Below are 72,089 nucleotides of genomic sequence, written 5' to 3'. Positions count from 1 at the left end.
GAATCCAAAATAAGTGCTCCAAAAAATGCCACAAGGCACATGAGAGAATTGTGTGATGCCTTGGACCTGCACTACGGCAGGAAGGGCAGGCCAGGGGAGCCACAGGATCCGGATTCCCCTCCCTACAGCGGTCTTTAATCCGGGGCTTTGGGGTTACAATGGCTGAAGGCAGTGACATACCATAATGTGCAGGAACAAAGAGCGTGAGCACTGGGTCACCGAGAACTTGCACTTCAAAGGCGATTGCTTGAAATCACATCCCAGATATCCCCCGCTGTACTAGTGATGACTGGTAATGACAGAACAGAAAGCAAGGTTGTGGGTCAGATCAAAGTGCCTGTTGCTTGCTAGTCTGCCATCTTGCCTCCACTGCACCTGCTGCAACCTCCATAAGATTGGCTCTCCTCATTCTAGACTGTATGAGAAAAGGAGGGTTATCAGGACTACACCAGTCAAGTTGCTTCCTCACATGGCTTGTGTACATAATGTGTTTGATCAATATGAAACTGAAAAACAGTCAACATAGCAGCGGTTCTCCTTTAGGGGCTCCAGGACTATGCCCTGCTTGTTTTCTGGACAATTTTCATCATTATTATTCCAGGAGTGAACCTATTATTCTGACTTGGTACAATAAAAAAAATGCCGTCCAGAAGCTGCCTGAGGCAGCTTGTTGCCTCATGGCTGTTGCAGGTGCACAACAGCACGTCCACCAGCCATCAGAGAGATTATCCAGGGCCGGTGACACCACCAGCCCTGGCCTCAGGCCCCTGGCACACCCCGGTGCCTCCACCATCTGTGACGTTTAAAGCGTCACAGACGAAGGTAGCAACGGGCGCTCAAAAATTAAGCCCTGCAATTCCGGTGGCTACATGCCAATCAGCCAGTCACCCCACCCTTTCCCCACTCGTCACAAAGTAGGGAAAGGGTGGGGTGAAACAGCAGCCACTGAAACTTTGAATCTGCCACTGCACAGGTTCAAAGTTTTAGTTTTGCCCTTGTCCTATTGGGAGGAGGAGGTGGAGGCCTTGACAGGCGAAATTATCATCCTAGAGGTGAGTGACCAGGTGTCACTTGCTCATTGTGCATTTGTGTCCACGCAGGATGTTATTGGTACTGAAGCTCATGTGCTAAACTCCCTTGAGCGAATACGCTGGGGAGCCTAGTCCTGCAACAAACATATGTGTGGCAGAGTGTCCAGGGGGCCTTCACCATTCCTCCATATTGTGGCATTGGATTATTGCTGAATACTTTACCATACTTCTGTACCATTTATATGATTATAGCCCGCTTTTTGTTGAGCATAAAACCTTTGTCAGTAGTTTAAAGTGAAGTCTTGCATGTCGCTATCAGAGTGTCATGACCTGTGTTCATCTTCCTTTCTTGCCTAAGCATGAAATGTTTTCATATTCAGCAGTTTGCTGGAGGCCTTGCTTGTTCTCTGTGACATAACATGCCAGGTTGTATGTAACATCTCTGTTTTCTCCTGTTTTGTGCACATTTCTAACCTCTGTCCACTTTCACTATGTAAATGCTTCATTAAGGTTAACTGCTTAATGTACTGTGATGATTCCTGCATGACCTTTCCTGTTCAAAGCCATCCCCTGCTTTAGAAAATACAGAAAAGGCGTATTTAAATGTGTGTTTAGAACCCCAGTAATCCAGATTCTTGCAAAAATAAGCTTGACTAAGAAAATGTCTGACTTTTTATGTGTACAGGTGGAAGAATGGTGGATGTGATGATAATATAGCGCAGTACAGAAATATACAATTTGCCTTTGACGGTTTACATAATGACACGTGAGGTAGAGTGAATGCTGGAGAGTCATGATGATCACAAGAAACATTTATTCTATACAGCTTGATCTTGGTTCTGTGAGGCACAGGGCTCTTCAGCTGCATGCGTGGGGCAGTGCCTTCGGAACCCGGTAGTGAATGGGTCAGAACATGCACTCAGCTTACTAATGATGACTGCTTCAACATGTTTATCAGCTGTCTTGTTATGGTTTAAGTTGGCACATGTCTATATAATACGTTTATATTATATACGTATATTACGCATGGTTTAAAATGATTTGCACAGACTGACAAACTGGAACAATACTTTATGCTATTGAATACTACTGTAATAGTTACACAAAGGGATATTTCAGAGTTTTAAATTATTGCTTGAATTTTTATACAGTGGGGCAATGGTGCTGTCTTCAAATTTTAATTAGGGGGTAGTGGGACATGCTTAAATGCTGCACTGCTAGAAAGTAGCTTGTAAAGCCATCTCAAGAAGCACTGGGTTTGGTTTTTGCCGTGAGTCAAGTATGTGCCACCTCTTTAAAGTTAAGTGACTCTAGAAAGACTGTTAAAAACAAGCCACATTCATGAAGAGCATAATTTAATAAATTGTTTCTTGCAACAGGTGTACAGCCACTGACTATTGTTAAAAAATGACCACTTGACATATTCCCTTGAAAAATCCTGCATGAAAAACTGACCTTGAATTAAGCTTACTTTTTCCTCTCTCTCGTGTATTTTGAAAGCACCTCTCCTCCTCTTCTAACTTTTGCATGCCTCTACGGTGTATAGACTACTCTAAATCTCAGGCCTATCTGTCCTAATCTCATTTTCAAAACCATATTCCTGTAACCTAACAATATCTATGAATTCCAGAAAGCTTTGCCTCTGTTACAACACCCACTAAAAGTCACACCTCAGCCATTAATGTACCACAAAGAAACTAAAGTAAATGCATGAAAAGACTTCCTTTGACATGTAAAGCTAACCCCAAAAACCAATGATCTCACCATTAACTCTGGGGCTCTTGAGTAGTGTGCTACTTGCCATAAACACTTTAATGTCTCATTAAAGGTAGTAAGCGCTATATAAATACCAATTTAAATCAATCATGCTCCAATGTTGGAAGCAAAAGGATCAGCAGTCCAAATAGGACATGTGCAGGCTGCAAGGTAAGTCAAAAATCTTTTAAACTCTATATGTGTATGTGTGAGGGTATAAGTCTGTGGGAAAGATGGTGTATGTGTGAGCATGTGCGTTTTTGTCTGTGTGTGAAAGTGAGAAAGTAGTGAGTCAGAGTGAGTGACAGGAAGAGTGCGTACGTGTGAGTGATGAGTGAGGGAAAATGACAGTGTGTAACTAAGTATTACTGTGTGTGAGACTGAGTGAGTCAGAGTGCGAGTGAGTTTTGGTGAGTCACAGAATGAGTGAGATAGTGAGGTGGAATGAAAATGAGTGAGATTGATTAAGAATGAGTGAAAATAAGTGAGAGTGAGATTGAGAGAATGACTGAGGTTGACTAAGTGAGACTAAGTGAGTGTGAGTGAGTCGTAGTGAGACTGGGTGAATGAGAACCAGCTTGACTGAGTGATTTAGGAAGAACCAGTGAGTCAGAGGGAGACTGAATGAGACTGAGTAGGAATAAGTGAGTCAGAGGGATACTGAGTGATACTGAGTGAGACTAAGTAAAAATGAATGAGATTGGCTGAGACTGAGTGAGTTAGAGGAAGATTGAGTAAATCAAAATGAATAGAACTGAGGGAGAGTAAGTGAGAAAGAGTGGGTCACAGTGAAAATGAGTGAGACTGCGTGAGTCAATGAGAATGAGTTAGTCAGAGTAAGAAAAAGTGAACCTAAGTTTGAATAAGAGGAAGTGATTAAGACAAAGCAAGAATGAGTGAGAGAATAAGAATAAGTGTAAGCAAGTGTGAGCGAATCCCCGAACCCACAGAGAAGAGGTCAGACTCGCTTACTGGAATTCCAGCCAAGACTTATGCCCCACCACTTTGAAAAGTCACCAGCCACCACTGACATAGATGTTCATTAGCACTTATTGCAGCAAGATGGTGTGTGATATTAACGGAAAGCTACTAGCCTCACATTTTATAATGTGTTAAACGTTATCTTATTTTTACCATTCAACAATAGAATGAAGTAAAATGAACAGTTTGATAAAAATAAATTAAGGCATGTCTAGGCTACCAATTGGTTGATGTGTAGGTACAAGAAGTAACGAATAGGAAGTAGTCAGAAGGGCCTCGAAATTACAGTGTACAAAATAATGTATTCAACAGTCTAAAAACTGCTTTGGCACTGTTATGAAGGCTCAGGCTGCATTGCGAATGCCTGTTGCCAATGCACTCCCGTGCACTGTGCTATTATTCTATCAAATACAGGTTCTCAATTCATTATGTACCTTCTGAGTCGCTCATAAATCGTTGATCCTTTCAAGCGTCTTTTTTTACTGACTGTAGACTCCACAGAAACTGAATCTGAAGCATAAATACCTGTCGCCTAGAAAAATGTAGAACACTGTCATATACTCACCTCTCAGGAAGACAAAACTGTTGTCTGCGTACTCCGAAAATATAATAAAAAGACGGGGCTCTCACTTCATTTTGCTGCTATTCTCCATAATCTGATTCCGATTATGCCTTGTTTCCATGACATCGGATGAGTCATAGCCTCTATGGCGGGAAGACAGTGTCTCATTACTGATATGGTCAGCCAGCCCGTCTTTCTTTCAGAAGGCCTCCATGCGTGACACTTAATAACACTGAAGTAAAATCAGGCAAGAGGATTATCAGTCTTTCCACAATATGAATGTATTTCCTCTTCGCCAGAGCACGGCCAGCGGCCTGCTCTTTAAATGTGCAAAAAGTTAAGAAGAAGAAGAACTTCATGTACGGTGTTTCCATCTGATGATGCTACACTGCAGGATTTACAGTTTCCCTGCCAATTATACATAAGTGAATGTAATTTCGAGTCCTTCTCATTGCTTTGAGCTGCTTCTGCTAATAGGATGAACTTTCGGTGATGCTTATCATGGCTCAGTGAAGAAACGTGTCTATAAAGACTTCGGCTTGTTACTGTGCCACCTCGGAGGTAAGTAACTGCATGCATCTGTTATCCAATGCCATTCGAGTGAAAGAAGCTAATTGCATGTGTGGCCTTCACAACAGGGTGTCAAATTCACTGAAAAACTAATTTTAATATTACTTTGGCCCAACATTTATTTGGGTTTTTAGTTGCCAGCATGAGTCTGTTCTTTCACCAATCCACGATCCCGTATCACTCACAGTAGAAGGTAGAGGGTTGCCAACAAGGAATCAGTCCATTAGTGTGCTATTTTCCAAATAGTAAGGTCTTATGAAATTTATGAACCCTAAAATGTTTTGCATGTTAGGGATGATTCCCGAGAAGACAAAACGAGCCAAGATCATGCATCCTCTAGTACGACAATCCTCGGGCCCACAAACATAAATTACACATAGTTTATCTGTGATAGATGGTAACCATGCTCATTAACTTTAAAAGCTAGAGTTATCCATGTCTCAAAATCAAGAAGACCTATTGGATTCTGATGAAGCAGAAAAGGAAAGACTAACAAATATTCATATATCATGTAACAAAATTGTATAGAAAATTGTGATTTTAGCAAAGAAAAATAATGTATGTAGAAAATGTGTCCACGAAGTAGTTCGCCATTAGTATAAACAAGCTTAATTAATCATAAAAACCGACCAATGTATCAATGTGTCATAATTGCAGATATATTCTATGATTTTCTCGTTAAAACTGTTATATGGTTAGCTTAAATTTAGCAGAGGCTTTGGCCTAGTCGCCTGGTCTCAATTTTAACTGCGTAGTTTTCACTTGTATAACAAAGACGTGTTTTAAACCTTTAAAAGCTGTATTTTTCCAGTAGAATGACTAATACACTTATCTCAAAGTTGCGTGCTAGGCAACTTTCATCCCCTTTGAAGCAAGGTCAGCTTCTGCAGGTGCAGACAATAAAGACACTGATGCAGAATTAATTGCCAACTTTGTTTCTACTTGTGTTCCAAAAACCGAAGGACATCTGATGCGTAGGTGAACATTAAGAGAAGGACACTATTAAATGGTTAAAGAGAAACCACCCCATGGACCCTCCAATGGAAGACCCTGAAGAATTTGGAACGTTTCTTATTTAATCCCACCGGACGAAGAGAAGTCAACCATTTTCTTTGATGCCATTTTGAAGCCAGATTCGAGGTGCCATTTTGATGACACTTTGATGCTTTTTCTCTGTCCCAGAGAGAGAGACTTTAAAGAATTCTCACCCTAGAGACTTTAACTTTGACTTTATCTTGCCCTGCCCAGTCCATAACTCTTGTTCCCCCATTTTCCTGGCTGCTGCAAGGAAAACTTGCCCTAAACTTTGCCCCTTTGAAGTCTGCCCCATGCTGATCGAACCGGTACCTGAAGGATGAAGACTTACCTTGGGTGCTGATTGTATTTGGTAATTATGAAAGGATAAATGTATTATTCATTGCATTTTCCTTCTTAGGTACCAACTGCTCATATTAACAGAGCCTAAGCTAGAAGGTTTCTAAATTTGTGTTGATTAAATTAATTTTGCATGAAGCCCCACATGCCAATGCTAATCAGAGGTTAGTTGAGGTATTCACTTGATGCACCGTGCTGAATTGAAATCTTGTTATGTTGACCGATGTATGCAATTAGTCAAATTCAGTTACTCTTATTAGTGATTTGCATTGCTATAACTGAGTGCATTATAATCCAAATCTTGTGTAGATTGCGTTTCTTCCGTCGCTATGGACAGCTAGTAATGTTCGTATATGTGTATCATTTGATTTTGAGACTTACTTACATTGTGTTAGCTTTGTTAATATAGGGAAATAAACTCATTAACTTTTAATAAACAGGTGTGGTTATTCAGGACCTGAAAGGTCATGGTGTGTCAAATTACTGATTACTAATGATTCCTAATTTGTTGTTTGATTATTAATTGAGTATTGGTTATTGATTATAAATGATTATTGATTATTGATTGAGGATACGACAATTCTTTGGATGAGGAGAACTCAACCCGGTCAAAAGGTTCACCGACCTCCGGCGTGTCCAAGTATATGTAATTTATAAGGCCTGGATGCGCTATCAATTCTTATGATGATAATTTCACGGATTGTAGCTGCAGTTCGCCATCTGGAATTCAGCTCAGCTCTAGGGCGTCACAAACTACCTGGCAATAGAAAGAGCTCATCGTAGGGAAAAAGGTACCAAGAAAGCTCAATCTTTCACTGAACTGTTCTTTGTGGGCTCAAGTCAGCGGTTACTTGAGATACTTTTGAAAAGTATGTAGCAGTTTATGAACTCACAGAGAAGCTCCCTTGACAGGGAAAGACTCCTTGTGAAGGATTTTGGTTCACTGGAGCAATGGCGCTTTTTCCCCAGCAGGCTATTGTGTAAAAATTGAGTTACTGTTGGGTTAATTATTTTCACAGTTTGGTCATGTTTCCTATTAAACAAGGCGTTTTTCTCATTGTTGAACGTCTCCTTGTTTCTTTATTGAATACATTGTATTGCACTAAAAATTGGCTTCCGTTCATTTTTATGACTGGTAGCAAACCTCTCTTCCTCTTGGGTGATCTGCGTGTATGAATTCCAGGTCTGTGCTGCTTGCAAAAACAGAAACTTATTGACATTATTTAAATTGACCTCTTTATGATTCGAAAACACTCCTACTCTTTTTTCCAGAATTATGCTCTGCTAACTCCTCCTGTGGCCCCCTGAACTCTTTAGTACTCAAATCATCAAGCTACTTACATTTTCCTCCAGGGTACTTTCTTGTCTCTCAATGTCCTGATGTTTGTTTAGCACAAGCCTACCCGAGAAGCACAAGATCCTGTGGTTATGCAATTTGTCTTGGGTAATTAGAGCATAGCTTTGGGATGCACATGGCGGTTGTAGGAAAGTGTGTTTCTGGTTGAGTGGGCAGAAACTTTACTCAAGCAGCAACCTTAATTTCTGCCAGAGCAAAGTCACAAGCAATCTCAAAGTAACTTGTGCTTAATCCTCTGGTAGATCCAGCCAGGCTTAATTTAGAGACAAATTGTATAAATTGTAACGTATTTATGCAGCATTTCAAACAGACATAAAGTGAAAATCCAACACAAGAAGAATCCAACACTGATTTACAAAAATAGGGTTAATAATAATAAAGTATTTGAGACCAAAATGACAAACATCCAATCAGTAGTATCGGAGATATGCAATTATAAAGGTTTAAGTGAAAATAGTGCCTATAAGTACAAAGTTCCAACTATGGTTATCTGGTTGCACCAGACTGAGACAAACTCACAAGTTCAGGCCTGACAAAATGGAGCACAGATCTGATACAGGGACCAAGTTAGGCCCACTCAGCAAAGTACCTTAACTCTTGGGTGTGGAGCATTGCAAGATCCCGTGCCGAGGATGTGTCTCACAGCAGCATTTTAAAAGAAGCTGCGGGCTACAATGCGAGGTCATTCATCTGGGATGCATCACACGACAACGGTTCCGATGTGGCTGTAACAAGATGCACCATGCTGCGTCGGTTCTGCCCACATGAACACATCTGGGCTAGCAGAGCACCTTCAGGACCACATCCAAGGGCTCAGGACTGGGGTGGCACAACATGAGGAAAGACGACTCACAGCAGATAGAGTCCAGGTGCTGTGTTGATGGTGGTTGGAGCCTTTGCACTCCCTGAGGTTCTGATCAGGAGGCCAGCCAGCTAGCCCTTGTAGACACTGTGGGGGTTCTGGGTTCAAGATGCAGGCTCAGTCCTTCTCACTCAGGCAGTGTTAGGCAGCAAAGTAGTAGTCTTGCTTGTAGAGCAGCACAGCAGTCCTTCTGAGTATTCCACAGGTCCAGAGGTGTACTGAAGAGTTGGGTCAGAGAGCCAATTATTTATGCATGGTGTCCACTTTGAAGTAGTAGAAGTTTCTAGAGGTTTACCCCCCCTGAGATGCTTGTAAGTTCCTGCCTCCCTGCTCTGGCCCCAACTTGTCTGGGGACACAAATAATTAGTGCCAAAACCCTTTGTGAATATGCTGGGCAGAGCCTTTGTGATGTGCAAATATGGTAGGTGAAAGCTCCTCCCCCTAATGCCAGAGATGGCCCATCCAGCTGATGCATATTCCACATTTGTCCCACTGTATGGGAGAAATTCATAAAGAACAACTGACAGCTACACCTAGTCCTGTGACCCAAGACACAGGCACCAAATGGTTAGAGCAAGAAAATGGCAACTTTCTAAAAGTGGGATTTTCAGAATTTACCATTAAAGAGGGTTTTAAATTACAATTCTTTAGACACCAAACTCAACATTTCCACCAGCTCCCAATTGAACGTTGGTGGAAATGGCCCTTTCTGCAGGGTCATCCCCTGACTTCTTGCCTTTCTCCTGTTTTTATGACTTTTTTTACTGGTTTTTAGGATTTTATCACTGCTGACTAGTGCTGAAGTGCAGGTGCTCTGTACTCTAAACATGGTAACATTGGCTCCTCCAAAACTGGCATATTTAATTTACTTTTAAGTCCATAGTAAAGTGTACTACGTGTACCCAGAACCTATTAATTAAATGCTATTAGTGAGCATGCAGTACTGATTGTGGCACCCACTATAGTAGCCCTTCAAACATGTTTCAGGCCTGCCACTGCAGAGCCTGTGTGTGCAGTTTTAAACTGCCATTTCAAGTGTACTCACTTGCCAGGCCCAAACTTTTCTTTTTATTACATGTAAGTCACCCTAAGGTAGGCGCTACCTAGCCCCAAGGGAAGGGTGCAGTGTATTTAAAACATTGGACATGCACTTTTAAGTTTAACTTGTCCAGATATTGAAAAACTCATAACATTTGCTTTTCACTATTGCAAGAACTGTCTCTCCCTCTCATAGGATAGCATTGGGATTACCTTAAAACATCTTTTAAGTGTAATTTCGAATTGGGAAGCAATGGGTATTTGGAGTTTGGTGTTTCTGGACTCACAATTTAATATAACAACTTATGATAAAGTCGGATTTCAAATTGCAAGTCTAAAAATGCCACTTTTAGAAAGTTTGCATTTTCTTACTTTAGCCATTCTGTGCCTCTGCCTGTCTCTAAATTCACATATGGGATAGATGACAGATGGGCTTTGTGCATTCCCTCTAGACAGTCACACAGGGGGAGCTTAGGTGGGAAATAACAGGCCTTAATGGCCCATTAACTGGCTTGATGGGGGGAGGAGCTTAACACTGACTCACTTACACCCGAATAGGGCTGTGTCTCTCCCCACATAAAGGGCTGCATTATTATCTACTTATTTTGTCGTTTTGGTCTTGTTTTAATCAGACAAATATTCGCTATTTTTCTAAGCTGGTGAGTCTTTTTGTGGTGTCTTTCACTGAGTTACTGTAATTTAATTGTTGCACAAGTACTTTACACATTGCATCTTAAGTTAAGCCTGACTGATCTGTGTGAAGCTACCAGGGGGTGAGCACAGGTTAATTTAGGGAGTGTAACTGACTTACCCTGACTAGGATTGTGGTATCTACTTGGACAGAGTGCATACTAGAGACTCACTTTCTAACAATGGTGATCAGCAGTGAGGATAAGACTTGTATTTGTGCAGTGCTTTACAGTAATTTGGTATACATCACTATTTACATATCAGACCACGATGAGTTTTTCTCTCTCAATTGGTCATTTTGCTCAATTTTATGCCTGCTTCATCTTCTGGCACTGTGCCGCTTGTTGTTGCACGAGTAGTGTCTTAGCAGAATGGAATCAATCCTGTATCTCAATCTCCTGGCAAATTACACTACGACTGAGCTGAAAGTATTCTGTAAGCACAGAGGGCTGACGGTGTCTAAATGATCCATAAGATAGGACCTCCAGGTGACCCCTTTGGAGTTCTAAAGAACCCAAAGCCCTGGAATTTCCTGGATCTCAGGTCAGAGGCCCAAGATGGCAGTGGCCTTGAAAAGGATGAGGCTGAGTGCTCTATTCCAAGCTACCAGGGGGTGAGCACAGGTTCATTTATGGAGTGTAACTGACTTACTCTTACTAGGATTGTGCTCCCTTCTTGGACAGGGTGCATACCTCTGCCAACTAGAGACTCAATTTCTAACAAAAGTTATCATGTACATGTAATAAGTTAACCCAATGTTATGTTATGGAGAGGCATGCCTTGCAATGGTGAAAACTAATTTAAGAGGTTTTTTTTACTAGCAGGACATGTAAAAGTTACAAGTATATAACCAACATTTTGAATACACTGCACCTTTCCCTGTCGGCTAACTTGGGCCTACACTAGGAGTTACTTATATGTAAAAAATGGAAGGTTTATGCCTGTCAAAAGATTTATTTTTCCAGGTCAAAATGGCAGTTTAAACTGTACACAGACTGCAAGGGAGGCCTGAGGCATGTTTAAAAGGCTACCTATGTAGCTGGAAAAATCAGTGCTGCAGGTCCACTAGTAGTATTTAGTTGATAGGACCAGGGTACATGTAGTGCCACTTTAATAGGGATTTACAGGTAAATGTAAGGTGCTAATTTGATGTAAGCTAATTTCATTATGTTAAAAAGAGAGAGCACTATCAATTTAGCACTGGTTATTAGTGGTGAAGTGTGCAGAGTCCTAAAAACACACAAAAACAGGTTCAGAAAACAGGAGAGGGAAGACAAAAAGTTTGGGGATGACCCTGCAGAAAGAACCAAGTCCAACAGCAGTATCTCTTTTCAAACAGCAAAAATACAACTGATAATATGGTCAGGGAGAACAGCAGGTGAATCTAGGCGAGCATGTTGATCCTTAGCACTTGCATACACTCTGCTTGTATCTTAAAAACATTGGAGGTGCTGTATTAAGCATAATGTCATGCCTTTGCCCCTTTAAGCCTATCAGTGCATATAACTCTAGAATATATTGAAGAAATAGGTGACAGAGCCCAGGGACCACCCTTCCTGGCCATTGCACCACCAACTCCCCAAACCTATACCATGTGCCCAAGGCAAAATCTTTTTAGGATAATCAAAAACAAGCTGTATGACATTTTAAGGAAGCTCCATGCTTTGCATGTTTTCCTTCATCTATTTGCTTTTTTTGGTGACCTGTTATTTTGACTTTTGTTCTGATTTTGCCTTTGCTATTTCTTTGGTCTGTTGAATATGCCTCAGGACATGTGTGTTGTTTTTGAGGGACCACTATTTTCTGTGACACAGGATTGACTGCACATTTTGACAGACCATATAGTTAGGGAGGTGTGGTTCCCTCAAAGTCCATGGTGAGCCCAAGTTACAAAAAATACTTTGGTGGTTCCTTCTAATGAAGAGGCATGAGAGAAAAACAAATGATCTGATTTTTCCATTTAAAATTACATTAAGAGAATAGACATTTATGTTGCGGCAGGTATCATAATAAAGAATAGATACATTAATTTGAGCTCTACAAAAAAGGCTAGTAACGCTATTGATAGGTGTCGTCAGATTAGAGTAGGCCCCATAAGTGCTCTCTCTTTGGTACTCTGTAGTTGTTGCTTTTCCTGCCTTATCAACTTAAAAGGAAGGCTGAACTTAAGGCATGATTTAGATCTTGGTGGAATCAGTCCTGACGTCACTTTTCCATCAGATAATCTGCTTCAGACTAGGCGGAATGCATGCTCTTTTTAGATGCTGGCAGGCAAATAGACAGAAGTCAGCTGGCGAACTGCAGTCACTGCCAAAACTTTACACCAGCATCAACATCCCCATAGGCAAAATCGGCCGGTGATGGGACCACAGCCAGTTTTCCAGGCGGCCCAATCAAAATGAACCTTCCCGCCGAAGTAAAAGTGGTGGGTAAACCGCCACGCCAGAGTTGGCAGATTGAAAAGGATAAAAACATGAAACTTAACTTTTTCTCTTCTTTTCACTTACCTTGCCATAGGGACCTGATAGCAAAAGTCCTGCCTTTGTGCCAATACTAGACCATGATGAAAATCAACACCGTCATTGCCAGAACCAAAGGTAAGTGACTATTTTACCTGTTATCATGGGAATTGTCTGTGTACATTAGCTCTGGACTTGTGCATTTTTTTAAAAACTTGCAAGCAATTATACAATGATGTGCAATGCATATGTCTGTAATATGTTAGTTTAAAAGCTTAAAGAAATTCACCCCTATATATTATTTACACTCACCAATTTGGTACTAACTGCTTTTGTGCCAATGGACACTTACACAAAAAGTCACATTAATCTGTAATTCGAAATGTGTCAATACAGGTGTGTTAATCATTTTACCTAAACTACCATATCAGATACATAAACAGTACACATTATTGGAACTACATAAATCCAATAAAATATACTAATTGCACTACACACTGCAACAAGTGGGTTCACACAAAATGTACATCCAAATCCTGACTCTACACACTTCCACTGCGCACCCTGTCTGTACACAACAAGCTATTACTGAGGTCTTCCACTCTCATTTAAGTAATGATTACACAAGCCAAGTTCAGATCCAGTTGGGTAACATAACAGAATTCCTCCTGAACACTCCACTTTCCAGTCTCAGCCCAGAAGTTAGCAAGAACTTAGATAACCCCATTACATGAGAGGAACTCCTTGCTGTCATCCGAACATTGGAAACTGCGAAAACACATGGGAATGACAGATTCCCAATGGAGTTTTACCTCAAAAATGCAGAACTCCAAGTTGATAAACTATTATGGGTCTATGAGGAAGCCCTCCAGACTGATAGTCTCCCTACTACACTCAGGGAAGCCCTTGTAGAAATGATTCACAAACCAGGTAAAGATCTCTCTGTAGCCTCAGCAAATAGACCTATCTCTTTCAAGTGTACTTGCCAACAGGCTATGCCCACACCTCCCATCTCTCATACACAGAGACCAATCTGGGTTTATCGCAAGTAAAAGTATGTTACAAAATTTGAGATGACTTTCACATGTATTTCATGCCTCTCAATACCTAAATGAGGAGCTAGCACTGGCACTTCTAGATATTGAACAAGCCTTCAATTCACTAAACAGGACATATTTTTGGCAGGTCTTCAAAAAATGGAACTGGGTCCCAAATGTATTTGTTGGATAAAATTACTATACATAAACTCTTGCTCCTGTGTGCGCACTCGGGGGGAGGTTTCAGACCTGTTAAATCTGAGCAGAAGCACTAGGCAAGGCTGCCCCCTCTTGCCACTGCTATTCACATTAGATATGGAACCTTTAGCAATGTACACCCAGGGGGGAACACCATAGGGAGGACCACACATGTGATCTCCCTTTATGCAGATGTAGCCTTAGTACATCTTTGAATTCCAACCTTTTCAGTCCTAATACTTACATGGCTAATGCATGAGTTTAGTGAGATTTCTGGGCTATAGGTTAATCCCTCTAAATCTAGGCTATACCCTATGGGCTCCCTGACGGGAACCACCCTGCAGAATCTCCCCTCAACAGAAATTCCCTGGCAGCTCTGAGACATCTAATACCTAGGTATTCATCTCGCTCCCAGAGAGATAGAGTTTTTGGATTTGAATACCGGGAGGGTGATCACGGGCCTCAAATCATCAGTTCACTTCTGGTGAGAATTATCTCTATCTCTTATGGGAAAATTGGCGATTTCAAAAATAATACTTTTCCCTCAATGCTTGTACACCCTCCAGGGTACCTTTTACATCATTGCCTACTGATACTTCTGGATAATTGACAGTTTTCTGGTCGACTTACTGTGGGCTGATAAATGTAAATGAGTAAGTCTCTCCACATTGAAGAGACTGTGGTGGTATAGAGGTCCTAAATCTAGAATTTTATTATATAGCGGCACAACTACAACATGCCATTTATTGATTGGCTGGGGAAAACTTATGGGAGGAGATGCTCCTAAAGGGCTCTTACAGTGATAGGATACTTCCTACAATACTAATGTCTGGCTCGAGGCTCCCTCCTGACACACCATCCTGATCCGACATGTGGCCCTCCCTGGGAGGAAAAAGTCAAAAGAGTAATACAAAGAGGACCTTTTGCTTCGGACCTCACAATCTGGATATTAAAACCCTTCAAAAAGGTTGAAGAATCCATGTCTCTCCAGCAAAGGTAAGATGGGGGTTGTCAAACTCTGGGGGACCTTTTCCTGGGGGGGACATTTCATAATATATGCTGAAGCAGTACAAGTGTTTACTTTAGGCCTAGAGCAATTCTTTTAGTATCAAAAACTTTCAGCTGCAGCCAGTGAAATACAGCCTACATTTCCTGATGCCCCATCAACCTCTTCCACTCTTAACACACTATTAGAAACTGCTGGAGGTCACCGTTTAATTTCACAGCAATACAGGGCGTTCCCTTAGGACCTCCAGAAATTACCTCTCCAGACACAAACTAAGTGGGACGAGTTACACTTAGACCCATTAACAAATAAGGCTTGGGAACATATACACAAGGGAGTGCGCAGAGCTAGTGCAAATGTAAGGTTCAAATGACCACAATACAATTCTATCTATTGAACCTACCTTTCTCCGGCTACTCTGAGTATAATCTACCCCACACACTCAGACAGGTGTCCCCAATGCCAAAGCCCAACTGCTGACTTTAAACACATGCCTTGGACCTGTAGAGCCCTCTCTCCATACTGGCCTCAGGTCCTGGACAACCTTAACAGATCCTACAGTTGGGCAATACCACTAGAGCCTCGATAAATACTATTAGTCCTCATCCCTTCTCCTTCCACTAGGAAACGCAATAGAAAGTTTGTCATATTGGACCTGATGCTTGTGAAGTGATGCATAGCCATACAATGGCTGAATTCTACCCCTCCTAGATATAATGAATGGTTCAGAGACATCACTGAGTGGGATACAGCAAAAACAATTTGCATGAAACATGTCCACACTGACGATAAACTAGAAGACGATCTTTGAGCCTGGATGACTATGCTAACAGAACTCAGAGAAGCTTTCTCAAGGGCTACTGCAGGGCAGTGAACTGGTACTACCAGTAATGAAGATGTCGAATAATGATGTACTACTCCGATGTATACGCTGTATTTGATACCTAGTACACAGAATGCTTACACAAGAGCGGAAAAGGGGGGGGAGTTCACGTTGTTGTAATGATCTTGGTGGTAAACATGTGATTCATTTTTTTCAAGCACATATGCTATAATTTACTGTGAATTTGTGTTCAAAACCAATATAGATTGTTGAAATATATGTATATATATATATATATATATATATATATATATATATATATATAAATATATATCTATAAATATATATATATATATATATATATATATATATATATATATATATATATATATATATATATATATATATATATATATAATTTACTTCGAGTGAGTTTTTTTGGCAAAACTTAAAACAATATATAAAGTACTATTTATTAAATTAAATGAATATTTAATTCAAAATTAAGCTAGTGGCACCACAGCAGGTTTTCTTTAGGATTTAAAACGTTGTTTGAACAATTTACCATAGTGGTGGAGAACTCTTCCTACAGTGGAAACTATAGAAGTATTAACTTTATGCCCATTAATTTAAAAATTTGGCTTCATCTTCATTTGAATGGGTGGAGACATATACATCTACACTTTGTAGTAAATATACACTCCAAAATGGTGAATAGCTAAGAGTAGTTAATGTCCATGCTACATTTAGTCGTGTGTTCATTTATTTTTGTGAATAGGCTCTAATGTGTTGCAATTGATCCCATCTTGCATAAATAAGCCAAATGCCCCTAGGTACTTGAGATTCCAATGCCTGAGGCTGTCGAATATAAAGGCTCTTTCAGAAGGATACCCTTGAATACCCATGGTCATGCTTCAGTCAATGTCCATGTGAAGAGTCTTTTTATGGGACACAATGAAGGTCACTGGAAATCTATATTGCAAAACAATGCTCATAGTGTCAAGGCTATGGCAGCATTATCTGTCACTACTTTAAAAGGTCATAAGAAATGCATCATGAGGTTTTTAATGTAAGGCATTGTGAATTTACTTAACTATAATGCCAATAGGAGGTGGACAGGCTTCCTGTTGTTCAGCTTTAGGGCCGACATAATAAAATATTCTTTATGCTTCCCGCTCGGGCATCAGCATGAGCTTAATTTGAAAATATGCTGTGCAATAATTTGTCAAAACAAACCATGATGCATTTTCTCTTTTTTTTGTGGCTACCATACATTATACACAAAAAGCTTTCTTGTGCCTTTCATGAAATTCAGAAAGATAAGATCTTGTATGCAAGCTTACTGTATTCTACGATCATTGGCAGATGATGAAACATCGCTGCCTAACCATGTTCCTCCAAGGTGCAGAACATTCTAGAAGATCAATGTTAGTTGACTGAATTTCTATTGTGTTTCAAAATAAGGGCCAGATGTAGGAAGGCTTTTGCGCCTCGCAAACGGCGAAAAACGCCGTTTGCGAGGCGCAAAAGCCCTTACGCGATGCAGAAACACATTTTGCGATGCAGAATCACATTTTGTGATTTTCAGTGAATCACACTGACTCGGTGGTGGGATTTGATGGGCCAGGTTTTAAAAAACCTTTTTGTCTAATGATTTTTTCATGGAGCTTATGGGCGGGGCAGCAGAAGCTAAAATGAGAGCATATTGACTCTATGAGTTCACACTACTTTCCTCAGCCTTGTGAGAACAAAGTCAGATATTCTGAATGAAACGTACTTCCAACACCAGTAGCAGCTTGCCAACTAACTCCCTAATAATCAACTGTAGTTTCCCACAGTGGTCTAATAAATAATTACAGCACTAACATTCAGTATTTTTGACAAAAGTGTGACATAGCTGAAGCCATCTTGATGGTATCAAAGCTGTAAAACTAATTCATTCCTTTTAGAAATTAACACAATATTTTATTACTCATTTGTCAGACAATTCATGGTAAGGTCTTCAGAAAGCTAAAATAAGGACACATATTTAACCGATATCCTACTGACACCTCAATGCCCTTTTGTTGGAATGAAAGTTGTAAAACTGAAAACGTTTCCCATGGAAAATACTGTACTAAATGAGAAAATGGGGTCTTCTTTGTTTAGACATTATGGTTAGTGTTCTAGAAAGCTAAAATGAGGTAATAATTTCTATGAGTTCTCATATATTTTCCTCAACTATTTCAGTAAAACATTGTGGGATACAGAGTCAACCATGTACTTCCAACACCACATCAGTCTGGAGCAAATGAGCATTGGGGTCAGGGGATGTATATATATATATATATATATACACAGGTCAGGCCCTGCACTCAACCCTATTCCATGTGTGGTGCAGTGTGCTGTGGGGGTAGGGCACCTGTAGGGGTTTGGGGGCAGGGTCTGGCTGTGCGCAGTGGAGAAGTTGGATGCCTGCAGGGTATGGGCGCAGGGCCAACCGTAAACCACACTTGTAACACCAACATAGCCACGGTCATATCCCCTGTATCTGCAGTCGTGGTACAGGACAGAGTAGAAGGTCGAGGTGGTGGGGTAGCCATTATCTTTAGTGACAGTTTTCAATGTGGCTTCTTTGATATTGATGTCCTACAAAGTGCAGAAAGCCTTGGCTTCTGCCTTAAGATCAGTGCCTCGCAATCCTTCACTGATTGCCTACTCTATCAAACGCTGAGTCCTGGATCTAGCTTCCTAACCACTGTCAGGGAGGTACTCATCCCCTCACTACTTATCCCTATTATTCAACCCTGGTCGGATCACTGATTAGTTTTCTTCAAAATCTTAATTAGGACCCATAACCTCACTTCCTGCACAATAAATCCTTCTTCCCCCACTCTGCGCAAATGGGGAGCAATGAAATCAATTTCTAAGTACCTGACGGTTCACCACTGTCTCAACTCTCAACAACAAGTTGGTCAAAGACATTAAGGTGGTCATTCTGACCCTGGCGGTCTTTGACCGCCAGGGCGGAGGACCGCGGGAGCACCGCCGACAGGCCGGCGGTGCTCCAATGGGGATTCCGACCGCGGCGGTAAAGCCGCGGTCGGACCGGCACCACTGGCGGGGTCCCGCCAGTGTACCGCGGCCCCATTGAATCCTCCGCGGCGGCGCAGCTTGCTGCACCGCCGCGGGGATTCCGACCCCCCCTACCGCCATCCAGATCCCGGCGGTCGGACCGCCGAGATCCGGATGGCGGTAGGGGGGGGTCGCGGGGCCCCTGGGGGCCCCTGCAGTGCCCATGCCACTGGCATGGGCATTGCAGGGGCCCCCGTAAGAGGGCCCCTACATGTATTTCACTGTCTGCTGCGCAGACAGTGAAATACGCGACGGGTGCAACTGCACCCGTCGCACAGCTTCCACTCCGCCGGCTCGATTCCGAACCGGCTTCATCGTGGAAGCCTCTTTCCCGCTGGGCTGGCTGGCGGTCTGAAGGAGACCGCCCGCCAGCCCAGCGGGAAAGTCAGAATTACCGCCGCGGTCTTTCGACCGCGGAACGGTAACCTGACGGCGGGACTTTGGCGGGCGGCCTCCGCCGCCCGCCAAGGTCAGAATGAGGGCCTAATTCTTTTAATACGTGGTTTACCAACACAGCCATTGAACTAGCACAGCCTATTTGCCCCAATGAATGTCGGCCATAGCAATCCTTACCTTGGTCCCCCCCCCAGTAGAACAAAAGCGCTATTGTAAACAGTGTGAATGCAAGAGGTGCCAGACCTACAATGCTAATGACCTGTCCCTCTTTAGAATGGCCCAGAAAACTAATCATAAATTAATCAAGAAAACCAAAAAATCATGTTTCACCACAAAAACTGAAGAGGCACATTACGACCCGGAAGATACCTTCTAAATCTTTAAAATCTTCCTTCAGCCTAAAACCCTTTCAAGAGATATTATTCCATCACAGGTACTCTGTGACCAGATCGCAGCCTTTTTGGAGGAAAAGATCCAAGCCATACAACAGCGATTCAGCTCATCCCCTGTGAGCAACTCTTTAAGCTCTCCCCCGCAAGCAACCCCTACAATACTACCAGCGTGAGTTTGACCACATTTGAAGATATCTCGTTAACACAAACACGTCAAACTGTTCTCTCCTGCAGGTTGGGTACTTCATTAGCCACAGCAGAAGCCTCCCCAGCCTGGAAACTAGGCAGCTGTAAAACCTTTAGAAAAAAAATCTCTAGTAGATCTCTCCACTTTATGAAATCTCAGGCCCATTTCCCTGTTACCCATATTATCTAATGTTAAAAATTGGGTTTTTGGTTGGCAGTCAGGTTACCCCTTTTCCAAGCAAGGACCCTCACTCTAGTCAGGGTAAGTCACACACAATCCAAATTATCCTGTGCCCACCCTCTGGTAGCTGGGCACTGAGCAGTCAGGCTTAACTTAGAAGGCAATGTGTAAAGTATTTGTACAATAAATCATGCAATAACACAGTATAGCACTGCAAAAATACACCACACAGTGTTTAGAAAAATATATAATATTTATCTGATAAGATGCAGGTCAAAACAATTAAAATGCAATAAGTATATGTTGAGATATCACTGTAAAAGTGATATAAAGTGTCTTTAGTCTTTTAAAAGCAATAAATGTCTCTTTCAAACACAAAGTACCTGGTTTGCGTTCAAAATTTCCGCAAAGAACCACAGAGGAGGAGTGCGTCGATTTCTTGGGCTGCACACGCGATGTGTTGTTTAGTTTTTACGCAGGGACGACTGTGCGTCTATTTCTGGCACTCGGGCGTGGATCCTCTTTGGGTTGTGGGGTTTTCGGGTGCCCCGGGGACGATGCGTGTATTTCCGGCACTGACAGGAGGAAGTCACAGGGGCTGCATCATTCCGGTGGGCGTTGCGTGGAAATTTCTATTGCACGGCAGGCGCTGCGTCGATCATTCTCTGGAGTCAGGCTGCGTCGTTCCGGATCGGCTGTGCATTGATCCAGTGGGCCATGCGTTTCATTTCCGGTCGCTACGCTGGTGCTCCGTCGATCTTCTTGTGGCGAAGTCAGGCTGCGTCATTCCGGCTCAGCGTGCGGTGAACTTTTCACAGCGATGCAGGCTGTGCGTTGTTTCGATTTTTGCCACACAAGGAGTCCTTCTTGTAGAGATGAAGTCTTGTTTGGTCCTGAGACTTCAGGGAATTGGAGGCAAGCTCTATCCAAGCCCATGGAGGGCACTTCTCACCACAGCCAGAGAGCACCAAGTCAGCAGTCCTTCACAGAAAGCAGTAAGGTGAGTCCTTTGGGCAGCCAGGCAGTTCTTCTTAGCAGGATGCCGATTCTGGTTCAGGTTCGCTTCTCCATGAAGTGTCTGAGTTTGTAGGGGCAGAGGCCCTGTTTAAATACCCAAATGTGCCTTTGAAGTTGGGGAGACTTCAAAGAGTGGCTTAGAAGTGCACAAGGTCCCCTTTCAGTTCAATCCTGTCTGCCAGAGCCCCAGTAGCGGGTGGGGCAGTCCTTTGTGTGAGGGCAGGCTACTGTCCTTTGACATGTAATTGTCAGGCCTTCCACCCTCCCAGTCCAGGAAGACCCATTCAAAATGCGGATGTGTGGAAGTGAGGCTGAGTATCCTGTGTTTGGGGTGTGTCTGAATGAATGCACAAGGGAGCTGTCAACTGAACCCAGCCAGATGTGGATTGTAAGGCACAGAAGGAGTTAAGTGCAGAGAAATGCTCACTTTTTAAAAGTGGCATTTCTACAATAGTAATATTAAATCCAACTTCACCAGTGAGCAGGATTTTGTATCACCATTCTAGCCATTCTAAATATGACCTCCCTACTCCTTTCAGATCAGCAGCTACCACTCAAAAAAGGCATGAGGGCAGCGCCAATGTTAGCCTCTGAAGGGAGCAGGCCTCACAGCAGTGTAAAAACGTATGTAGGAGTTTTACACTACCAGGACATGTAAACTATACAGGTACATGTCTTGACCTTTGGCCTACACAGCACCCTGCCCTATGGGTTACCTAAGGCGTAACTTAGCAGTGACTTATAAGTAGAAAAAGGGGAGTTTTAGGCTTGGCAAGTACTTTTAAATACCAAGTCGAATTGGCAGTGACACACACAGACTTTGCAATGGCAGACCTGAGACATGGTTAAGGAGCTACTTAAGTGGGTGGCACAATCAGTGCTGCAGGCCCACTAGTAGCATTTAATCTACAGGCCCTGGGCACATATAGTGCCTTTTACTAGGGACTTACAAGTAAATTAAATAATCCAATTGGGTATGATCCAATGTTATCATGTTAAAGGGAGAGAGCATATGCACTTTAGCACTGGTTAGCAGTGGTAAAGTATGCAGAGTCTTAAAACCAGCAAAAACAGTATCCAAAAAGTGGAGGGAGGCAGGCAAAAAGTTAGGGGTGACCACGCTAAGGCTGTCAGGTCTAACATCTAAAATACAGTAAAAATTGTGAATCAGCAACTCGTTGCCTTTCTTGAGATCTCCAATTCACTTGATCCCTGGCAACCAGGCTTCAAACCTAAATATTCAACCAAGCCAGCCCTTCTTGAAGTTTCAGAAACCATCAAAATGACTCTAGACACTGAAAATCATACAGTATTGATACTGCTGGATCTCTCCGCAACATTCAATACCATATCACATGACATCCTCTTCCGGCGAATCCAGGACATAGGGATCTCCCATAAAGCTGTATCCTGGAGCAAACCATTTGTAACTGACAAGAGGCAAACAGTTGTTTTAGGAGAATTTTATCAACAGAATGATCAATCACTATGGGAGTAACACACGGTTCATCCCTTAGTCCCAACCTTTTTAACATCTAAATGCCCCCTTCATCTCCCTGATCTTCTCCTACACAGTTGATCCCCTCATTAGATAAGAAATCATCAGTTTCTGAACTTAACTTCCCAAACTTTCTCTCCATTGTCATTATGTGGATGCGAAACAACCATCTTAAATACAACTCAGGAAAAATAAATTCTACTCTTCGGAAAATCTGACCTATTTTCCCCCACACAATGGTGACTGAATTCTGCTTCCACACTACCTGCCACTGTAATTGTAGTCAAGAATCTGGGGGTCAAATTTGATACCAACCTCTCCTTTCACCCTCAAGCATCAGCAGTGGGAAGGATGTGCTTTAACTTGTTTAAATGACTCCCCAAAAAATTCCACTTTCTCCCCCTTGCCGCCAGGAAACTGTAGCATTTGACCTAATCACTTCGAGACTTGATTATTGAAACAGCCTATATGCGTGCTGCTCCAAACAATTAATTCATAGGCTCCAGATGATCCAACACAAAGCAGCTAGAGTAGTGCTATAACTTCTTAAGTGGAGCACCACATCGGCCACCCTAAAAATGCCAGTACACAAAAGAATCCTCTGCAAGAACCTGCTGTTGGTCTTCAGAGACTTCAAGTCCACTGACCCCCAAATACCTCACGCCCTGATTCTGCCATTATAAGATCCAGAAAATATTGATATTCCTCGAACGAAAATCTTTTGAGGTCTCCCTCCCCTCAGATTAAAAGCCTGAGGTGGAAAGCCCCTTAAGGTGCTAGATGCCAAAGCCGGGACCCAACTGCCAAACTATCTCAACATTTAAACAATCATTAAAGACCTGACTCTTCCTTGCTCCAGAGGCTCTTTGCTGATCCCTTATTTAATCAATCTAACTGGTTCTGTGTCAAGGTTTGTGGTGCTCCCTACCGAAGAGCCAGGATGCTCAATCTCGAGTAACAGTGCAATCTAAAAATACTTCATTTTGTTCATTTATTCTTGATGGACATGCTACTTTACGTTAAAAAAGCATAGAAATTCACTGAAAAAACAAATTTTAAAAGTGAGGTGATGGGTGGAAGTGACAGTTTAAACTTTTAGTTTTAAATTAAGAAAAACACTCAAATTCACCAGTGATAGTAATCTCTACGAACTATAACTCATGCCTTAAATTAACTATAACTTGCGCCCTCACCCCCTGCTGCTTACTATCTCACATATTACAACACTCATGATATGTACTGTGACACTATTGATAACATCACTGATTATAACAGAACTGAACTGATATAATTGATTGCAAGAGTTATAGGGCCAGATATAAGTAATCTTTTGCGCCTCGCAAATGACGAAAAACGCCATTTGCGAGGCGCAAAAGGCCTCACGCGATGCAGAAACACATTTTGCGAGTCGGTACCAACTCGCAAAATGTGTTTCCGACTCGCAAATAGGAAGGGGTGTGCCCTTCCTATTTGCGACCGCACCGCGATGTAGAGTTGATTTCTGACCGCGAAAGCGGTCGCAAATCAACTGGCAGTTACCATCCACTTGAAGTGGATGGTAACTCATTCGCAAACGGGAAGGGGTCCCCATGGGACCCCTTCCCCTTTGTGAATGCAAAAAAAAATATTTTTTCAGAGCAGGCAGTGGTCCTATGGACCACTTCCTACTCTGAAAAAACTCGAAACAAAAAGGTTTCGGTATTTTTTCTATTTGCAGTTCGTTTTCCTTTAAGGAAAACGGGCTGCAAAAAGAAAAAAATAATAAAATGCTTTATTCAAAAGCAGTCACGGACATGGTGGTCTAATGTCTCCAGCAGGCCACCATCCCCGTGAGTGCCTACACTCGCTATGGGGTCACAAACTTCGACCCACCTCATAAATATTTATGAGTTGGGTCTTTGCGACCCCATAGCGAGTCGCAGAAGGTGTCTGAGACACCTTTCTGCATAACATTTTGCGAGGTGCAAATTGCTTAGTGAAAAAAAATCTAAATGTTTTCAAATAATGAAATATGTCTCTCATTATGAAATTCAAATTAAAAAAAGGACAATTGTTCATATAGTCCTGCATGGAAAATGTGGGCTTCAGGCCCAGAAAGTATCTCCTAATTACACTGACAAGTACATCCTCCTCAGTAAGGGGCATCTAGTGGGCAGAGAAGGCACCAAAATGATGTTTCTTGCAAGGGGTGAGTTTGCTTTTGACAGGGGTCAGGGACAGGGCTAGAGTAAAAGGGTGTGGAGGAGAAGGGATGGGAGAGAATTGGGTTAGGGAGGCAGAGGAAGCTAGCGTGGGCATTGTGTGTGTGTCTGTTATGCAGGTGCATGTGGGCCTGGTGTATGTAGTGCATGCTTGGGTGTGTGTGTCTTGGAAGGTGTGTGGTGTTCAGGTGAGTATGTGCATTTGCATTTGGTGGGTTTTGGGGTGTCAGTGTTTTTCTGTGAGTGTGTATGTTGGGATGTGTGTGGTTTTGTAGGTTTACTGTAACCAGGTGATTGTATGCGTGTTCATCTGGTGGGTGTTGTTTTGTGTGTAGGTGTGTGCGTGACTGTGTGTTTGGATGAATGTGATGAGGAGGTGGATGTTGTGCTTGTGGGTGTGCTGTTTGTTGTGAGTGTGCTGGTGGTTGGGGTTGTAGTGGTAGTGGTGGTAGTGGTGGGGGTGTATGTGTCTATGGTTGTGGGTATTGTGGTTGTGGTGGTTGTGTCTCTGGTGGTGGGTGTTGTTGGTATGGGTGTGGTGATTTCTGTGGTGGTGGGTGTTGTGGTTGTGGGTTTGATGGTTGTGTCTGTGGTGGTGGGTGTTGTGAGTGTGGTGGTTGTGTCTGTGGTGGTAGGTGTTGTGGTGGATGTTGTGGTGGTGGTGGTGGGTATGGTGGTTGTTGTGGTGCCTGTGGGTGTAGTGTCAATAGTGTATACATTCTGGATGAATATTTGCTAGTATTTTGTAGTGTGTTTGTGTTTATATGTGGGTGTGCTGCTTGTGTCTGTTGGAGGAGTTGCATGCATAGACGTAAGTGTGATTGGGATAGTAGGTGGAATATGAGATGAGGAAGAGACTGGAAGGGGGCACAAGGATGGGTCAGTTGGGGGGCTGCAGTCAGTGCAGAGGCTATCTTTGCAAGTGATATTTGCATGCCAGACATTGAACTTTGAATGACATCTAGGAATGCAACTAACTTTTGCATTTGGGAACTAAGCCTCTGGATGGCATTCTTGATCATTGTCTGGCTTACAGAAATGCTGCATAAGAAGTCAATAGCCTCGTCACTGAGCGCAGCGGGTACAGGGGCAGGGGGTAGGTGCATGTGGCAAAGGAGACCCCAGTACTTATAGAGGGGTGGGGTTGGCCAATTCTGTTGGGGGAGAAAGAGGGAGGGTGGAGATGGGAATCTGGGTGACGGACAAGCATGCAGATGGGACAGGTCCTGTCAGGTCCACCACCACTAGAGACTGGTCTTCTGTAGAGGCCTGTGAAAAAGATGTAGAGCTGGTGACTCTGTGCGAGTCCCCTCACCCTCCAGGCCATTGTGTCCATCAGTGTCTGATGTTTTTCCACCAAACACACAGTGGCCAGTTGCTTCCCAGACTTCATGACCAAGGTCTCTTTCGCCTGCTGCTGCAGTTGCTGAAAAGACACATACAAAATGTTTCTCATGGCTGTGCAAATCAAAATGGGCACAAGGTTGTCTAACAAAACATTTCTTAATTTAATATTTTCACCTGCTCAAAGGCTATAAAACATAGGTATGCTTTACTATCACCCCATTCATATAGGGAACATACAGTGGACCCATGTGCTCATGGTTTAGGAAACAACCATCCCAATTCCTTTAAGATCATTTCACTTAAACTCTTGAAATCCATCATGCAGTAGTTTAACACCTCTGACAGCTGGAGATTTCTTGTTTTGAATACTGAACTCATGTCAGAAAAATAAATATCTATCAATATATCTTAGCAACATGTACATTGTCCATCTTCAAAAGTTCCTTTCAGTAACTCCTGTGCTCCAACAATGATTTATCTTCTGGACATAACAAAGGACACAAAAATGTTGCTTGGGGTATGTGTAAATCTGTCACCAATGTGTGCACATTCCAGTCTGTTTCAAATAATAAAGATTGCCTACTAACTCCATGTTTTTTTAAACAGATTGGCTTACATGCACACTTGTGAAGTAGTAAGGCTTCATGCGAATCTGCTACTGTCAACATGAACTGGCTTGAATCTTGCAGTGAAAACATGATTGTCAAATGTTTTTGTTGGGAATGTTGCTATAATACTCATGTTCGTAGTAAGTATGCAGACCATTAAGGGGGTCAGTGTGTGATACACACGCTTCCTAGGTTAGGAGGCCCGGCCGAGCTGGACTTCTGGTGACTTGTATGTCTAGCATCGTAGGTCCACCCACCTTTTGTGGAAATGGATACTGGGCCGCTTATAGACCTTCTTGGCGATGGCCTTCTATAGTGCCTTCTTCAGATGAGCTTTGACCTGCATGGATATGAAAAAAGAAAGAAAAATATGTTTGTGAGGTTTTGTTTGTCTGCATTGCTGTGACACAATTTTGTAACATCTCTCACAAGCATTTCTAAAAAGTCAGTACAGAATTTTTACCAAAAATGTAATTTTCCTGGGAAATACTAATTTGTAGTGACCTGTTGAGTACCCTCAACACGTTCAACAACATCATGTTACAAATCCAGGCCACAAACATATTCTATGCCACGGGTCTGAAACCTTTCCTGGAATGAGGACCACTTCTAAGCAGTGCAAATTATTCTGAGCTACTAAAGGCTAAACAATGTGTACATTATTAGCACACAGCACACCCCAACACATAGCTGCATTGTCCTAAAGTTTTTAGAATCAGATACTATGGTTTGAAACACATACAATGACAAAAGGTAGTATAGTAGGGCTGCCATGTGTGTCAGAGAGAGCATGTTTTCTGGTGATGTATAAAAAACAGTGTGTGTAGGAATGGGACATATGTGTATGGTTGATTGAGGATCCATGTGGCACCATTACATGGATAAAACATATGGATATTCATTTACTAGAAAATGTGATATGATTAAAGTGAAAAATCAGACAAGTCCATAACTTGAAAGTTCTTTTAATGCACTTTACATTTCTCTTATTTCAACATATGGCTCTATTTTTCACTTATACTTATGGTACAGTGTAGAGTGGCCACTGGAAGTAAGGCACATGCATTTTGTAAATTGAAATCTTTATTTGTGAGTAAACAGAAATGAAAAGTCACCTTTTTCATTCAGATGACTTTTCATTTCAATTTACAGAAATTTCAAACATTGTTAAAGATCATGATGTCCATGCCAAATTACTGAGTTGAAAACACTCCAATCATAACACTTTACTCAGGAACTGAAAGGGACAAATTAACCTGTGTATTAAGAAGAAACAAGTTACTTAGAACTATTATTTCCATTCAAGCATGTACCTGTTCCTCTGAGTACCCATACAGCTGGCTGTACAGGGACAGGACCTCGGCGGTGAGCAGTTCCAACTCCTCAGGGGAGAAGTTTGGGGCACATCACCTGCTTTGCACAGCATTCTGTCTCCCAGAGTTTGATAACAGCAGCAAAAGTGGAAGATGTGTTGTTGGCTGCAGTGTTGGGAGACAACTGAGGTTTTTTCCTAATGTCATATACATGCACATGACGTATGTGATCTGCAATGGAGATAGGAACAGTCATTGGCTTTTATGCCTAGCCATCACACACTTTACCCTAAAGCTGTGTCCATTGTGGAGTGTTGCACCTACTGTGCGGTCAACTTCCGCTGACAGACGTTGGATTACCAATGTCCTGATGGCAAGGTCAGGCAGCCGTCATTTTAGGATGTGAACCAGTGTATTTGTAAAAGTGCATCACCGCATGGTGACTAGTTTGTTTACCAATGTAAAATACATACAAAACTGTTACTTGACAAGTTTGACACATAATTTAATGTGTTTTTGTGTTTATAATAGATAGTCATGCAGTGTATTTTATACATGCATTAACAGATAAAAAAAAAATCAAATGTATTCTTTAATAATTATTTTTTAACAGTATGAGACATGTAAAAAAAAAATATTCTAAGTTGCAACATCACTAAAAAATAAAGTGTACATATATGTCACAAAATATATGTAATTTTACAAAGACATGGGATGTGTGTTGATTATCAAAGTATTGTTTGACTGTTTTAAGTGATATTTTCTTAAATGCAGACATATGAACCCAGAGAGAGGCAGAAAACAACCTCAAGTGTTCAGACGTTTCCCAGACCTTGCCACCATGGAAAATTAGAATATTATCAAAAAATTTGGGCTGAGCAGGCAAACCAAACATAATTTATGTCATCAGTAGGAGTCAGATTTCTGCCTCATAATAGGATTCCCACATCAATTACACCATTAGTGAAAATCATGGCAGTACTTCATTTTGTGGCAACAGGATCCTTCAAATATACTGTGACAGTATTTGGAGTAATATCACAATGAACTTTCAGTGGTGTGCTACAAGAAGTATTTTCTTCAATGATGAGATACATGAACAGCTTCATCCAGATTCCACGTAATGAGGATTTTGCAAATGTAAAGGGAGATTTGTATGCTTTGGGAGGCCTACCACATGGGGTTTGATCAATTGAAAGCACATATATTGCCTTAGTGGCACCACATGTCAGAGAACAGGTCTACCACAATAGGAAAAACTTCCATTCAATCAATGTATAAGTTGTCTACGTTCGTGATTTGTACATCACAAGTGTGTGTGCCAGTTTCCTCAGGTACTACAAAACAGCGGCATACCCCTGCAAATGTCACAACTTGGACCTTAGAGTGTCTCGCTTGTTGGTAGGTACAATCTGTCATTCTGAATATTGGTGTATTGCTAGTTTGAGGAGCTACAACGGGTTCATATATTTTGTGCAATGTTTTGTTTATATTTTTCATCTGGGAGACTCAGCTTTTCCTAACCGCACATGGTTGTTAGTCCTGCTAAGGGATCCACCAACACTAGAAGAGATCCACTTCACTGAGGTCCATGGAAGAACACGGAGGCCAGTGGAGTGGGCTTTTGGGCTCCTGAAGGGAAGATTTCATTGTCTGGATAAAACCGGTGGGGCCCTCAGGTTCTCACCCAATAAAATGTGCTAAATCAACATGGCCTGCTGCAGGATACCTAACGTCGCCCGCGATGGAACATTCCGTACATTGCAGAGGGTGCAGAACCTGATTTGCCACGCGGTGAGGATGTTGAAATGCCAAATGAAGATAACAGTTGTGAAGAGAAAGGAATTGAAGTATATCAAGATGTCATTGACCACTTCTTCACATAAATGCAAGCATATCTTCACATAATGTTACTTTCACTGTCAGAACAACTTGTAACGTGATGAGCATATCAGTCTATGCTCGGCATTTTTTAGGAATAGGTAAGTCTAGAAATGTTCTGGGCAGGGATGATTTTTGATGAAATTAACTACTGTGTTCATATACATTGGTTATCTTTGATTGATCAAAGTAATTGTGTCCTTACATATTACTATATGTAAGGTGTCTATTTTGTCAGCAAAATAAATTAATATATTCTTGCTCTTCTGTTTTAGGACTCTTCACCATATCACCTTCTCTTGGACATTTTAAAGTTGTGACATTTTCTGTTACATGCTGTTGTTGCCAAGTAGAAAGGGAACATGTGTTGATCCTGTGAAAGACACACACACTTTGGGTGTACAAAAGTTGTACAAAGACAACTTGCACATTGATTGCATAGAAATTTCTTGTATGGCATTAGACTTGTTTTGTGTTGTTTGTTGCCACCAAGGCAATGTATGCTGCTTCACTTGCTCTAACCACATGTGTGATTTGCATACTCAACTCTATTCACAGTTGCTAAATCCTTATTTTGTCTTAAGTGTATGAGGTTGTTGATGTGCCTTACTATTGTAGGATAAATGTCTTGGTGCACACCACTTTAAGTTGGTTGTGACATCTCACCAGATACTGCCGCAGATTATTGGATTGATCCTGTATCCACAAAAGGTAGTTCTGCCATGATTTTGACTATTGGGTTTATTGATGTTAGATTCCTCTTGGGAGTCAGTATCTCTGACTCCAGCTGATGACATGAATCAAAATTAGTTTGTCCATTGATTTTTTTTGGTGTCAAGGTCTGGAACTGTACTTGTAATGATGGCACAGACGATTTAGTTCATGCCAAAATTCCACTGCATTTTCTTTTAGTTTGACCAACAAAACTTTATTGGAAATTGATGCAATTGATACATCAAGATTTGTGCTGATATTAATTAAGTGACATGTTTAGAAATGGGAGAAACATTACCTAAATTTAGCAATTTGTTTCAAACTATCTTTTTGTTTTCTGATATTTTCGAAAAAGGGTGGAAGTAAAACTAACTAAAAGAGTTATACCACAAGAAAAACAACATCAGTTTTTGAATTTGTGTGTTAAGTTTTAATTTTATAAACACACATCAACTCAAACTGGATGAAACTATGGGCCTGATTACAACTTTGGAGGAGGTGTTAATCCGTCCCAAATGTGACGGATATACCACCAGATGTATTACGAGTTCCATAGTATTTCATGGACTCGTAATACGGCTGGTGGTATATCCGTCACTTTTGGGACGGATTAACACCTTCCTCCAAAGTTGTAATCAGGCCCTATATGCAGTTGAAAACCAAAAACAAAACAGTCAGTTAAGGTGAATGAAAATATTTTTGTTGAGGCAAAACTGATTGAAGTCGAATGCACAGAACACACCTGTTCTCAAAAAGGTAATGTGTCCAGAAATAGTGAATAGTCCAGAGTGAATGGGAGTCAGATACTGGTGAAATTAGGTTCTGCGTCTCTTGGTGGTTATGGAGGTCTTGCCATCCTCTCTTGGTGTTCCAGATGAATGTCCACTTCTAAGGATTTCACAGTTACAGGGACCGAGGTGGTTGCTGGTGTTTCTGCATGTGGCAGGGCCTCCCTTTCTGTGTCTGAAGCCAGTGTAGTGGGACCAGATGTTGTAGGGCTACAGAAAAGGGTAGATGTTGCTGGGAAAGCCGTGCACATATGATGGTAAATGTCAACCAGCACCCCGGTCAGGAAGTTGATATTGGAGTTGTGAGTCTGCATTTCTAAAGTGTACTCCCTCTGAAATTGCTTCATGTCCCAAAACTCCATAAGGACCTGGCCCAACATGTCTTGGAACTGATGTAGGGCTCCCAAGACTTGGTCAATGGTGATCTGGGTGACAGTGTACCCAGTGGTATAACTTTGCTAGGCCACAGATTCCCTCCCACTTGGTCCCAGCTGAACTAGAGGTGGTGTTGGTGGTGTTGGTGTTGTCCCAATAGCAGCCAGGCTGGGGGCGGGTGGAGCTGGGCAAGATTGGTTACCCTAACTGACCATGGTTGTTAGCACTGCTAAGGAATCCAACAACGCCAGGAGAGATCCACTTCAATGAATCCCATGAGTGTCAGTCACAGTCCTTTGGGCACAGGAAGTGGAGGTATCCAATAACAGAGGTGTCGTAACAGCTGAGTTGGGAGGTATAGGTGAGGGCCGAGTGAGACTAACTGGAGCTGTCTACCCAGACAGACCAGGTGGACCAGGCAGTAATAATGGGGGGCTGGTAGAAACAATAAACACCAAAAAGTATGGAGTTCACCAATGATATGGAGCTAAAACCACAAGAGATTATCCACGGGCTCCTAGACCTCGCTGGGTGTCAAAAAGTGGAGTGTGAGTGCTGTGGGATTTGTGGTGAGTGAGGGGAGGGGGTATTTCCTTTACGAACTAGGTGGTCTCACACACTATATAGGGGGTCATTCTGACCCTGGCGGCCGGTGACCGCCAGGGTCACCGACCACGGGAGCACCGCCAACAGGCTGGCGGTGCTCCCTCGAGCATTCTGACCGCGGCGGTTCAGCTGCGGTCAGAAACGGAAAGTCGGCGGTCTCCCGCCGACTTTCCGCTGCTCGGGGGAATCCTCCATGGCGGCGGAGCGCGCTCCGCCGCCATGGGGATTCTGACACCCCCTACCGCCATCCTGTTCCTGGCGGGAGACAGGATGGCGGTAGGGGGTGCCGCGGGGCCCCTGGGGGCCCCTGCAGTGCCCATGCCAATGGCATGGGCACTGCAGGGGCCCCCGTAAGAGGGCCCCACTTAGTATTTCAGTGTCTGCTTTGCAGACACTGAAATACGCGATGGGTGCAACTGCACCCGTCGCACCTTCCCACTCCGCCGGCTCAATTCTGAGCCGGCGTCCTAGTGGGAAGGTTGATTTGCCCTGGGCTGGCGGGCGGCCTTTTGGCAGCCGCCCGCCAGCCCAGGGCAAATCCCAAAATACCCTCAGCGGTCTTGCGACCGCGGAGCGGTATTTTGGAAGGGGAACATTGGCGGGCGGCCTCCGCCGCCCGCCAATGTTAGAATGACCCCCATAGTGTCATGCTTCATCATTTGACCACCTAGCCCCACCCAGGTAGGACAGTGCCACCTGGGCGGACTCAACCTCACAGTTAAAGGAACAGGAGGGAGTGTGTAAATATATTTTGATCTGGAGTTAGTGGGATCCAGCTAAGCTAAGAGAAGATAAAAACACCTAGGCAGTTACCAGTGTGTAATCTACACTTTTAATAGTGGTGTCTGCTGGTGTATTAAAAACAAGGATGGGACACCTCGGTGAGGGTAAGGACTCACTGGGTCACCTATCTAAAAATTGGCCGACATGTTTCTGCCGTCTACTATGAGCCAAGGAAGGTCTGGGGGCATTCTTCAGGGCCTAGGATCCCTAAACATCATGCAATGTGCAGGTAGACAGTCCACCCTCAATAAGGGGGTGGGAAGGAATTTTTAACAATTGAAGAGGCCTACCTGGGGCAAGGAAATACCTTGTGGAGGCCTGGAGGAATAAAAACGTGGATAACGTTATATGAACATCAACAGCACAACACAGCAAAACACACAATGAGGGGTGCCACAGCAAGCCAAAGTCATGCAATAAATGCGGTGAAACATATATCTATTGATAAGATAATACCTTACCCCAACATCTAAGGCTACTGGCTTCAGATTTCAGGAGGGGGAGTGTCCCCTTATACTCTGGGTGGAAGAGGAAAATAAAGACATAGGTAGGGATGGTAGTTACTATTAGAAAATAGAATCTTAGTCCATGGGAAAACCCCCATGGACAGAGATTACTACTGTAAAAAATACCAAGGGGATAACAATTGGTACCCTCATAGCTAAAGAGAGACTGTAGAGAGGGAAGAGAGTAAGAAAAATCTCACAATTCTAAACCTGGGGTCAGGGCATGGTATCTGACGTATACTAAAACAAAAGTACTGCAGTGAGGCGAAATAAATTAAACCAAGTTGCAGGAAAGTACAAAAATGCGGGAGAGTACAAAAAATGCGCACACTACTAGTAGCAACACACACTCTGTTTCAGTCAACCAAAAGTCTTATCTGTGGCGTGGCAGGAGATCAAGCTGAAGATCACATAAACGACTGAAGAATAGCCGGAGAGTAAGTGCTCCTCCACTTACTACGTCAAAGGATGCACTCGCTGTGCGTCTTACCCGACCCCTCGCTGGACCGCTTGAGGTATGTGGTACAGCGTGGGGGCGGTATATATAGTGTGAATGTAGAGGAGCTGATCAAACTCCCCTGCACGTCCTGTTCCGGGACGGCTGCAGCCGGTTATCCAAAACCGGCAGGTAGGGCGCGTGTCGGGATGACGTGGCTGCGCGCTAAGGACGCTGGGAATTGGAGACCCCAGTGTCCATATGGCTGGCGGGAGCGACGCGGCGCTGATTGGGCGCTGAGGAGGCTGGGGAATGAAGTACCCAGTCTCGAAAAATGGCCTCCTGACGCAAATCGCGTCGAGGAAGGACGTGGGTGATGAACACTAAAGCCACGGTGGATGGGGAAGAGAAAAGGGGAGGGGGGAGGGAAAAGAAGGGGAAAGGGGAAAGGGATTAGCATAAGAGAAAATATAAAAAAAGAGAGGATATAAAAAAGAAATAAAAGTAAAGGAGTAAAATTGCAAAAAAACACAAAAACATAACAATAGAAATAGAAAGATAATAAAAATATGATAAAAAGATGAACATAAAAATAATAATGAAAAAATAAAAAGAAGGTAGGAGAGAACAAGGAAATGAAACAAAGAAGGAAAGAGGCAACATGAAGGAAAACAAAGGGGAGAAAGAGAGGAAAGGAGAAGAGGGGTTTATTGGTGGGGGGGTGGTTGAAAGAGGTGGAGGGGAAGGGGAAGGAAAGGGAAGGGGCAGGGAGGAAAAAGGAGAGGAGCCTAATGGGGGGAGATGGGGGAGGGGTTTGTTGGCCCGGGGACAGGGGAAAGAAAAAGGCAGGAAAAGGCAGAGAGAGAGAAGGGAAAAAGGGGGGGAAGGAAGGGGGAACCTTAGAGATGTTTGGAGTTGCAGCCGATAATTAGGCAAGGGGAAAGAGCTACTAAACCCGCGACTGGCTGGAGCTGACTGTGTGAATGCTAGTAAGAGTAGTAAGGGTGTGGTCATTTATTGAGTGAGGACCAAGGTATGTCGTCATTCAAACCGCTGGTGTCTGTGTGTAGTCTCCAGACCCAGCGTTGTTTGTAGTAGAGTAACTTCTGTGGCTTATTCTTGGTTGTAGGTGGCAGCTGTTCTAACACAGTCCATCTCATGTCGTCTGGTGAATTTTTTTTGTGACATAATGGCTTGTCAGTTTTGTGGCATCCCGTTTACACCTTATAGTGCTCCTGTGTTTACAAATGCGGGTGCTGACCTTTCTTATTGTCATCCCGATATACTTGAGCTCACAAGGGCACTTAATCATGTAGATTACATTTTTGCAATTGCAGTTTGTGAGTGCCTTTAGTATCCACGGTGTCTTTAGACCGAGTTCTACAGTGGTGGATTTCTGTGTGAATTTACACACACTGCAGTTGCCACATGGGTGGTGTCTGGCTGGTGGAGGTAGGTGCCAGAGGGTCAGCTGTTTGGCAGGGAGTTTATTAGTGGGTCTGGTGTGAACTACCATATCACGTATGTTGGTGGCTCTTTTAAATACGTGTAGTGGTTGTTGGAAAGGGAGACTCCCTGATGTCAAAATCTCCCAATCATCTCTGATGATCTTCTAGATCTTATTAGATAGTGACTTCTGTGGCATATTCTTGGTTGTAGGTGGCAGCTGTTCTAACACAGTCCATCTCATGTCATCTGGGGAATGTTTTTTTGCGACATGGTGGCTTGTCAGTTTTGTGGTGTCCCGTTTACACCTTATAGTGCTCCTTTGTTCACAAATTCGGGTGCTGACCTTTCTTGTTGTCATCCTGATATACTTGAGCTCACAAGGGCACTTAATCATGTAGATTACATTTTTGCTATTGCAGTTTGTGAGTGCCTTTAGTATTCACGGTGTCTTTAGACTGAATTCTACAGTGGTGGATTTCTGTGTGAATTTAAACACACTGCAGTTGCCACACGGGTGGTGGCCGGCTGGTGGAGGTAGGTGCCAGAGGGTCAGCTGTTTGGTAGGGAGTTTATTAGTGGGTCTGGTGTGAACTACCATATCACGTATGTTGGTGGCTCTTTTAAATGCGTGTAGTGGTTGTTGGAGAGGGAGACTGCCTGATGTCAAAATCTCCCAATCATCTCTGATGATCTTCTGGATCTTATTAGATAGTGGATTGAAAGTAGTTACACACACTATCTGTTCCGTCTTGGGTTTGCTGATCCGGGGTTGTAATAGTTGGTCTCTATTGTTATTTCGTGCTCTTTTATAAGCTCTCCTAACAAGGTATGCAGGATACTCTCTTTCTTGTAGTTTTGTGGACAAATTACTAGCATTGTTATTATTGTCCGCGATAATTGAGCAGTTACGTCGTAGATGTAGAAACTGCCCCACAGGTAGATTCTCCCTCAGGGATCTCAGGTGATAGCTCTTAAATTGTAGTAAATTGTTCCGGTCTGTAGGTTTATGGTAGACCTCAATTACCAGTGAACCCTTGCTTTCACGGATTAGGAGATCCAAAAACGGCAGTTGGTCATTGCCTATGGTCATAGTAAATTTCATAAACGGGTTTGCCGTGTTGAGCCAGGCTACGAATGTGTGCGCTTCTTCTCTAGACCCTGCCCAGGTGAGCAGAATATCATCAATGTACCGTTTCCATAGTTTATTCTGCTCCAGGTAGGGATTTTCTTCATGGAGTACCACCTGTCTCTCGAAGTTGTCTACATATAGACAGGCCAAGCTCGGGGCAAAGGTGCTACCCATGGAAGTCCCCTGTATCTGAAGGTAGAACTGGTTTTCAAATTCGAAGTAGTTCCTTGTCAAAGCCAGGTGTGCTAAGTCCAGTATGAACTCAGGCGGTGTCCGTGAGTCACTCCTGTTAGTTTCCAGGAGCTCGCATATGACCCCTAGAGTTGCTTCCTGAGGGATATTGGTGTAGAGCAGAGGTCTTCAAACTGGGGGGCGGGCCCCCCTAGGGGGGCCTGAAGTGATCCCAGGGTGGGCCCCAGGCTCTGGCCAAAATAAATATTATACAGATAACAGGCCTTTGTTTTAAGCAGAAGCATGTTATTGCAGTTTTAAAAAGGTAACCGTACTTAACTGCAATGTTTAAATAGGTTTAGACATATTTAAACATTGCCATGTTTATAAAATAATTGTGAAAAATTCTGAGGGGGGCCCAATGATTTTTATTTTTCAACTGGGGGGGGCGGTCATTCAAAAGTTTGGAGACCTCTTGTGTAGAGTGATTCAACATCCAACGTAATTAGGAGTTCAGCGTTTTTGTCAAAGGGCATTGAATTTAGGAGAACCAAGGCATCCGCAGTGTCTTTCAGGTAAGTAGGGATCTGCTTCACCAATGATTGAAGGAAAACATTGCAGAACTGGGACAGTGATTCAAGAATAGAGCCAATCCCGGACACAATGGGCCTACCGGGAGGGGGGATCTTCCCTTTGTGTATTTTAGGAAGTATGTAGAAGTAAGGTAGCTTCACACTGGTAACTGCCTAGGTGTTTTTATGTTCCCTTAGCTTAGCTGGATCCCACTAACTCCAGATAAAAATATATTTACGCACTCCCTCCCGTTCCTTTAACAGTGAGGTTCAGTCCGCCCAGGTGGCACTGTCCTACCTGGGTGGGGCTAGGTGGTCAAATGATGAAGCATGGCACTATATAGTGTGTGAGACCACATAGTCCGTAAAGGAAATACCCCCTCCCCTCACTCACCACCATCCCACAGCACTCACACTCCACTTTTTGGCACCCAGCGAGGTCTAGGAGCCCGTGGATAATCTCTCGTGGTTTTAGCTCCATATCATTGGTGAACCCCATACTTTTTTGTGTTTATTGGCTTTAGATGTAGGGAGCTGGTATGGGTTGATTCCTACCAAATATATGATTCCAATCTCCCTTAACTCTCCGGTTGTAATACGATAGGGCTGGTAGAACCACCACCCATCCTCTGGGCCTCCAGAAGACGTTTGGAGGCCAGGAAACACACTCTCCACCATAGGTCATTCCACTGCTTCTTAATTTCTTCCTGTGTGTGCAAGTTGTTGGCTATAGCATTCACTTTGTCAACTATTCTTGTCCACATTTGCCTTTTCTGAGATAGGGTTGTATTTTGTACTTCTGCTACAAACAATTGTGGTTCTACTCTAATGATTTCATCCACCATGACTGATAATTTTCCCTAAGGAAGTTAAATTAAATGAAAATGGGGCCCCACAAATTAAACAAAAAATAAAAATAACAACTAAACAATTAACAGAAAGAGTAAAAACCTGACTTTTGGCTGTGGGAATTCTACATCAAAATGGTGTTCTGCGGTGGAATGGCAAAGGACCATAGTGTGAAATGGAGTGTGTGTTATGGTGTGGTATGTAGGTGTTCACAATGAGGCAAAAGCCATCAGGTGTGTGGTGCTAGTATCTATCCAGTGGCGACAGCCATTGTACAATGTTGAACTGGTCTCACAACAGATCAGCCGCTGGTACACCGTCAGAACAACTGATGCATCTAAATACACTAAGCTCAATTCCACCATCCTGATGGTGATGGAGTACTGTTCATCACCAGCATAGGAGTCCTCTGCATCGTCAGCGGGAAGCCTCTTACACGTGTGACTGCACTCTGTCTATGCAGACAGAGCTTCACCAGCCATACATTTAAATAAAGTGGTCACAACTCCGTCAGCTTGACAGAGTACATGGAACTGCCACCACAGAAGGATGACAGCAGTCCTGCAAAGATCTAACTCAGGCCCTTAGTCTTAAAGATTCCCCCTGACTTTGCCAGCCCTGAAAAATCTGTCTGATGGCTTTTGCAGGCACTATCATGGGCAAGCACCAACTATCAGATGGTTTTCACTGCCTTTGATTGATTTACCCTCGCGCACAGCAAAAGTCTGTACTTTTTTCTACTAGTTGAATTATTAAAATATATATAATTTTTAGAATCTCTATCAGTTTAGTAGATAAGCGTTGGAAAAGCCAATAGGTTTCGTACATGCAAGAGCAATTGGCTTTGTGAATGTGTTTTAGCCATTTCTTAACCAGCGTGGCTGCACAGAATACACCTGTCCTCAAAAAGGTAATGTATCCTGAAATAGTGAATAGTCCAGAGTGAATGGGAGTCACACACTGGAGGAAATTAGGTTCTGCATTTCTTGGTGGGGGTGGAGTTCTTGCCATCCTCTCCTGGTGTTTCAGATGAACGTCCCCTTCTAGGGGGCTAAAAGTTAGTGGCATAGAGGAGAGTGGTGTGGAGTGTCATAGAATGAAATGGTGAAGAGTGGAGTAGAGTGGAGTGGCAGAGATTGTCATGTATTTGAGTGCCATTGTGTGGAGTCACGTTGAGTGGCATTCACTGGAGTGACATAGAGTAGAGTGGACTTATGTAGAATGCATTGGCAAGAATGTTGCAAAGAATAGTGGAGTAGAGTGCAGCAGCATTGAATTCAGCAGCGTACAATGCATTGTCAGAATTCAGTGGTATAGATTAGAGTAGAACATAGTAGAGTGGAGTGGTGCATAGTGGAGTGGCACAGGCTGGAGTGGTGCAGAGTAGAGTGGCACAGAGTAAAGTGCCATAGAATGCAGTGACACAGAGTGCAGTGATGTAAAGTGGCATAGAGTAGTGCAGAGTGGTGTGGCATAGAGTGATGCAGAGCAGAGCAGCATTGAGATGTGTGATGCAGAGGACAGTGGTCAAGTGGCATAGAGTGCAGTTGCATAGAGTGCAGAGTAGAGCTGAGTGGCATAGAGTGGAGTGGCATATAGTGGCACAGAGTAGAGTACCATAGAGTGGTGCAGAATGGAGTATGGTGCCACAGAGTGCAGTGGTATAGAGTGAAGAAGGGCCAGAGCAGAGAGACATAGAGTTCAGTGGCAAAGTGCAGTGTTGCAGAGTAGAGTGCCAGAGTGCAGTGAAGTATAATGGAGCAGAGTGGCATAGAGAGCAATGGTGTAGAGCAGAGTGACATAGAGTGCAGAAGTTTATAGTTCATTGCCATTGTGTGCAGTGGTTAAGAGTAAAGTGGCATAGAGTAGAGTGGCATAGAGTGGCATGGGGCAGAGTGGACAATAGTAATGTAGTGTGCAGTGGCGTTTCAGTAAATTGTTTCAGAGTAGAGTGAAGTGGTGTAGAGTACAGTGGTGCAGGCTAGAGTGCAGATGAGTAGAGTGGCACAGAGTGTAATGGTGTAAAGCAGTGATTCCCAAACGTTTGACTTCTGTAGGCCCCCACTTTATCATCTCTTGAACCTGGGGACACCCACTAAATCATTATTGGAATCTGGGAACCCCCCACTAAGTTTTTACTGGAAGCCAGGGACCCAGACCTAAACATTGTTGATGATTTGAACTGCAAAACAATACACAAAAAGTACAGAGACAAGTATTCCATTGAACACATAAACAAATAATAACACTTTTTGTTAAATTTGCAAACAAATAAAATAAAAATATAAAAATGTTATTTTTAATAGGAAGTTTGGAGCTTTTCTAAATTCATTTGAAGCGACACATCATCCATACTATATTGTGTTTGATGCACAGTCACTGCTCCCACTAATCAATCTGAGGGTGTCAATTTAATTTTTAGCCTCCATTTTCAAAATCATTGACAATTACAGTATGTTTTGAAATTTTTAATTGTACATTTAGCCACTTTATATACACTATATTAAGTTGTTAACAGGAGTACATTTTCTAAGCAGTCACTGACTCCCTGAGGAGGCTTCGTGGACCTCTAGGGTGGAATCCAGTAGTGTAGAGTAAAGTTGTGTAGAGTGCAGTGGCATATAGTGCAGTGGTGCAGAGTACATTAAAGTGGCATACAGTGAAATGGTGTAGAGTGCATGGGCATAGAGTTGAGGGTTACAGAGTAAAGTGCATTGGCATAGAGTGTATTGGCATAGAGTGCAGTGGTATAGGGCATTGTTGAAGAATGGCATAGAGTGCTGTAGTGTAGAGTGAAATTGTGTAGAGTAGATTGGTGTGTCCTAGGCTGCAGTGGTGTAGAACACAGTGGCAAAGAGTGCAGTGGTGTAGAGTAGAGTGACAAACAGTGCATTGGCATAGAGTAGAATGGTACAGGGTAGAGAAGTGTAGCACAGTGTGAAGTGGTGTCTAGTGCAATGGCATAAAGTGGAGTGATGCAGAGTCCAGTGATGTGGAGTGGTGTAAAGTAGGGTGGCGCAGAGTAAAGTGCAGTGGTGTAAAGTGGCGTAAAGTAGAGAGCAGTGGCATGGAGTGGAATGTTCATGGTGTGGTAGCACACTGCCAGTACAGACAACACATATTCATATGAAATGACCATTACAATTGCACAGACATACAGCTTTACTAATAAAACTATACAGTGCACAGACACAATGTGTGGAAACTGCATCACCTAGTTTAAGGATTTGTTTTGACCATATTAAAGTGTTTGTTTCCAACTCAAATACAAACAATGTCCTTCATTTTTGCGTTATTAATTCTGATGTATTCTGAAATACTTACACAGTTCACTTAGATGTTATGCTAGAATTAAACTCTTTCCTACCCCCAGTTTCAAGCAAGATTGTCACATAAATCCTTTCACTTTCAAGTCAGAGAAAGAGAAGTTAACAAGCGCCCTTGAAAGACAGCGCCTGACATTTGACCTTGCTGTTTGAAAGCATAGCAATTGTGATAATAACAAGATTTAAAGGGCTATTAACAGAAAGAGAGTTCACGGAAGGATACAGAAAACACGGTTTTGGCAACGGGAGGGACAAACTGAACCTGGAGAGTCTAAAGCAAATAAAGCCAGCAAATGGAAAGCCGGAAAGTGTGAGTTACAAACCACAAAGCCAATGGTAATCAATGAGCAGAATTCATACCTAGGTCAACTGTCCGAAAGTCCCCAAGATGTCTTTAGCAAACGAGACAGCTGTGCTGTCTGGTAGGCTGCGACCTAAAAAAGGGTCCAGAAAAATTAGAGGGAAACCTGCAAAGAGTTTAACATTTCAGGCCACAAAATAGAGAGAGAAAACATTGAACCAGTTTAACATGTCTCATTAGTTTCAATAACTGGTTTGACACCCCTCTTATTAATGTGTGACTTCATCAGGACAACCTGGGAGTGCCTACTGTGATTTGTGTTTACGCCATAGAGATTCAGAAAAAAACCTATGAGTGGATTGTGTTGCTTATATATGCAACTGGCATAATCAGGAGAACCAGATATATATTGTGAAATGGTTTGAAAGGATGCAAGTGCCTGCTTCATATTATTTAGACCTATAAGAAAGTGGCTCGTTCCCCAACTATTGTACCCTTATATAGAAAAGTAATTATGGAAAAACATGTTATAACTTAACAATAGGTCCTCTGATGATTTATTTAAAGGTAACGTCTAAGCATTCAGGTGTCTCAGGTGGACGAAAAGGGATGGTTTAACCACTGAAGTCTTCTAATATAAATGTTCCTAAGTCAATGCACATCACAAATGATCATACTCGGTGGAGAATAATTTATAATATTGCCAATTAAGCAACTACAGCAATACACAAAAATCAATATTGGTTTTCAGACTGAAATTAACCTAATGCATGCATAGTACAAAAATTAAGGGAGACATAGTAGACTTTGTTAATAAATCAATTTCAGAGATTAATTGTGAAATTCGTTGACCAACGTGACATAAAAGATGTGTCAATCCTCGACCAGGAAAGTCCAATTAGAAAAAATATCCGGGCTAACCCTACATATGGAGAGTGATTTATATAGCAACATATGCCAGAGTACTTTTAAAAAGCTATTTCCAGTCTAAGGAATACAACTCGATTTATTTGTTGAGGAAAATGCTCATGGTATCTTGACAATGAAATAACCAAGGCACACTGGCTTCATATCTATACAAGAGTCACTGTCAAGACCCTTAAACGCATCTATAAGAAGACATTCCCCTCAGCAGACTTACATCTGTTAAAGGGAAATAATTTGGCATTCACTGCCATCCCTTTAAGAGAATGATAGCCAGGGCTGGAGTGGAACCAAAATCAGCTCTGCAATGCAGGAGACCGCTATCCATGAAGTCCAGTAAGCTGCACCCCAACGCCTTTTGTGAAACGCTGCAGTAGCAGAATGGGTAGCATAGCCTTAGCGGTAGTGTCATGATTGAAGATCAAAGCAGAAAATGCTGGAAATTGAGGGGTAAATGAGGTTAAAAAAACAACAATATGGTAGAGGTTCAACTTTATGGCATGATCTTTGTGTCAATCAGGAAGTCAGATTTATTTCTTGCAATTAGGGCTGGAAGCAGTGAGCGTTTGTCCTCTGAGTGAATTCTTAAATTTGTTAACAAATCTGAGTAGTTTTGTTTGGAGGCCTGACATGCCTTGGAAACCTAAAATATGTGTGTAGGATTAATTGAACTCCAAGAAGGTGGAGAAAGAGAGACGACTTTGCTTTGATTTAAAGTGATGGTTACTCAGGTCTTACTATACATTGCTGGAGGACATTATCTCAAGAGGGTTAAAATTGGCTCTCATCAAAGGGAGGCCTCTGATCTCCTTTTGGCATGGATTTGTAAAGAGGAACTGTGAACCCACTCAGAACCACATAATAACTCTGAAAGCTATTTCTGTGTATCCTGTTTTACTTTGTCCATCCTGTTTTGTGTTTTTGGGTAAAATTTCTGCAAGTAAGTGCCTGTCATCCCACTAGACTAGTTGTATGCTGATGCTTGGATTTAACACATGATTTGTGGAAGTAACAGATTGCCACATTTACATCAGTATTGTGTGAGTGGTGGACCGTGGCATCCTGCTGCCTCCCTAAGTGAACAGTGAAATAAATGGGATACCACTCTTCCTGTTTGTGAATAAATTACATTTGATTCCGTCTCCCACATCTTAAAGTAATGCAATGTCAAGCTCTATTGCAGCACTTTGCCTCAAAAACATGTGTTTCAGTACATTTGTTTTACTAACACCGGACAAATATGTTTTGAATGCAAAAAAATGTTAGAATTCATATGACTTTTTACTGTGGAGAACATCCCATCACGTGGATCCTATTTACCGAAAAGTTAAAGGGTACAGGAATGTAAAGTTATTTGCCTGAAATAATGCATTATATGGTGGGGAATACTGATGTGGATTTAAAAATCCTCATTTTAGTCAAAACAATCGCATTTACCAGCTACTTCAAGTAGGTGGTAACCCATTCGCAAAGGGTAAGGGGTCCCCAAGGGACCCCTTCCCCTTTGTGAATACATGAACAAAAAAAAATTAAGAGCAGGCAGTGGTCCCACGGACCACTGCCTACTCTTAAAAAATGAAAAGACAACTTTTCATTTTTCATTTTTCATTTTTAAACACATCCTGTTTTCCTTTAAGGAAAACGGGCTGCTTTAAAAAAAAAAGTTTGCTTTATTGAAAAGCAATCACAGACATGGTGGTCTGCTGAGCCCAGCAGGCCACCATTCCTGTGATTGTAGCCATTCGCAATGGCTCGCAAATTGTGACCTACCTCATGAATATCAATGAGGAAGGTCCATCTGCGAGCCCTTGCGAATCCTGTATGAAACCCCTGGAGTTTCATACATTCAAATAGCGATTACTTAATTGTGATGCACTAAAAAATCGCAATTAGGTAATCGCTATTGTGAAAAATCATACATCTGGCCCTTTATTCCTTGAAACTTGACAGCTAGTGGCAGTCAAACCACTGGCATCTACACACAAATTGTTAGCCCACCGGTTTGTAACAGGTGGTAAGCTCCAAAGTCTTTCTTTGCCCATTTCTGTCCCTGCTCACCACATTTTTTTTTAGTTGTGTACACTGTGTGAAAAAAAGATACGACTAAATTGGAAATAAAATAAACACGAATTACCAAATTAATGAAAGGAACGGTAAACGTAAGTCAAAATGACTGGCACTTTTGGGATTGCCTTGGTTAAAAATAGATGTCGAGAGAGAATTTGAGCCCCTCCCATTTTCCCATATGTATGCCACCTTTTTGGGAACAAACTTGCCCATGTTTACACTTGCACTTTTTATTTTAATATCTGTTAAAGGATCATCTACTGCGTCCAATACCCATTCTGGAAATTAGAAGGGTGTTGATCTCGAATGACCTTATGCCTTCATCCACTATACGAATAATGCAGTCAGCAGAAGTTGTGGCCAAGTTTCTAGAATTTAGTGGCGTCTCTTGCGAAGAGGGCAGTCCAGCATCCTGTTTTGCTGCTGACTGCAGTGATTTCCTTCCCAGTGTTTAATCGGCAGTCGCTCGGCTCCCATTGTTCTTTGCAAAGCATGGGATTGTGTGCAGCCAAGGAAGTGGTACAGGTCAAGCGTCCGCCGTCAAAGGGGTGATTGGAGACCGGCTAAATGTCATCATGAAGCAACATTTCTTGGCCTTAAATAAAGCGGCACCCGGCTGGAGAGAGGCATTAGCTCTTTGGGTTGACCTTGCTGTTTGACGGTCTTATTAATCTGCTGAGCAGGCCTTGGCTTGCATGCTGAGAGATCTCACAAGGGGATCTTTTGATGTACAGTACAGACAGGAAGTGAAGCTACTGGGTCTCCCCTTAGAGAGAACCTCTGCGAGCCTGCCAAGGCGGCAGGGCCACAATATTCTCAAAGGCTGTGTGATCAGTACTAACGAGGGCAAGAACCTGTGCTGAAAAGATGCCAAACGACCAAACGGCGACGAACTGCACAGTAAGAGGTTCCTTGATTGGTTCGGTGTCTCTTCGAAAGAAGCATGGATGCCTTAAAACAGTTCATAATTCCGCATACAGCCCGGATCTGTTAAGAGAATGCTGCTGGGGTCTGAGCGTCAGCACCAGTTTGCAGGTTCGAGTTTTGACAGCCCTCGCGCAGTCTTTCATACTTCCATAGTAGGTTGATAGAATGAAAGCTATTGAGACAGGTAATTATAACAACAATCATTTAGGGCTACTTTTAGTTTGTGGTAGACAAACTTAGAAATGACTGGCAAGCTAGCTGTTATTTCTAAAGCATTTACAGGAACCGTTGACACGGCAGTTCCTGCCAATGCTCTTTACAGTTTGGGACATGGCTCCATCAACACGACAGAACCGTGCACCAAACTGTAAAAGAAAATCCTGAAGTGGGATTTTTTATTTTTTTGTGAAAATTTAGAAGAAAAACCTCCCTTTGCCATGGCAGAGGGCTCCCACGGCGAAGGGGGGCTCCCACGGCGAGGGGAGCATTTAGGGGGTTATTCCAACTTTGGAGGAGTGTTAATCCGTCCCAAAAGTGACGGTAAAGTGACGGATATACCACCAGCCGTATTACGAGTTCCATAGGATATAATGGACTCGTAATACGGCTGGTGGTAAATCCGTCACTTTTCCGTCACTTTTGGGACGGATTAACACCTCCTCCAAAGTTGGAATAACCCCCTTAGTGTTTTCACTGGTGCTTACTGCCAGGGTTTTTCTGGTGGGGATGGGCAGTAAAAACCGATCTCTAATTCTGCCCATCTAACTTAGGTGAGTGGATAAGAGGCCTGTCTCCGACAGCCCTTACTCCGTAGGGCCATCAGAGGCGTTTAATCGAAACAGAGACTAAGGGGGTGATTCTAACCCCGGCGGTCTTAGACCGCCGGGGCCAGGGTCGGCGGGAGCACCGCCGACAGACCGGCGGTGCCCCGCAGGGCATTCTGACCGCGGCGCTTTGGCCGCGGTCAGTGCAGGAAAACCGGCGGTCTCCCGCCGGTTTTCCGCTGCCCCTTGGAATCCTCCAAGCTTGCTGCGCCACCGAGGGGATTCCGACCCCCCCTACCGCCATCCAGTTCCCGGCGGTCCGCCCGCCGGGAACCGGATGGCGGTAGGGGTGGTCGCGGGGCCCCTGGGGGCCCCTGCAGTGCCCATGCCACTGGCATGGGCACTGCAGGGGCCCCCGTAAGAGGGCCCCTAAATGTATTTCACTGTCTGCTGCGCAGACAGTGAAATACGCGACGGGTGCAACTGCACCCGTCGCACAGCTTCCACTCCGCTGGCTCGATTCCGAGCCGGCTTCATCGTGGAAGCCTCTTTCCCGCTGGGCTGGCGGGCGGCCTGAAGGCGGCCGCCCGCCAGCCCAGCGGGAATGTCAGAATTACCGCCACGGTCTTTCGACCGCGGAACGGTAACCTGACGGCGGGACTTTGGCGGGCGGCCTCCGCCGCCCGCCAAGGTCAGGATGAGGGCCTAAGTAGTCTCCACTGTGGTAAAACCTAATATCTGCCTGCATATAAATTTGGTGGACGGACCAAAGTCTTGCGGGGTATAGATACTCTGCCACCTTTGATACAGAGTATCTATACCACCAAGATGTAAATCAGACCCTTAGTCACAATTGGGTTTATATTGTGTGCTGTATAATCTATCATCAGGCCCACTAGAATTATGCAGGAGAGCACCAAATATATGTGTCAGGTTGTCTAAACTATGAGGCAAGAAATAATAAATTATGCAGCACAATGCTGAACATTTTAATACTGTGGCAAATATTTCATGACATTAGGATCAGTTCAACAACAAAAATAGAAAAATAAACAACTGAAAGATGACCAGCTAACCTTTGTAAAGGGCCTTTCACTGCACACGAACGCATGCCACAATGTTTTATTACCTTTTGATCTCATTCAGTTTAAAACAAAATTTATTTTGTTAAAATACGCAGATTATGTTGCAGATGATGGACTATGTGGCATATGTGGCAAGTCCAAATTTATGCAAAAATGTCTGCTGAATCACATAATTCCAGTGCCCTGGTTTTAGCATAGTTTCTTAGTAAGTTTGTTAAGTTTACGTTTTCTAGTCTCAGATTTCTCTACCATACTCTTTTGCCATAATTATTTTTAACACAAAATGTATAGTATTTTTTTTCACTAGATACTGCTGACAGGATGAGTCAGTCCACAAGAGTTAAAGCAGTGTAATCAATTGCAATAGAAGTGGTCTAATTTAGTAGCATATGGTGCACTAGTACATTTATGAAATAGCAGTTGCTAAACTATTTTGTGGAGCTATCAAAATAGCATTCAAAAATACAAATAAGGACTTACTAACTAATTTAACTCCAACCCTCCCATCCTTGATCTGTGGATCGTTATTATGAACAGTAGTCATGTGAATGTCAACAGTCTTATTGCGGTTGAGTTGTGAAACTCTATCCAGCAGGTACAAAAATCCTCCACACTTATTTTTTTAACACTGTAGGTCTCATATACCTTCACACATTTGTCTTAAAGATTCCACCACTGGCTGTAATCTGATTTTTGTTTCTTAAACAGCACCATCACTAGTAGATGTGGTTCATATGATGTTTCAGTTGCATTTGTGTTAAAGTCGTGCATGCATGCATGGATCAAGAAGTCTTTACCAAGTTTGTGTCTCACCATTGAGTTGATTGCAATACGCAACCCAGTTAAAAGGACGTGTGTGAGATAGTTGGAAGTAATTGTATGTTGAGGAGCCACAGTACACTTTACTGGGGTAATTGTGGGATATTGTTTGGGCTTTAGTACATTATGGTGGTCATTCTGACCATGGCGGTCTTTGACCGCCAGGGCGGAGGACCGCGGGAGCACCGCCGACAGGCCGGCGGTGCTCCAATGGGGATTCCGACCGCGGCGGTAAAGCCGCGGTCGGACCGGCACCACTGGCGGGGTCCCGCCAGTGTACCGCCGCCCCATTGAATCCTCCGCGGCGGCGCAGCTTGCTGCACCGCCGCGGGGATTCCGACCCCCCCTACCGCCATCCAGATCCCGGCGGTCGGACCGCCGAGATCCGGATGGCGGTAGGGGGGGTCGCGGGGCCCCTGGGGGCCCCTGCAGTGCCCATGCCACTGGCATGGGCATTGCAGGGGCCCCCGTAAGAGGGCCCCTACATGTATTTCACTGTCTGCTGCGCAGACAGTGAAATACGCGACGGGTGCAACTGCACCCGTCGCACAGCTTCCACTCCGCCGGCTCGACTCTGAGCCGGCTTCATCGTGGAAGCCTCTTTCCCGCTGGGCTGGCTGGCGGTCTGAAGGCGACCGCCCGCCAGCCCAGCGGGAAAGTCAGAATTACCGCCGCGGTCTTTCGACCGCGGAACGGTAACCTGACGGCGGGACTTTGGCGGGCGGCCTCCGCCGCCCGCCAAGGTCAGAATGAGGGCCTATGTGTTGTGGAGTGGTATGGCTTTGTGGAGAGAGAGACACTGTTGTAAGCTATTTCAAATCCAATTATAAGGTATGTGAATTGTGTTGGACATGCATGCAGTGTTCCTCCCATAATTTTCTCTGTTGCTTACTGTCTGTTAAGTACTGTAGAGAAGACGAGCCTCTGGATGAATTAATGTTTTACACTACCTTTCTCAGTGCCCTTGGGTGGCTGAGAAAAATAGCCCAGCAGTGCAGACTGGATGTTGACATTACTTTCCTGCGCAGTTTCACACTGCTTGAGTATCCATTCTACCTGCTGTGGGTTTTTTTAATTTACTACCACAAAATCACCTGGGAGGCTTTTCTTACTGTTACCCAGCCAAAGTACCCTCCTTACTCCAATAATACCACTCCAAAGGAACTCACTGCCCCCCGTGTTTTATTTAGCCAATGGACTACTTTATTTTTGAGTTGGTCATTCTGCTCGTTAGTATTGAGCGACAGGTTGGGACATTTTTTAACACAATTACGTAAGGGTACATTGAGGTGGAAGTTGGAGAATTTGTAGGTTCTTTCCCATAGGTGAATTGTGTGCTTCCCATTATGAGTCATTATACTCAAAAGTGTCTCTACTTTGCTTTTATTCTACTAACAGACACCATTATTAAAAGGTGTGATCCACACTGGTGACCTGCTAGGTAATTTTATTTGTACACCTGGATCCCTATATTATCCAGCAAAACATTATTTCAGCACTCCCTCAGGGTTAATTTAACCACAAGGTTGAGTCCACCCAGGTGGTTTTGTCCTACCCGGGTGGGGCTAGGTGGCCAAATGATGAAGCATGACACTACAATGTGTGTGAGACCACCTATTCCGTAAGGAGGAACCCCTGAGATAGGTCCTCAATACACAGTTATCACAATTGTGTGTTATTTTGACTGGATCACGGAAAAGAGTGGCCGTATCACAGGTTGAACAGGTCCTGCAGTTTTGTTCTTTGGATCCCCCCATATTTTTTGTATATCTGGTCTTTGATTTTGGGAGGCAATATGGGGGCAATAACCTTCCTTGTCTCTATGTGCAATAAATCCTTTTCTTTCAATACTGGGTGCTTGGCTGAGTAACTTAGTTTGCACCATTTTGTCTAGATGTTTCACTCACTCAGAGTCCACTGAATCCTAGCATAGGAAAATGATTCAGCGCCGGAGAGCGGGATACTCTAGAACATCAGAGGTATGAGGATACTCTGGAACTGTGACTATGGCCCTCATTATGAGAATGGCGGCTTGACACTGCCAGACTCATGGTGGTGGTCTGATTACAACTGTGGCAGAGCCACTACGGTCGGACCGCTAACACCACTAGTTTGCTGCCAGCTGCCAGCTGGCAGCCTTGAGGTCCTGTAATCTGCCAGGGCAGCGCTGCTCCGGATTATGAGTCCCCATACCTCCAGCCTTTTCATGGAAAGGCTGGAGGAATGTGAGCATTGGGGACCCCATGCGCAGCCCCGTCGCACATTCCACTGCTGAAATTACGGGCAGTGGAATGCGCGACAACTGCTGCTGCACCCACTGCACTGCCACATTGCAGCCAGCTCGATTACGAGCCAGCTGCAATGTTGAGGCCCTGTTCACCGCAGTGAACTCCAAATAGGGCCTGCGGTGTTTGGACCACACAGGCAATCTCTCGGTGGTTTGAGTTTGGCGGGCGGCCTCTGCAGCCCACCAAACTCATAATGAGGGCCTATGTCTTTGTGTCTAGCAGGGGGTGAAATGTTTTTGCATAAATAGTGCACACCTCTCGTAGGACACTAGTGAGAATGCAGACGTCTGTTAACTGTAATTGTTCTCAGCGACACCTGTTACCTCTTCTAGCCACACAGAGTTTCTTCTGGTTGAAAGGCTACAAGAAGCTGTTATTAGTATCTGGTGATGTTTAACTGGAATCTGGGCCAGAATTTCTGGCCAATGACCCAACTGCTGTCTACATTTTATAATTCCACCCAAAACAAATTAACAGACGAGTAAATTGTCTCCCTCTCATCCTCTGCTTCTTAAAAATGATATTCCATGTTCCTTATTAATAGGGTAACCAGATTTTGAGATCAAGAGCCAGGACAGGACAGACATAGAAGCAGGATTAAGATCTTTACTCGTACTTCTGGCATACATATACATACATTTACAAGAGTACGTTTACATAGCATTAACTATGGGTGGACCTCCACCCTGAGCACCCCCTGACATCCATCCCACTCTTTCTCCCCTCTGCTGGAAGCATGCAGCTGGCTTCCTCCTGCTCCACATGGAAGAAAAAGATAAATTGCTTACATTGTTTGACTTTAGTGTATAACAGAACATACTTTTCAATTCTAATTTGCAGGATAACCACACCTTTGCCCCGAAAACCAAGTCATGTATTTAAAATTAATAAAAGCGTTGTAGCACCTGCAGAGTCCTCTGAAAACAAGGACTGTCTGGGGAAATCCTGGACATCTGGTCACCTTTCTCATAGATTTACTAACTCCACTTTTACATACCTTGAAACTATACATATAGTTAAGATATACATATGAAATATAACTTCATGATATTCTGGTAGTTGCTATTTTGATCATAATATTTTGGCTGATCGGTATTTAAATCTCCATAATTCTGTAACAAACCATGGCAGCTAGTCACTTCTCCCAGTACTAGAGAGATGAGGTGTGAATAAACTAATTGTCTTTGAGTCAAGGGGTTCAACTACAGGCAAGTGACATAGGTAAGCAGGACATATTGATTACTTTGTGACAAATTTATAAAAGTCACAAAAGCAGCATATATGATAAAAATGTCTTACAACCAAGGATTTTATTTTATTAGCTACATTAAGTGTCCCAATTGACACTAAAAAACGGTATGACAAAGTGCATTCTTTTCAAACTTTCAACTGTTCACTTGTAAAAAAATGCTTAAGTGGTTTACGTTTTAAATGTGAATGAGTGCATAGCTTCTATTTCACATTTGAATCCTAAGAAGCTGTTCCAGTCTTTGCTGCCACATTTATTGCTACTTGTACTTTGTATGCTAAATCAGTCATTTTAAATGTACAAAATGGTTGAACTTTAATTCAAACTTCCATGTCTACTCAGCCACCCAAAACAGAAGCTGTCACAAGACCAAAGGAGACTCACAGTACGGTGTTTAACATTGATCATTGATGTCTGGTAGATTTTGATAGTCTGATCTGTTTTTTTTCTTTTTGCAGTGTCAGTTATTAACTTAGGGGAGTGAAACTAATAGACCTTAACTATTTGTTTCTCACTTCTCTTTTGTGGTTTATTATACACATGTTGCAGGTTTCTCCCAAATGTGAAAGGAGGAAGCTTTCCATTCAGGTGGACATTTGTAACTGAACAATTAGGCAGCATGTGGGCTCTTTGCACCTCACTTACAACAATGTCAAATTTTAGTAAGAAAAATTGTTCAATTTTCATGATTATAAAAGGACATGTGTAGTTTGGGACCTATTTAGCATGCCCAGATTCCCCCAAGGTTAAAACAATTATGAGCTGTCAATGTCCAGAAAAGCAATATTTCAGGGAGACTCAACGGGCAGATGGATACCATACATTAACATAGACCTCAACTTCAATTTGTGCATCCTCCACCATACAGCATCTCCACCAAACTCTCCTTTTCTTGACAACAGTTATTCCATTGTACTTTCATGGATCATCAACTCATACCAGAAGATTATGTACATCAATTCCTCACCCTGTCCGAGCTATCATGAATGTGTACTTCTCTGTCTCTGCTGATTTGTAGAACACATGGCTAGCACTATGGGGCTTCCCAACGCTAGCAAAAACAGAAAACGTAACAGGATAGGAACCTATAAAATCCAGTTCTTTAGCACCTTTCTAAATATCGCATTGGAGTTTCATAGGGAATGTTTTACAGAAGGAAGTTCTATAGCTTTCGTCCAAGAAAGGCTAACAGGCACCTTCCCTGTCTTTCCAGGGTAACCTAAATTGGGTTTCTTAAGTGAGGTTAGTACGATCAAATGCTTCCATACCCTTGGGACCAGGCCACTAGAAAGCAAGGTATTCAATAGATCCACCAGAACTGAGGAAAACGCTAGGCTTGCCATTCTCAACTTTCCCTGTGGTAATGGGTCTGATGGAGGACCAGAAATGATGGCATCTAAGAAAAAAACTGTGTTCCAGAGGCTGAAAAGGTGCCAGACTAGATTCTGGGAAAGTAATTGGGGCTGTTATTGTTATGGAATCTGACATAGCGGTATTGTTCAACACTATATAGATGATCCACCTTTTTGCTAAAATGATCTGCCACTTCATTACAATAGGTTGAGGTGATGCTATTGAAGGGTCCTGCAAAGCTAAAAAAATGAAAGATTTCTTTGGAAAAATAATTTGTTGTGGTAAATTTATCTGAATAATAAGCAGCACTTGCAGCCCGACAGGCCCTATGAATAACGTTAGTGGCTGACTTCAGCTTTGCATTGTCATCTGTAAAATAGTGCCTGTGCCAAGTGCACTCCAAATGCTTATAGTTTTTCTTTAAAGCCAAAACAGAATTGCTATACCAGAGGGACGGAGGTCACAAATTAATTTTAATACCAGGTTTCAGAGGGAGTACTAAATCTAAGTTACACCAAATCCAGTGGTCCACAGTGCTAGGGCGAGTATCCATTTTCCCTTCTAGCTTGGTCATTAATGCTCAGGGATGGGTGCAGAAAATGGTAGGGTTGAGTGTGGCCTCATGTCACAGACTCTAGGAACTTATGTTTGATTTACCATAATGTATCTATAAGTCTTATTAACAGAAGCCATATTCAGGCTAGTCCTCAAATAGCAATTCATAGTCCATCTCGAAATGCACCAATAAATCCTGTTCCAATGAAATCAATAAATAAACACTACAATGCATAGCTCAAAGGAAGTTGGTAGTACATGTTTTTTTCTGCAACAAAAGTTGACAGATAGGTACTTATATAGATACTTATATCCATAATACCCCTATATTCGACAAGCAGAATAATTTAAGTATGTCCTAAAAACTCTTAAGAGAAGCATCTCTGTGACTTAAACTACTAACTTTTGTAGCATTATTATGAAGTAAATCATCCTTATTTTCAGACGCATACCCAACAGGAGTGTATAAACTCACTAAAACACAAATGAAACCCAATAAGATATGAATCATATCAAGCTAATTTTAGAGTCAGGAACAGTTTGCTACAAATAGCCATCTTCTTTATTTATTTAAGAACTCTCAAAAACATAAATTGAGTGCCTGATTTAAAGTTTGGCAGATGGGTTACTCCATCACGGACAGGATAGTTTCCTGTCCCCCTGTATTACAAGTTCATTATATCCAATAGCACTTGTAAGACGGTGGACAGGAAATCCATCATGTTTAAGTTGAAGTAACCCATCTGCCAAATCCTAAATCGGCCACTAACTCTGTTATAAAATGCAAACATTTCAAAAGAAGTTTTCCAACAATTCTTCATATTCTGATACATATATTTACAGTTTTCAAGTGAGTCAATATAGGCAGGTGTGGCCATGTCATTTAGGAGTTCAGTTTCTAAAGTTCAATGTGGACACAAAACTATTTTCAGCGGGACACCTAAGATACAAAATCAGTCTTCTTCAAAGCGGCAATTAACTATTGCATGTGGGCATGCGACCATGAGGAAAGAGTCCCTAACTTGGTTTTAAAATAATGAATTATGCAGCACACTATGAAAAATCAAACAATCAAAAATCAAACATTTTCTTCTCGAAGGTTCAAAAAGTTTGTTTAATTTCTCCATCAAGAAATTATTCAATATAGATTAGCATCGTGCTCAATTCATTTATACTCAGGCAGATTTTTCAAACTGAAATCAGTAGTCTCTCAAATCAATGTATCTTCCTTTTTTTTTTAGCCTTCATTAACTCTGACCATTCAGGTGCGTGTACTTCTTATTTGGCACTCTTACATTAGTCGATCATCTGATCTACCAAATCGTCATAATTTCTATCTGGCAATTTTTGCAATGCACTTCTTTCTTCTCAACACCTTCTTACAAATCGACTTGTGTCAAGCTTTTATTTTTAGTCAGACTTTTCTTATTTGCCTCATTTTCATTTTCATCTGTCTCTTGATTTGCATAGTTTTTAACTGGAATATCTTGAACGACTGTTCAGTTTTTCAGAGTTTGACTTATTCAGCTTTGATTTTTTTCTTGCTCTTTTTGTTTGTGTTCTTTTTCATCTTGTACTTCTTGTAGTTATTGCACTGTTTGCTGTCCCCCCTCTGATTCACATAACAAACAAGCTTCACTCTGTGAACTAGTGGTGAGTATTACCAATTCTTCATCTGCAGTCTTCATTCTCTTCATGTGAGATGCATGGATCCAATGTGACAAACCTCCACACTACACAGCTCAGCTGAATGTGTCACCATGTGATAAGGTCCTTTCCACTGAGGTTCAATGCAACTCTTCCAGGCATGCTTCTTCACCACAGCCCAGTACCACAGGCACTAGGTAATGGTACAGTTTTTCTCTTGCTGAAGGTGCAGCCAGATGCACCAAGTGCCAGATAGAGCATACCGGAACAGCCAAACTCATGCAGTAATCCAGAACCAGATCATCTGTAAAATTCCCAAGTGAAGTTGAAGAAATACCAGGAATTCTCATGATTCAGCTGCTCAGATGCTAGCTAGAAGACAACCTGTAGTCTTGTTGGATGTGCTCCTCATACCCAATAACAGCAATGGAAGGGCATTTGCCCACTCCGAGGTGGTTAATGTGTATAACTTTGCTGGCTTCGCTTTCAGGGTACCATTAGCCCTCTCAACTGCTCCGGATGCTTCTGAGTGATACCACAATGGAATGTCTGCTCCATCTACAGTGTCATGCAAAGAATTCACAGGCCCTCATTCTTAAAATGAGTTCTTCTACCTTATTCGAAAGAAGCTGGTAAACGAAATTAGGGATTGATTCTCTCAACAAAAACTTGGCCATAGTGAGAGCATCACACAACCACAAAAAACCTTAGTTTATTGCCTGATGCCCTTTCAACAAAATCTATCTGTAATTGTGTCAAAGGTCCTTCTGATTTCCCTATATGACTCATGATGACTTTCATACATCTCCCAACATTTCTCTTATAGCAAAATAATTCTGACATAGTATCTCAGACACTCATCTGAAATGTGGGTTGAACCAACCCTTTTTTAAACAATGACAACATTTCAGCAAATCCTTCATAGGTAGGTCCATGAAGAGACCTTGGCATGTTGAACAACATGGGATCAGGCAACACAATTCTGTATGTAAAAATCCAGACTTTATTTACATCTTTCAAACAAACTGCCTTTTCCCATCCTTTCTTTTTATCCTCTGGCACCTCATTCTGCATTTCCTTCAAGTCTTGTAGTGACTAAGCTGACTTAAACGTGAAATTACTGACATTTTCCAATTTTCTTTGTATTAAACATACTATCTCATTTCCTGTGGCTAGTTTTTCACAGATGTAACACAGCCCTTACTCATCAATACATTATTAACATTCTGATTTGGAATAGTGTTAGTAAAGGTAGAGGCTTTACCTCTGCCATGAAGACTGCCTTTTCCACCTTGCACAAATTGCATTTTGTGTTGTGCATTAACACTACCATCAGCACCAGGAGCAAAACCAGGAACACGCACCTGAAAACCTGCTTGACCAGCCTTCTAGAAAAACCTTGAACTACCATCAATTGCTTGTCTGTGAATTTTTTGTTAGCATTGCAACAATTCACTTTGGCAAGAATCTTTTTCAAAAATTTGCCTGCCAACAAATCACACTTTTCTGAATATACAAATGAATCTCAGGACGCATTCCCAAAACAAAAGCGTAAACAAATCCTGAAACACCCTCTTTCATAGGGAGTCTTCAACACCACTAAACTGTCTTGTAAATCTCAAATAATCTCTCATGTTGTGCATACATTGATTCGCCTGGGTCATGGGTTGCTATCATCATCTTTGACTGACTTTCTTGCTTTTAGGAATTGTGTCTTCAAATGCTCAACATCTTGTTTATATTTCTCTAAAACAATGGGCGAAGGCCTGCTGTGAGGGGCTTTTCTCTCCTGTTTTTCTGTTGGTCACTATACTATGGTCTTACATTCAGCCCATAAATTGTAAGGCACAACAATCAAAAATAAATCATCCAAATCTATGCAAAGCACCTTGAAATAGTCACAATCCTTTTTACATTTGTATATCACTTCCTGTGCTCCCCTCTAAGCTTAGACTCTCACAGTATTCTTCTTTTTATTCTTGTTTGCCTTCTAATGCTTATCTGGCTAACTGTCCATTCCTTTCGAAACTTTGTCAAATATTACAATTCGATAATCATCTCAATTAATTCTATGAGGGTATTCTGCAATGGTGTGGGATTTTGATTCATTCATTCTTTTACAGACATTGCTATCTAATATGACTCTAAGTTCTCTTTTGTGTCAAATCCAGATCCATATCCTTGGAGAATTTATTAATTTATTAAATGCTTGATGATCAAATTTTCCTGCTACTGCACCCAAGTGTGCCAATTCATATTTATTGTGCTTTTAAATGTTGCCTCTATCAGCTTGAGATTCTGCCATTTGTTTCAAAACTCCTTAGAGGTTGAAAGCAGTAATTTTTACCCTTCTCATCTCATGTGAAGATGAACTCATAAGCATCTCATCTTTCCTCATACTCACCTCTCCTGCCCCTATATCCTGCACCTGTCCTTGCACATGAATCTCTTGATGCAAAAGTGGTCTTGCGTCAGTCAACAATCTATGCACAACCTCATCCTCTGAATCACTTGCATTCTTTTCTGTCTCTTTCTTGTCATTTTTGTAATCTTTGTTTTCTTTTTCTATGATTCTTCAGTAATTGCTGGTAAAGCATCTATAGTTTCGAGTTCTTCCAGCTTCCATGCTTTCTTCAGTAAACACAATCACACATCCAGTAGTTTACAACTGTACCAATCTGTCCTTTTTAGCATTTTCGTATATTCTTTCTAATTCACCACATAATCCCACTCATTCAAAGCTTCACACTTTGCAGATCTAGGCTGTGGTTTCACCTCAAACATTGCTTGCCTCAAATTCTCAATCTTATTCAATTCAAATGATCTGTATACATAGGAAAGGGCACCTTTTTATTGTCAGCAATAATTATATTCCTGCAACCATAAACATGTATATAACCCATGCTCCATCAGCATTTCATGGGCGAAGGTGTAAATTGGTGGTGGAGCATTTACTCCACTAGCAGAAATCACTGTCTCACAATCCAAAAAAACATAGTAAACTAACCACAATAAGATTTCAAAACAAGACTTTGAATGCAATAGACAAACCAAAGCAAGTATCTTGTTTACCAGGATATGGGATGAAAAATCAAACTCACCAGAGAAAAAGGGAAAAGTACTCTGAGTGCTTCTAATCACATTCATCAAGATAAGTTCTCAACCACTAGTATCCCACTTTTGAGTCAGTGCATCTTCTCCTTGTGCATAAAGAAATGAACAACACAGACCTAACTAGTTCATACACAGCTAGAGTAATAAGGGTTTTATAGGACTTCAACCTATAGGATGTTAACCTATAACTTATCATGATGACACATGCCTCTTTAGAGGACAAGATAAAATATTAATCTCAAGATCTTGAATATTCATAAATCAGCTAGCCTTAAACATTAATCCAAAACCTCACCATATAAATTATAGTTACAATATTTTTTCATAAGCAGCATGTTAGACTTGGCCTTCTATGCATGGTCATCCCCAAACATTTACTCTTCACCCTCCTGTTTTCTGACACTGTTTCTGTTGGTTTTTAGGACTCTGCACACTTTATCACTGCTAACAAGTGCTAATTCACTTGTACTCTCTCCTTTAAACATGGTACAATTGCTTTACACTAATAGGCAAATGTAATTTACTTGTAAAACCCTAGTAAAATGGTACTATATCTACCTAGGGTTTGTGAATTAAATGCTACCAGTGGGTCTTCAGAACTTATTGTGCCACCCACCTAAGTAGCATTTTAAACATGTCTCAGGTCTGCCATTGCAGCCTGTGCATATAGTTTTAAAGTGCCATTTCAACCTGACAAAATCAACCTTTTACCAGACCTAAACCTCCCATGTTAATACATATAAGACACCCTAGGGTAGGCCCTAAACAGCCAATGTCCTGATAGTAAAACACTTTTAATTTCTTTTTTTACTGAAGCAATGTCCACCTCTCCTATATGAAAATATTGAGTTACCCTATCACATTTAATCAGAGATAACTTTCAATTGGGGCAGGGAGGAAAGTTGAATCTGGTCTCTAAAGAATATAATACCCTGTTTAATGGTGATGTTGGATTTTAAGTAACAATTCTGAAAATGCCACTTGTACAAAGCTAGCATTTTCTTGTCCCAACATTTGGTACCTGCAGCCTGTTTCCTGGGTCACATGATTAGGTGTAGGTGGCAGTTTGTCTTTCTGTAGTACACCCAGTGAGACAAAGGGGGAAAAGATGTTGGGAGGATGGGCCATTTCTGACTTGATGAGGCAGCAGAGCCACCCCCTACTACATTCACACTTTAGAAAGGCTCTGCCTCAGCACACTCACAAGGGGTTTCAGAATAGTCTTTTGTGCCCTCAGACAACCTGGTGCCAGGGTAGAAAGGAAGGAAATTCCAAACACCTCTGGGGGGAGGGACCCCTTAGCAACTATCCCTACTTCAAGGCCGGCACTAAGGATAAATTATGGGCCCTCAGACCCAACTCTTCAGTACACCTCTGAAACTCTGGAAGACTGAGAAGGACTGCTGTGCTGCTCAGCTGCAAGAAGGAGTAGTACTATGATGCCCTGCTTCTCTGCTACCCTGCTGTCCTGGTGCCCTTCTACCTGAGTGAGAAGGAGTGCATCTGAATCTAGAACCAAGGACCTTGGAGTGACTTTAAGGGCTAGTTTGTTGACCTCCTGAAAAGGCTCCCCCCAAAGTGATGCTATCTGAGTCCTGGACCCAGGGAAATGGGCCTGAAGGTGCTCTGCCAGCAGAGTGGTGTTGTTGTGGGCAGAACCAACATAGCACAAAGCATCTCCTCACAGCTCTGCTTCAGAATCGGTCCAGCATGATTCATCCCCAATGCAGGACCCTGCAGCTCTTCAGAACTGTTACTACACAATGCCTCTTCAATGCAAGCCCTCACATCGCAGACCTGCAGCTTGCCAGAATCACCTCTGTGTTAAGCATCCTCAATGCAGGGCCTCATATCACAGCATACAGCTCATCGACACCATTGCTGCATGACCCATGCTCAATGTGAGATCTCGCAGTGCTCCACAGCCAGGATTTAAGGTACTTTGTTCAGCAGGGCTATCTTGGCTCCTGTATATACTCTGCCCTCAATTGCGGTGTGCTTGAACCTGTGACTTTGTCCCGGTTGGACGTGACAGATAACCACAGTTGGCACTTTATGCTGTTAAAAATTATTTTACCTAAACTTTTAGAATAATTTTTTTTCTAGCTTACGCGTCAAGAATTTTCAATTCTATTAAGGACACGGACGCGAGGATTATGCTATCTCTTTCTTTACTGAGTCAACAAAGCAGCCAATCAAAATATAATAAACTAAAAACTACATTTCCCACGATACCCAAGACCAGGCATCACATGTACCAATCACCAAAAGTGACCTTAGTCTACATAAGCCGTAACCCCAAACGTCACATCCTCTTTCTTTGTCCAAACCGATAACTTTTCAACTTTTTCAACAAAACTTCTTCTGTATCAGTAGATTCGAAAACTCCTCCCTTCTGAATCAACCTCTATCGAGAATTCAACCAGATTGGGCTCTTGAGGCAACTTCTAACTTCTTGAGGCAAAGAACATTTAACCTCTAGAAACCAGGATAAAACCCTCAGGAATTCTTCTGATCTGAACTTGGGATAAGTAATAAATAATAAAGGTAATACCTCAAAATGGTATACAAAACCAACAAAATTTATTTTCAAAGTCAAACTCCAAAATAATACAGGGAGGGTATAAATGAATTAAGGTTATATGCATCTATACATTAACAGTATTTCTTTATTCATTTAAGGGAGGGATAATCCTCTCCTCCGGGTCCTTAATAGAATTGAAAATTCTTGACGCGTAAGCTAGAACATTTATTATTCTATATCTGGACTGGAGGCTCAGATTCTGCTAGTTCCAAGCTGACTAATAATATCAGAGGCCACATCCATCACAGGTTTAAAATAAAATTTACGAAAAGTACTTTCAGAAGACCAGTCTGCTGTCTTCATAATCTCCTCAAGACTAGAACCTAAAGCATATGATTTTGAAGCCAAATCCCCTCTAACAGAATGAGCTCCAAATTGACTGGTATTAATACCTGCTTCACTCATTAACCATCTTATCCATCTTGCCAAAGTGGCTGAGGAAACCGGTTTAAAAGGCTTCTGCAAAGAAATTAGTACTTGACCATTCATGTTTTGTCTGAACTCCTCGGTAGCCAGTTCATAATCCTTTAAACATTGTACAACACACAACTTTGAATTATCTGGAAACCAAGGGTAAGATACTGACCTGCAATTAGTTTTAGTTCTTCTGGAAATGTTGAACGTAACACCTTCAGGAGAGTAAATCCTCCCAGATAAGTCTAAGGCTCTGACATCCGAAACCCTCTTGCTGGAAACTAGACATAACAACATGGCTAACTGAGCTGAAAGCTGTTTGCGGGATAAATATTTGTTACTGGGCCAAGCATCTATGAATTTTAACACAATGTTAACATCCCATAAGACTGAATATTTGGCCTGAGGGGGGTTAGAAAAACTAATACCTCTCAATAGTTTGCAAACCAGGGGATGTTCCCCTACAGGCTTACCATCAATGTGTTTATGACCAGAAGAAATAGCTGATCTAAAATTATTAACCGTCCTATAAGCTAGACCTGAAGAAGCTAACTCAGCCAAAAAATTGAGTATTAAATCAATACTTGACTCCATGGGATTGACACTCCTTCCATTGCACCAACTAACCCATCTGTGCCATGCAGATGCATATCTCTTGTGAGTGCTCGAGGCCCAGGCTTGCTTGATATAGCTCTCAGCCTGTTGCGAAAGTTCTGGGGTTTTCCATCTTGACCTGAAACCATCCAAGCCATCAGAGTTAGATTCTCTGATGCAATCATTGGATGTTGAAGGCCCTCCGGACTCAATAACAGATTCTGGTGAGGAGGGATGAGCAATGGAAGAGCACATGCTAACTGGAGCGCAATAGGGAACCAGGACTGAGACCTCCACAATGGAGTCACCAAGACAAGATCTGATATCTGCTTCCGAACTTGAGACAGGACCCTGGGAATCAATAGAAACGGGGGGGAACGCATAACCCTGAAAAGGGTACCAATTCTGTAAAAAGGCATCTGTCGCTAAAGCCAGAGGATCTGCCCTCCAACTGAACTTCGGGATCTGAGCATTGGGGCGAGATGCAAAGAGGTCTATCTCGCAAGGGCCCCATTCCTGTACTATCTGTTGGAAAATAATCAGATCCAGTCTCCAATCGCTGGGATCGGTCAGATATCTGGAGTTCCAATCTGCTACAGTGTTCTGAACTCCTGGAAGGTACTCCGCCAGGACCACTAACCTGTGACTTAAACAATAAAGCCAAACTCCTTGGCTATTTCAGCTAGGACTCTTGTTGGAAAATGGGTTATTGGTAAGGGCAGGTAGGTACCTACACCTAGCAACAAGCCACTAACCTCCACTTAGGTCCAGTTAGGTCTCAGTAAATTAACCCCAGCTCAACCCTTGGTAGCTTGGCAACGAGCGTCAAGGCTTAACTTAGGAGACAGAGTGTAAAGCATTCAAATATCACAAAACAGTAATTAAATAAAACACAGGAAACAGTTTAAAAATCCAAAACCAATTTATAAAAATAGTTTATATTTTTATCTTTAAAATGACACCAAAATGAATAAAATCGGATAAGGGGAACCGGAGATATGAATTTTTAAAGAATTATTATTTTTCTAGCGCTTAGAAACAAAAAGCGCCAATCGGGTCATCTGGTTGCACCTCGACCGGAGCAAAGTCAAAGTTTCAGGCCGACCGCGATGGAACCCTGCTCGGCTACAGGTCGCGGGAGGCCTCGGTTAAAAAGTTACCTTCTGACTTAGTCTTTATTTTGAAGATTTTCTTCAGCGGGACGAACCTGCCAGTCCAATCCGACCTCCTGGAGCCCTTCTCCGGATACGCAATGCTGGATTCCTCGGTGGAGATTTTTACCTTCGGACTTAGTCGTTTTTTCGAGTTGAAAATCCTTCGACCGGGGTAAACCTGGATCTTGATCCAACGTCCATGGAGCCCTTCTCGGATACGATGGCTGGAAGGTCCCGGTCAACTTTTTACCTTCGGACTTAGTCTCTTTTTTGGAGATTTTTCTTTACAGGGACGAACCACCAAATCAGGCCGGGTCGCGGTTGAGGCAAGCCGGCTACAATTGCCGCGGCGGGTCGGTCCCTTTATGGAGCTTTTTTACAAAAATTCTCAAATCTTCTCCAAACTTCTGGGGCTTCACCCAGATGTCCTTTTAAGGTTCTTTTGGGGTCCACAGCTCACCCCAAGGGTCCAGAAGTTCTGAGATGGTCCTTGGGGGGTGCGGACTACAACTCCCAGAATGCACCTGGCGCAAACTCCTTTTTGGCCACTGGGCAGTGGTCAGCTGGTCGCTTTCTTCAGGAGTTGGTGCAGGGGACTCTGGTTAGCAATTTTTCACCTGTAGCAAACAGGGAGTCCCTCCTTGAACCAGTTGAAGCCAGGCAAAGTCCTTCTTGTGGTGAAGCCCAAGTGTGCAGCTGGTGCAGTCCTTCTGAGTGCAGGTTCCAGGTGCAGGCCAGGGGTCCAGCAGGGCAGTCCTTCTTCTCCTTTAGTTCTTTCTTGTTGAAATCTTGTGGGGATCTGAGGTGTGGGTGCAGGTCTGCCAGTTTTATCCTTGCTCCTGGGTGAAAAGCAGGGGGGTCCTGGTTCTCCAATCAGGTGCAGGGTCCTTCCCCCTGCGATGACCACTTCCTGGGAAGTGTGGCAAAAATCCAACCCAGAGGGCAACATTCTCTAAAAATCCAACATGGCTGAATCTGATTTTTGGAGGTTACATCTGGCTGAGCCCACCCACTGGTGTGGCTAAAAATCATAAACTCACCCCTCTCCTGCCCTCTCCTAATCTAATCAAGGGGGCACCTAGTTGTCTGGGGTTGCAGGATGTGGGGGTGTTGCTGGTTGCTCCAAATGTCCTTCTCTGCCTTTGAAGACCAGTTTGGCAGCCCTCCCCCTTCCTGCCTCACCATCTGCTGAGGGGAGATTCTCTCCCACAGGCACATTCCTTTGTGTGAAGCCAGGCCACTTCACACCTCATCAAGGCAGCTTGGCTAAGCTGCTGCAGGCTGGCCAATCAGAGCACAGCAGCAAAAACAATGCAGGGCTGAAATTGGCAACTTTTTAGGTAAAGTCTAAAACTTTTTACCTGAACAAGTTATATTAAATCCCACAACTGGAAGTTGTGGGATTTATTACAACAATTAATTTGATACCAAATTCTTGGTATGCAACATTTAAGGAGACTTTAAAATTTAAAATAAAGTCTCCCCATTCTAGCCTATGAAGGCCATTTACTTCAATGAGGGAAAAACGAATTTGGCTGTTTTTACCTCACCAGGGCTTATAAATCTATTTTTATAAAGTCCCTGCTTATAGTTACATGGCACCCAGCCCTAGGGGCACATAGGGCACACCTTAGGGGTGACTTATATGTAAAAATAAGGTAGTTTAAGACTTTGGAACTACTTTTAATTCCAAAGTCGAATTTGCATATAACTTTAATTTAAAAGCAGCCAGCAAGGCAGGCCTGCCTTTAAAATGACCCTGGGCACCTCAGCAGTGCACCTATGTGTGCACCACCTATGCTGTGGTCCCTAAACCTACATGCCCTACCATATACTAGGGACTTATAGGTAGGTTAACTTAGCCAATTATAATTAGCCTAATTTGCATATCCATTTTATACAGAGCACAGGCCCTGGGACTGGTTAGCAGTACCCAGGGCTCCATCAGAGTCAGGAAAACACCAGCAAAAAGTGGAAAATGGGGGCAAAAAGTTAGGGGGCCTCTGCAATCAGCCCTGTTTTCTCACAACTCTGGACTTCGTTCCCCCCAGGTTGTTGACATAACGCACTGCTGAGATGCTGTCCATTCGCAGAAGAATGCAGCAATCTGTCTTGTGAGGAGACAAGCTCTTTATTGCAAATGAGCCCGCTAGAAGCTCTAGAAAATTGATATGGAGATCTTGCTCCGTCAGCGAGCAACGGCCTCCTGTCATTAAAGATCCGCAGCGGGCTGCCCACCCCCACTGACTGGTGTCTGATTCTCTGACACCCTCTGGGTGAGATCCGAATATGGCTCTGCCATTTATGCCTCCATGTAATGAAGCCACCACTGAAACTCCTCCTTGACCTCTGAGGACAAGGGGATCAAAGCCGAGTAACTAGACCCTGTCTCAAGTATTGAATCTTCAGTCTCTGTAGAGCTTGATAATGCAGGGGGGCAGGGAAGATTGCCTGAATGGATGAGGCCAAAAGACCCACCAATCGGGCAATGTTCCGGAGAGAAATAGTCGGGCTGGATAACGCCGATCTCAACTCCCTCTTGATGTTGCAAATTTTTAACGAGGGGAGAATCAATTGCGACTGAACCGAATCGATCTTGAAACCCAAAAACTCTATCATCTGAGTTGGTTTCAACAATGACTTCTGTGCATTGATAAGGAAACCTAAATCCTGTAACAGACCGATTGTCCAGTTCAAATGTGTCAACAAAGTCTGGGGATCCTGCGCCATCACTAAGATGTCGTCCAAGTAAATATTAGTCGAACTCCCTTGGTTCTCAGCCATTCTACCACTGGTCTCAACAGTTTCGTGAAGCACCAGGGGGCCGAGGACAGGCCGAACTCCAAACAATGACCCTTCCATTGAAATTGGAGAAATCTACTGTGAGGGGCAATATCTGGAATTGAGAGGTACGCATCCTTTAGATCTAGTCGTACCATCCAGTCTCCCTCTAAAAGGATATCCCTCAACATGTGAATTTCTTCCATCTTGAAGTGTCTGTACACTATCCAAGAATTGAAGTTTTTTAGATTTAAAACCAGATGATGCCCTCCGCCTTTCTTGTCTACCACAAAAATGGCATTGCAAAACCCAGAAGGGTGAGGAGCTGAAAAAACTGCTTCTCATTTGTTTAGTAAAGCTTGTACTTATACGTCTATAAAACTCTGATTTTCTAGGGAAAAAGACATTTGTGCAGGGGGTGACAGTTGGACCGGAGTACTGATAAACTCGAGATGAAAACCTGTCACCGTCTAAAGAATCATAGGATCCCCTGAGATGTTTCTCTATTTGTCCACAAACAATCCCACTCTTCCCCCAAGCGTAACTTGAGAATGGTGAATAATGCTTACCAGTAAAGGAGGAGTCTTATATCGCTCCTTGCTGTCCTCTGCGATGTCCCCTGCGGAACCTGTACCTACCTCCTCTAGAGCGAGAGGGGTAGAAGGTGGCATCCGATTGGTCACCAGACCAGTTACCTCTGCATCTGGGGTAGTAGTTTTGGGGACTGGTACAAGATCCCCGGCCGGGCATTTGTCCATGATAACGCCCAGCCCTGAGAAAAAGGCCACATCTAAAAACTTTTTTAAGGGACAACTGTGCTTTGTCCAGGATGGAAAAGGTAGAACAAAATTTTGCTAACTCCTTAATAAAAGACAAGCTAAAAAGAAGCCCTTCTGCTGCTGGTCCCGCCTCAGAGGAGGCCAGATCTACTAATTTAGGATCCATCCGCATAAGGATGGACTTTCGTCTCTCAGTGGAAATAGCACAGTTAGTGTTACCTAACTGGCACACGGCTCTCTGAGCCCAGCCCAGCAGAATATCTGTGTCAACGGGACTACCTGATTCCTTGGAGACAACAGCCATATCTAAAGTTTTTGTTAACGGCCCTGACATGTCTAACAATTTGTCCTGACAAAGGTGCCATGATCTGTCTAATCCTTTTTTGGGATCCTTCGCAAACTTTTTCAGAAAAGTTACCATTGTAGGATCAATTTCAGGAGTGTCCGCAACATTATTGTACAGATCTGGTGTAGGGCATTCCGTCTTGAGGCGAGAGCGAACCTCCTTGTCAAAACCTCTACGTATATTAGCGTGAACATACTGAGCAACTTCTGAAGTTGGGACCCAATTAGAAGATCTAAGATGTAGAATATCAGAAGGGTCGAAGTCTAGCACATGAAGGGGAGGAGGTTGTTTTTTCGCTTTTTTAGGAGGAACTGGAGTATTCAAATCATCAGAATCTTGATCATCAGAGTCTCCAGAAGAGGAAGAATTATTTAGTGTGCTATAATTATGCTCCACACTTCTTTTCTTACGTAGCTTCTCAAACATGTCAGCATGTAAGTCCTCAGAGGGATCATCCCTTACAAGGTTCTTAGTTTTGTCTTTGGACTTAGAGGCTACCTTAGGATTGCTCTCTTTTGAGATAGGAGATGTATTATCAGTCATCCAGCCTTAAGAGTGTGCGTACTCTAACAATTGCCCCGAAAAAGGGCCTAACACGCTCACCAAGGCATCATTTACTGACTGTTGCACTCTAGAATCGAGTGCATCCTTATCCTGGATCCTTGGAAGTGGACATGATGGTAGTATGCCAGCCCAGCTGTGGTGTTTTGGGCAGAACCAATGCAGTGCAAAGCACCTCCTTGCAGCTCGGCATTGGAACGGCACTGTGCAGAGCATCCCAATGCAGGACCCTGGAGCTCTTCAGAACTGCCACTGCACAATGCCTCCTCAATGCAGGTCCCCACATTGCAGCATGCAGCACATTGGAACCACCACTGCATGACCCAAGCTCAATGCAGGATCACTCAGTGCTCTGCAGTCATAAGGAACTTTGTTCAGAAGCTTATCTTTGCCCCTGTATCCAGTACGTGCTCCATTGCATTCAGCCTGAACTTGTGACTTCGTCCCTGTCCAGCAAAACCTGAAAACCACACTTGGGCCCATATGTATACTTTTTTAGTGCTGCATTTGCCCCGCTTTTTGACGCAAAAGCGGCGCACACTTACAAAATACAGTTGTATTTTGTAAGTGTGCGCCGCTTTTGCGTAAAAAAATAACACAAATGCGGCACTAAAAAAGTATAAATATGGGCCTTGGTTCTTTTTGCTAATAAGAACTATTTTACCTAAACCTTTACAATTTCATATCTTTAGTTCTACTAACTGGATTTTTGTCAAATATTTAACTTCAATGCGGATCTATTTTTCTAATTTTGTGTGTGATTTTTCTTGGGTGATGTTTTCACTTAATTACTGTTTGTATGCTGCACAAATACTTTAGCCATTTCCTCTAATTTAAGCCTGACTTCTTTTGTGCCAAGCTACCAGAGGGTAGAGCACAGGATAATTTGGACTCAAATCCAAGGCACACGCCCAAAAATCATACAAAGTTCATGAAACGTTTTGAGAATTTCTTTGCTCTTCAATTTATTCTTGACCAATTCTCCTTTGGTGTCCCAAAATCCCAGCCAACATGTGTTTCGTCAAATGGGGCTATACCTATGACTTTGTCATGGCTTATTTATAAGCTACTACTATGACAACCAAGTCCTTATTATTCCAAAGAAGTAAATCAGATCAAGCAATAGAAAACCAATTATATCTAAATCTCAAGTGTGTTGGTCAATTTGTGGTATAAAATAGTTGATATAAATGTGTAGTCTGGTATCATAACAATTTTAATTATATTTAGTGTCAAATGCGTCCCTGTATTTGTAGCACAAGCGGTCATTATAATGGTCCAGACTGGTGCCGAGACGTGTGTAGTCGTAACTCTTATTTGTGATCGTCTCTGACATAAGGGATTGGAAGAGTTCGCGTTATTAAGCCTTTATGAAATAGCATCCTAGGCAAGGGATTTTTTGTTCTGTATTTAGAAATATTTTGTTGCACTACCTTCTTTTCTATTGGCAATATTGCCTCTTTTACATCAGTTTCAGATGGCAGACGTAGTTCTGTAAGACTAATAATTCCTCTTTCTTGTTCCGCCTCCACGCCAATTTACATAATAAGTGACTAACATTGTGTAGAGGTTATTAACAATAGGAAGCTTAGCCTGTTGATAATGTATAAACCATCCCAAAAACTCAAACTAGGACAATCTTATGATACAAATAGAATTTTACACCTTACTAAAAGGACACATATTAGGCCATTAGTCCACAAGGTCAATATGGCAGACATAGTATTGCGAAGATCTGTTATTCCTGTTTAATTCCCTCCTTTGACGCTACCTTCATGTACAGGGAGCAAGTATAGAATGAGAATTCTAAAACTTACTAATAATATATGTATTGGCCCGTTAGTCTACCTGGACAATATGGCGGACGCAGTATTGAGAAGATCTTTTATTCCTGTTTGAGTCCTCCTTCTGACTCCGTCTTCATGCACAGGGCATGAGAGGTTAAATTAGGCGTTGCAGAAATAGTTTTAATATAAAAGGAATTCTGGGCTCGTTCGAGAACACACAAATTATTGCAAAAGGTTAGTCGGGACCAATTTTGAGGAGGGGGTTTTGAGAGAACTATAATGCACATGATGTAACGAGGCCTAAGAAATATAGTGACAGAACAGCTATCTGAGTCCATATGTCCATGTGGCCTGTGTTGCTAACCATATGTCCATTGTTACCAGACCAAGAGCCATTATATGAGATTGTGGGTGAATATATATATATATATATATATATATATATATATATATATATATATATATCCAAAACAAAGCGGTCCAAAAAAACGACACGCTCGATAGCTGGTGCGAGGCAGGGTGCTGGCCGAACCCTCAATAATCCTTTTCCGACAAAAGCTGATAGCCACGCACTCCGTTCAGATTACAAAAAACTGTTTTAAATTGTATTCAGTGCAAAAAAGGGTGAATAACATGTATCGACTTTGCAGTCTTCTTCACAGTTACATAATCCTTCCTCTATGATCCCGATTTATACTACTTTGTTACCAAGACCAATACAATGCATTCTAGTTAAGGTAGTTTCTTGTATGTTATGTATAATATACACTAAGGGGGTGATTCTAACCCTGACGGGCGGCGGAGGCCGCCCGCCAGAGTTCCCCCCTCCAGAACACCGCTCCGCGGTCCTAAGACCGCTGCGGTGATTCTGGGTTTTCCACTGGGCTGGCGGGCGACCGCCAAAAGTCCGCCCGCCAGCCCAGTGGAAAACACCCTTCCCACGAGGATGCCGGCTCCGAATGGAGCCGGCGGAGTGGGAAGGTGCGACGGGTGCAGTTGCACCCGTCGCGAATTTCAGTGTCTGCTGAGCAGACACTGAAATTCTTTGTGGGGCCCTCTTACGGGGGCCCCTGCAGTGCCCATGCCATTGGCATGGGCACTGCAGGGGCCCCCAGGGGCCCCACGACACCCCATACCGCCATCCTGTTCCTGGCGGGAGAACCGCCAGGAACAGGATGGCGGTATGGGGTGTCAGAATCCCCATGGCGGCGCAGCGAGCTGCGCCGCCATGGAGGATTCATTTAGGCAGCGGAAAACCGGCGGGAGACCGCCGGTTTTCCACTTCTGACCGCGGCAAAACCGCTGCGGTCAGAATGCCCTGCGGGGCACCGCCAGCCTGTTGGCGGTGCTCCCGCCAACCCTGGCCCCGGCGGTCCATGACCGCTGGGGTGAGAATGACCCCCTAAATGTTTAATTTCTTAATTCAACATTATTCAAAAAATCTAAATATCTAAATACATTAAAACATAACTCAAATACCAAAAATCTAAATTGGAGGAGGACATCATAAATTATAAGTGATACGTGAGATTATAATAATCAGCATTTTCATTTGGAGATGAAAATTACTCTAAATATTAACCACGATTAAATTAACGGAATCATTCAAACATTTGTACTTCATCATGTTCAAAATGTAATTTACAAAATAAAATAATTATCACATTTAAAATTAAGGACTTGGAAATAGTAGAAATAAAATTCTGAATACATTTATTCCTCAATTATAAATGAACAAAAAGTTCCTCATCGTTATTTAATCCAAGGGGACTCTTTGTCCTCATTGAGATGATGTAGCTAGACTCAAGTTGTCTTACATTTTTCACTCTATCACCACCTCTTTCATGTTCCGTAATGTGGTCTATTCCAAAGTATGTCAACATTTATCAACTGCTCGTTGGCTAGACTAGGAAACCCAACACCATAGGACACCCCTACATCTGTCAGGTTTGGGCCTTGGAGAAGAGGACCAAAGGTGCACCTATGTCCCTGAGCCCCTCAGGTTTGTGATTTACCTTTTGGCTTCCTCCGAATGCCCCCGCAGTGGGTGCCCGCACCCTAAATCCACAGAGACCAATCCCCATTGAAATACATTGGGCACCTCTGCACCTGGCCGCCCAGAGTTGCCCAGAGTGACCTGTTGATGTGGTCCTGACCCTTGCTCAGTATTTACCTTAAGTCTGCAAGGTTGATCCTGTGAGTCATCAATAAGTGCTTGCTTGCTGGCCGTGTTTTCCTCCCATAGGTTAACACTGAAGAACTCTGAAATTGCACTGTCGATTTTTTAATAAAAAACTTTTTATGCTTTAAAACACACCTACCTTATACGAAGTTCTTGGGTTTAAAGTATATATAAAAAGAAGTGTTATTTTTCTAAATTGATCTTGGATTTATTCTTTGAGTGTGTTTCTCACT

Source organism: Pleurodeles waltl, chromosome 3_1 (assembly GCF_031143425.1).
Source record: "Pleurodeles waltl isolate 20211129_DDA chromosome 3_1, aPleWal1.hap1.20221129, whole genome shotgun sequence".
Lineage (NCBI taxonomy): Eukaryota > Metazoa > Chordata > Amphibia > Caudata > Salamandridae > Pleurodeles > Pleurodeles waltl.
The sequence above is the reverse complement of the archived record's forward strand: the minus strand, read 5'-3'. Positions refer to the sequence as shown.